General features: G+C 39.3%; 6 protein-coding genes and 1 long non-coding RNA gene across 17 annotated transcripts; 3 read left to right on the forward strand and 4 right to left on the reverse strand.

The window, feature by feature from the left end:
- Positions 1–4,795: 4,795 nt before the first annotated feature.
- Positions 4,796–10,778, reverse strand: cbx5 (chromobox homolog 5 (HP1 alpha homolog, Drosophila)). Its single transcript, XM_044353021.1, has 5 exons — positions 10,594–10,778; positions 9,868–10,031; positions 9,083–9,311; positions 8,256–8,356; positions 4,796–6,611 (listed from the first exon to the last, which is right to left on the reverse strand). The coding sequence occupies exons 2-5, from the start codon at positions 9,993–9,995 to the stop codon at positions 6,470–6,472; spliced, it is 600 nt and encodes a 199-aa protein (XP_044208956.1). The 5' UTR covers positions 9,996–10,031; positions 10,594–10,778; the 3' UTR covers positions 4,796–6,469.
- A 529-nt stretch (positions 10,779–11,307) lies between these two features.
- On the forward strand, positions 11,308–15,434 carry hnrnpa1b (heterogeneous nuclear ribonucleoprotein A1b). Of its 2 annotated transcripts, XR_006403628.1 has the most exons (12): positions 11,308–11,427; positions 11,963–12,079; positions 12,531–12,677; positions 12,779–12,989; positions 13,082–13,174; positions 13,260–13,310; positions 13,391–13,459; positions 13,547–13,672; positions 13,759–13,893; positions 13,982–14,048; positions 15,245–15,299; positions 15,381–15,434. XR_006403628.1 is itself a non-coding variant. In XM_044353017.1 (11 exons), exons 1-10 carry the CDS (start codon positions 11,416–11,418, stop codon positions 14,035–14,037), a joined length of 1,017 nt encoding a protein of 338 aa, XP_044208952.1. In that variant the 5' UTR covers positions 11,308–11,415; the 3' UTR covers positions 14,038–14,048; positions 14,230–14,536. The 2 variants fall into 2 exon arrangements, 1 of the variants encoding a protein (XP_044208952.1); XM_044353017.1 differs by lacking the exons at positions 15,245–15,299; positions 15,381–15,434 and adding an exon at positions 14,230–14,536.
- A 27-nt stretch (positions 15,435–15,461) lies between these two features.
- On the reverse strand, positions 15,462–27,816 carry nfe2 (nuclear factor, erythroid 2). 5 transcript variants are annotated; one of them, XM_044353014.1, is made up of 6 exons: positions 27,741–27,816; positions 23,011–23,205; positions 20,627–20,696; positions 17,956–18,034; positions 17,694–17,831; positions 15,462–16,967 (listed from the first exon to the last, which is right to left on the reverse strand). In XM_044353014.1, the coding sequence occupies exons 4-6, from the start codon at positions 18,001–18,003 to the stop codon at positions 15,687–15,689; spliced, it is 1,467 nt and encodes a 488-aa protein (XP_044208949.1). In that variant the 5' UTR covers positions 18,004–18,034; positions 20,627–20,696; positions 23,011–23,205; positions 27,741–27,816; the 3' UTR covers positions 15,462–15,686. The 5 variants fall into 5 exon arrangements, with proteins under 5 accessions (XP_044208949.1, XP_044208950.1, XP_044208948.1 ...); XM_044353015.1 differs by having other exon boundaries at positions 23,011–23,104; positions 27,741–27,805; XM_044353013.1 differs by lacking the exon at positions 27,741–27,816 and adding an exon at positions 27,271–27,355.
- LOC122983231 lies at positions 18,370–21,484 on the forward strand. The gene is made up of 2 exons (XR_006403629.1): positions 18,370–18,456; positions 20,656–21,484. It is a non-coding gene; the product is annotated as an uncharacterized LOC122983231 (long non-coding RNA).
- copz1 (COPI coat complex subunit zeta 1) lies at positions 27,450–34,161 on the forward strand. Of its 2 annotated transcripts, none has more exons than XM_044353020.1 (9): positions 27,450–27,556; positions 28,021–28,089; positions 29,167–29,248; positions 29,339–29,430; positions 32,493–32,548; positions 32,646–32,723; positions 32,841–32,892; positions 32,974–33,012; positions 33,513–34,161. In XM_044353020.1, exons 1-9 carry the CDS (start codon positions 27,539–27,541, stop codon positions 33,558–33,560), a joined length of 534 nt encoding a protein of 177 aa, XP_044208955.1. In that variant the 5' UTR covers positions 27,450–27,538; the 3' UTR covers positions 33,561–34,161. The 2 variants fall into 2 exon arrangements, with proteins under 2 accessions (XP_044208955.1, XP_044208954.1); XM_044353019.1 differs by lacking the exon at positions 27,450–27,556 and adding an exon at positions 27,739–27,894.
- A 10,905-nt stretch (positions 34,162–45,066) lies between these two features.
- On the reverse strand, positions 45,067–51,712 carry znf740b (zinc finger protein 740b). Its single transcript, XM_044351852.1, has 7 exons — positions 51,461–51,712; positions 49,375–49,526; positions 48,953–49,183; positions 48,475–48,609; positions 48,256–48,385; positions 47,680–47,798; positions 45,067–47,458 (listed from the first exon to the last, which is right to left on the reverse strand). Exons 2-7 carry the CDS (start codon positions 49,417–49,419, stop codon positions 47,282–47,284), a joined length of 837 nt encoding a protein of 278 aa, XP_044207787.1. The 5' UTR covers positions 49,420–49,526; positions 51,461–51,712; the 3' UTR covers positions 45,067–47,281.
- A 103-nt stretch (positions 51,713–51,815) lies between these two features.
- Positions 51,816–57,041, reverse strand: csad (cysteine sulfinic acid decarboxylase). 5 transcript variants are annotated; one of them, XM_044351849.1, is made up of 14 exons: positions 56,081–57,041; positions 55,847–55,989; positions 55,633–55,759; positions 55,430–55,520; positions 54,785–55,007; positions 54,564–54,643; positions 54,118–54,172; positions 53,630–53,746; positions 53,441–53,505; positions 53,199–53,280; positions 52,896–53,095; positions 52,578–52,629; positions 52,395–52,484; positions 51,816–52,188 (listed from the first exon to the last, which is right to left on the reverse strand). In XM_044351849.1, the coding sequence occupies exons 1-14, from the start codon at positions 56,133–56,135 to the stop codon at positions 52,015–52,017; spliced, it is 1,554 nt and encodes a 517-aa protein (XP_044207784.1). In that variant the 5' UTR covers positions 56,136–57,041; the 3' UTR covers positions 51,816–52,014. The 5 variants fall into 5 exon arrangements, with proteins under 5 accessions (XP_044207784.1, XP_044207782.1, XP_044207783.1 ...); XM_044351847.1 differs by having other exon boundaries at positions 52,896–53,119; XM_044351848.1 differs by having other exon boundaries at positions 55,847–55,992.
- Positions 57,042–60,948: the final 3,907 nt, after the last annotated feature.

A 60,948-nucleotide genomic window follows, 5' to 3' on the forward strand; every position in this document is an offset into this window, starting at 1 on the left:
AATACTTCACATTCATATACAGTGTAACATTAGATAGTTTATGGCGTTATATTATGTCCAGGCTGGCTATGCCTGGGAGCAGAGGCAGGAGAATGTTGTGGTCAGTGGTGGGTCAAAGTCGGTCAGAGCTCAGGGCTGGCAGAGAGCCAGCCTCTGTACGTGTCTGCTCTGAATGTTAATGGATTATCGCTCGCCACACATACAGCTACACTGGGAAACTCAAGATGACTTTTAACGTGAAAGGCCGCCAATAAGTCGCCATCATAAATTCAGGGACACATGCTGTCTGTGGCAGCGCGACAGTCAGGCGTGTTTCCTCCGGGAGGCCATGGCTGAGGGACTGTGTGATGGAGAATGGGGGAGCAGGTGGGCTCTGCATTGGCTGACCTTGCCTCTCAAGCCCCACAAGATATGATCAGAGCATGCTGGCAGCTGTGGCCTTGCTCAATAACACCCAAGGTATCATGTAGAGCAGGTACTCCATTGCAGTTTTCCACCTACAGACTACTATGCTAAGCTTACTGTCACTGTTACCCTCACTCACTTTAGAGCATCTTGTAGTCTGTATACAGTGTTTTAAACTCAGACCCTGCTGATTTAGCATTTTCCACCACAAGAGAAGCCCATTCTGTTGCATTTTTTCTTTTTATCTTAATTGCTTTAAGCAAGTCACTTGGGCTTGTCTAATGTGAATTTCCACATGGCAAAGAGAACTGCGGTTGTAGTGCTCAGGCAGTGTGCAGCGACAGCCACAATCGCTATGTGCAATTTAGCAGCAGGGGACAATGAGCTAATCTTGCAGGAGAGCATATACTCCCAATTTAAAATCAATCAGGATGCATTTGGTTTTTTAGGACCTCCATTCGAGCTGTGCTGTAAATAAGAGCTAGGTCTGAAGCGCACAATTGTTGTCTGCCTGTGCGGGGGGTCATTGTAAACCCACTGATGGATCCACAGCACATTTCACTGCAAGTTTCACACACATTTTGACACTAATATGCCCCATTTTTCCTAATCATTTTGCTGCGGCACTGCAAGTAATTAGGTATAATTATGTCAGTGGATGATTTCTAGCCATTTATTGAAGAACTGACTTACAAGCAATCATTAGCAGCCGCATGGTTTTAAATACTTGCAAGAAAAACAAGTGACACATGAAGGAACAGAAAACTTATGGTGTTGGAATTTGTAATCCAATTACCTTATTCTACTGAATGAAACACTGGGCTGTGGTTGCCTATGATTTTCTGTCTCCAACCACGGAGGACTTACTTAATGCTCTCAATCTTTTTTGCTCTCTCTCTTCTCTGCAAATTAATTTATGGTCTAATTACAGGACAAGCCTCCAGATATGAAGGAACACAAATCACTGGTCCTTACCAGATGGCAGAAAAACGGCGCAGGATAATTGAAAATCTAGAAGTGGATCAATATTTAGAAGCCCAAGGTTACACGAAGTATGACACTACTATTAAGATGGAAATATGATGCATTACATCCACAGGCAAATTGGCTTCTGTTATTTGGTGGTGAATGAGTACTGAATGAAATGCTTCTAGTTCTGGCTTCTAAATAACAGAAGATACCAAGCTAGCTTCAAACTAGCACACGTAACTACCACTGCTACTCATACCCATACACATCTAGCTTTTAAAAAAGGTGCTGTTTCAGCCTCACATGCATGCCTACAGCCATATGTGCACACTGTTGGCTAGTGGTGTGTGGATCAGGTCTGGAGGTCTCCTTTCTGACAGAATGTACCATGAAGGCTCAGATCCTCACCGTGTCACAGACTACCTCTGGCACACCCCACCCTTCTCTAGCATTTACCTCTGGCCTGTTAAAAATGATATCAGCTCATGGAGGGCAAGCATTAGCATTTGCATTTTATTGGAAGCACAGAGATTTAGAGCAGAGGATATATCAGCTCTGAGCAGACAGAATTAGTTAACAATGCATTACCTGCCTTTTATGGCAGCTATAACTCTTTCCCCTGGTGGGGAGAGGAGATGAAGGGAGGAGTAGGGGAGGGGGTGGCGAAGGGGAAACACAGCCAGCAGAGGGTTGGCGGTGAGAGCTGTGGCGCAGAGGAGGAGGGGGGCATTTAAAACGAAGAAGCTTTGTCTATGGTGCTTTACTGCACATTAAGTGTGATAGCCACCCAAATTAGAGCATCACATCACAATCACCTTCATACAGATCAGTGCACTGTGCTGCGAGATGATGCACCAGTCATCACTGCAGAGCTTTATATCTGGTTGCAACAAGGAAATGGAGACACAGCTGTTGGGCAGCTGTGCCTACACGATCACAGCACGAGAAAGGCCACATCAAATTACATCGGCCTCTGTGATACTCATGACTTACAACACTTTGAGAATTTTTTCACAGTTTCACTGAGGCCATAACTGAAGACTATGAATCTTTTTCTTTTTTTTTTCTTTCAGGGATGCATCATGCTGTGTGTTTGTGTTATCTGTGTGAGTGCACATTTATTTGTTTGTTGTTTTGGTGGTATCCTTGAACAAACTGTGTAACACTGATGAGGCCCACTGCAGCAGTCCCTCCCCTCGCCACAGCTGCACAGTAGCTCCCCCGACACTCATTTAGTGTAGGCTAATGTGCTGCAAGAAGACCCACCTCTGCCGTGGGCAATACCCGGTGGAACTCATTTGCACTACAAGTTACGGGTACAGAAGGGAGTATGTTTGAAGTGCAGAGGCTGCGGTGAAATAAAAAATAAATTTACACTAAATCTGTAACTATATTTCAACACATGATGCCCATCAAGGCAAAGAAAATACTTTGCAGGACAGAAATGGCTATAAAAGCAGAATTATTGTTTCCAGTTAAAAATACTGCAAATGACATGTGGGCTACATTTATATACATTAAAAATATCAAATAATACTTTAGTGCAATGTCAAACATCTAGAAATGCATCACAAAAAGCTTATACTTCTTAGGTAAACAAGGCACAGATGGCTTGTTATTGACTCTGCCGCACATAAAGTATGCGCTCATTAGTAGTACAATGCTAAAATCAGATTTTCCTCATTTTGATGTTTAGCTTCAACAAAGCTTCACTCTGCATGCCCATTGACCACGCACCAGAACTACTCCTACATCTGTATTTGCCACACACATCACAGGCAGAGCTCCCATGAGTGCCACTGTGGCTTTCCCAACCAAACCCACTGGCCTGGGTTTGTCAGCAGACAGCTCCAGGCTCCATAAAACAGCCTGCTGCTCACTCTCTTTGCCCAGCTTAATGGTCCCAGGGGCTGGAAATTTACTAGTGACCTTTGCATTCCATTTGGAGTGTAAAAGCCTTTTTGCTAGGAAAATTCCATCACTTTAGACGTAGCTGAGCAGCACTTTGTGTGTATGTGTGTGTGAGCAGGAAAGTCACTATAAAAGGCAGCAAGAAAGAAAAAGAGGGTGCTAAGAGAAGAACAAGGATTAGACTCAACCTTCAATGCGGTTTATTGCAGCTCTCCCCCGAAGCAGAGACAGTCTTAATGGACATCTATTTTCTTTATTATAATAAACTCAGATTTTAATAAATAACTAAATTCCTGTTTTTGTTACGGCCCTGTGGCCGGGTTGTGATGAAATGGGGGCTCGTCTTACATTTTGAAATCTAGCTTTACTGGATATTAGTTGGTGTACTAGTCAATTTGAGAAATTAATCTTTTCCTCACACTTCAGCACTACATATCTTTTGTAGGCTATTTGGTTTGTTATTAAAGTTATGTTGTGCTTTCACCAACTGAAAAATTCAAACTTATATAATTTTATGGCTGCATGTTTACATCAAATGGAAGTGAGGTTCCCCGGTGGTCCAAAGTTTTAAGGGCTCAATCATGCATGAACCACAATGTCCCCGGTTTTCATCCTGCCGGAAACCTTTGCTGCACATCACTACCTACCCCCCTCTCTCGTCATTTCTATGGATAAATATCTCCATCAATAAAATGTCCAAAAATCATTTTCAAAACAGAAGTATCTGAAATATTTTGGGTGTATTGTACATTATTTTAAACACATTTCTGCCTGACATACTGTACCTGGTATCTTAAGAAACTTTGGGAGCTCCACTGTAGTTCAAAACAATTGTGTGTTAGTCTGTGTTTCACTGCACAACATGAGTTTGTAAAGATGGACCTTCAGGTGGATCCAGCTGATGTTAAAAAGAGTCAAAATGATTTAGAAAACAATTAAGTCCAACAGAAAGATGTGATGTTGGTCAGTAAACTCGACATGAAACCATGTCCCTCAAAAACATGCTTAATAATCCATAAAGGATCTACAGAAAAGACTCATTAAAGAGTTGTTGTGGTGAGAAACTTTAAGTATTTGAACCTGAATGACTTGCATAAAATTAAGTTATGACTTTTGCATCGTTATTGTCCAACAGCACCATCTGCTGGGTGAGAGAAGCTGGTGCTCTCAAAACATTTCCTTCAACAAAGAAGTTTTTTTGTTTTTTTTTTAAAAAAAAAAGGTCTCATCTCGACAGAGGCCACATTAAGCAGCATCTGTTTTGCGATACATGTGACTTATAGGATTTTATTGTTCCCCCAGGACAGATAGTTATTTTTCTCCACTAATGTTAAGAATTGTCCTGATGTTAAACTATTGTTTAGTTTATTATTCATGTTTTATCCAACAGTTCCCAGCGAATCAGTCATTTTAACAATTCTCAACGTTCAAAAGGTTTAAATTAAAGCAACCTATTCTCTCTACACAATATTCCATTCACACCTAAAATAAAAAGCCAAATAACAGCCAATTTAACATTGAAATTGTTTATTAAAGGGTGCTACTGTACACATATTTGTAACATTTAATTCACAAGAAAAAGTCTACTTTTCAAAAATTCTGCGCCAGCAAAACTGAGGACAGAATTCAAGGGTCTGAAAGGACAAAATATTTTCATGAAAGGAAATTACACCAAAAACAGTATCTAATTGATATCAAGGGCCGTGGTTAACATACTGCATGTATGAAAGGAGAGAAGGTCACAGCCTTCATTCACAATGCTGATCCAAGTCCAAAAAAACAATCATATCTCAGTCTGTAGACACTACACATTTGGTCCTAAAAGTCCACGTGGAGCACAAGAGATCAAGCAACAAAACCGTCATCCATCGTATATATTTAATTTGATCTCTGCATGTCAGGTAGAAACATTGTTCCAGAAAAAAAATGTAATACTGCAGGGAACAATATAATTATTCACCACAATAAAACCCACGATATGCATAATCAGATCAGAAACTGGTTTTAATGCTTCAAATGAACATTACAATGATATCAAGAACAAATACTCCAATTGCTGAGTAGATTTTACCAATTGAAATCTTTAAAAAATAAAATAAAATCTATCAAAGTATCACACTAACTAACAAGATTAATAATACCATTAAAACTGCAGGGTTTCTATCATAGAGATTGGTCACAGTCAAGAAATTCGTTTTATGTTTTTAGCCACAAGGTGGCAGACCTCAGTGACTGTTGATGAATGCTGGTTTCATTTCATGTGGATACAGTGAAGATTGTCAATGTTAATGTGAGACTGGTCCAAAGATAACTCTGCAGTTAAAAGATTATTTAAAAAAGAACAAAAGGAAAAAAGGTACAAAACTGAGCAAAAATGTTTTATTTTAATTTTCTTGAACTAGTGAAGAAATTAAAAACACCGATTTGACACATTAAAACTTGGAAATATGGGGAGAAAAAAAAAAAGACAGTTAAAAAAAAAAAAAATGAACAAGGATATCATAACTACTTTATAATAAAAATAATTGGCCGGTGTCCCCTGCAAGTTTGCAAATTGAGTCGTTACATCCCAGTAGGCAGGACAAACTGACAAATGTACGCGAGATAAAAAGTTTAAAAGGAAGTGATTATGCAGTCAGGAAAGTGCTGCGGTGGTTGCTTCCTGAATATTAGTACTACAGTCTTATCCTCAGTGGTGTTAGTGGGTTCTTAAAGCAAAGAGGTGCACTGCTTATAAAGGCTTTAGAATGGCTGTTGTGCACTACCCTGGAACAAGCTCATGGTTAACAAAGCTTGTACTGACTCTCAAGACTATATTCAGAGTTTAACAAATGGCCACCTGTGCTTGTGGATGCAAAATACCTTACTGACATGATCATATCCCATAAGCACTAAAACATGACATGTTAAGACATTAAAAGAAGTTAAAGAATAAAAAGAGAACAGCAGAAACCCTCCCCAGTAGCATATCACCCATGTTGCACAGCTTCTCCTATCTGATGCCTCCTCAGCAGTCTGGGCCCTTGTGCTCCGATGGGTCATGGATGGAGATCTGTGTCCGCTGTATTTGTGTCGTTGTTGGACATGGTACAGAGGAAGTATGGGAGGATTGGGTGTGAAAAATGTCTGACTCAAGGTTGTCCCTGCAGAGGAGGAGGTACCGTTTCCTCCTGAGGTGATGCACTCACGCACTGACAGCGTCTTTCTCCTTCTTGTCACTGTCTTCATGCCAGGTGAGACGTTCCTCATAGAAGGCTATGACAATCTGTGGGCACTTATGATTGGCCTCCTTTGCGAGTACGAGATCAGCCTCATCAGAGTCTTTCCTGCAAGACGTAAAGAACACAGTTTGTTATTAAAATTAGTTCAGAGCTGTGCATCTATGCACAAGTTCTATTATATTTTCCATTCATGTGGGAAACTACCAATATATTGCATACATGTTGGGGTATGCATAATATAAAAAATGGTCTTCTGACCTTTAAAATATACCATGCATTTGCCTGTGTATTATTGTAAATTCATTGCACATGTTGCAATTATGTTTATGCATGTCCAAGTCTGTCCTGACTTTACCAAACCTAACCATGCAATCTGCAATAATAAAAACAGTGTGGTAACATTTAGTTCTTTTTTTTTCTCATTAAAATTCACAACATATTCATATAAGAATACGTAGTCACATTCAGACTGTCATTCAAAAAGAAAAAAAAAAAAGATTTTCCTAATTCTGGCATTTCAGTGTACATTTTAAGCATAAAATAAGGGAAAAAAGATTTGCTTTGGGTGGAATTTCTTAACAGATGAGATTGTAAAAAAAAAAAAAAAAAAAAAGAAATAGTGCTATTCATTATTTGACTACCTTTTAATACTTAAGATAATGTTTGAACACTAAATGACTTGTTTTCTTTATAGTTACAGCCAGTGCTTCTTACAGGCAAAAGTGGGCAGATGGAGCTTGTAAATCTGTTTAGGATCTGTCTGTGTTTACATTTATTTCCCCATGTAGTTCTTATCGTTTTATCCTTGTTTATAAAAAACAACAACAAAACAAACAAAAAACAAATCACAGTTAGGGTACAACCATTGCCTCATTTTGAACAAGCAAACACCCTGGAATGGAGCTTAACCAGACATGAGTGACGATGTACCACACATATCCATCTAGCTAATATGGAATGACATAAAATTTTATGGTGTGGCTTACTGTTTATATATGAATGGACAGCTAGGCTATTAGTGCTGCTAATGGGTAATTTGCCAGTAGTGATCTGGCACATTGAGAGCTGCCGTCTGAAAGAATCATGGCTTAACAAGTTGCAAGCAGTTATAGTACAGTCTGTAACCATTGCAGGCAACACCTGCAGTACCAAATGGGTTGACATGCAGAAACCAGAGGTTCACCAATACCGTGTTTTTATGAATAAATACCAATAATGTACACCAGATTTAGGGGAACAACCAATACAGAGTACTTATGAGTCATTTGTGCCAATATCAGTAAACAGAAGGATGTTTCGGGAGTTGACAACCAACAACGTTTTCACTAATTACATTTAAAACAGCAGACTATCCTTCCATACAACTCTAGCTTAAAAATTGTGTGACTCATGTCATGTATTACTTATGGTACTTGAAACAATTACAGATACAGACAACTGTCTGCGTTAATCTAATGTAGCAGATAGTGAAAGTGCACTTCTGCCTGAAAAGTCCCGAACATTCAAAAAGAAAGCAGTGTGTCTTCATATAGCCCCAAACCACTAATACGTCACAAGTACTGATTGTTTATAATACATTTTTAAAATGGAAAAATTGCTTACTATTACCATTCAACTTTAGCTGTGTACATTGTGATTTAATATTCAACTCTGTGGTCATCTTAAGACCTTGTCTTTTTAAATATTGATATATTTCACATAATATTAGGCCACACCAAGTTCCACATGCACATATCAAATAAAACCTACCATTTCATAAGAAACATTAGATCACCACACGAGTCAGTTGCTCCAATGATCTTCTCTGGCTCAAGCCCTCTCTCAAACCCACGTGCGACGAGAATGTCATCCTACAAAAACAAAAAAGGAACAAAAATACTTACAATACTCCAAAATATCTTGAGCATGCTACAAGCAATTGTAAGACTGTAGACTAATTATGTTTAGATACACTGACTAAAAAAAAAAAAAAGAAAATCCTCATTTACATAATGCAGATGTGGCTGAAGTGTGACGATTTGCACAGGCTAACCTTCCATTACTAAATAAATCACGTCGACATTTCTCATAATTTACGCTAAAAACCCACTAATTCAATGGAGGTTCACTGTATGCCAAATAAAATTGGTTTACAAACTCAACAAATGTTTTAGCAAATAAATGAAAATCTGAATCTAAAGTGTTTCTTTGGAAATATATGTAAAAGTAAGCACATTTCCATCTCTCCACTTTGAGATGAGACACTCGTAAACACTTAATTAACATATAAATGATGATCAGGAATTAAGCTATTGTTTCTTCCAAGAATGGAAAGCTGTGTGGTAAGTGATTTGCATGTCTGAGGTGTTAACCTCAAACATGCAAATCACTTTCATGAACTGAATTCTATGATTGTGTTTTATATTAGGTGGATCAAAACGCCTACATTTCCTGTCTTGTTAAGAAAAAACAAACAAACAAAAAAGCAACAACTTGACTGCACTTTTGCACTTATTGCAGTTAAACATGTTTCACATTTGAAAAAAAAAAAGGGAAAAAAAGTGAATTTTTTTTAACAGCACTGTCTTATCACTTACCTCTTTTTTCTTTTTGGGCTTACTTCCACCCTCCTCATCATCAGAGCTCCTTTTCTTCGAGCTGCTTGAGTCTTTGGAGCGTCCTAGGGGGCCTGCACTTGATTTGCTGCCGCCACTGCTAGGTGTGGAGCTTCCGCTGCTGCTGCTGCTTTTCTTGTAGGTCTTCATGAATTCTGAAATAAGCTCAGGGCAGTCCAGATTCTTCTCTGGTTCCCATGTGTTGTGTTTACTGAGGAGGGTAACAGGGGAGCAAGTCAGTACAAGTATAGCCATAACTCTAAAATCAACAGCACTGCACCCCATTCCCTAAAACCATCTTCTGGCTAAGATGACTTAAGTCTCATTGTCAGTCTAAGGGATAAGTTCATCTTTGACATATGCTTTTTGTAAATGAGTCCCCGATCAGATCGATGATTGAAATAAAAACCATGATATGAAACATATCATCTGTGATTATCAAAATATTGTAGTTGTTAAAATACTGTAAATGTTCTTATCCTGATCTGCAATGCAACATTACACTACAGAGATGCAATCAACTGTGACTGCTGTATCTGGCTCAAAAGGCAGTGAACGCCTCTTCTTGCTTCACTATTGATATCCATATTACAAACTGTTCATGACCACTTTTCCCGTTTTCTTTCTTTGTAGAAACCTACACCAATACACTCAAAGACGTGATCAGATATTAGTGATATTTAATCTTATCTTTTGCCCGTGTTAAAACTGTAACTTGGTGATGTTCGTGCGAGCAATGCTTAGTAAACTAGCAGGAGTAAACTTACTCTGAGTATCCCTTCCACTTCAGGAAGAACTCGACCCGGCCTTTCACCACCCTTCTGTCCAGCACTTTCTCCACAACATATTCCTCATCAGAGGATGAGGATGCCTCTTCACGGGACTTTTTGCCCATAGCAAAGTTTGTTGCGGTATACTTCAGCACAGTTCGCTGTACATGAAGAAGCGACAGAGACCAATGTTAATGAGAAAGATAGTCCTTTGCAAAGTTGTAACGAATAACCGATACAGTCGGCGCTAAATTACCAAACAGAGAACGAAGTAGGAAGTTATTGTTACTGGTCCGTATACTGTAACATGAGCCAACGCTAGCTAGATAATGTTACTATCTTAAACAAACAACTGGCATCACTTCATTGTCATATCTCCAATCCACAACAGGCACGACAAACTGAAGATTTCCTGACCTATCTGGTGTGCAAAACACCCACCGGCAACTGTCCACTCGCCTAAAATAACGAAAGATTAGACAACGTTGCCAGAAAACTTTATCTAAACGTGCACATCGCAGCGAATATCTAGTGCTGCGTTAGCTAGCTACTAGCTACTAGCCAACGTTAAGCAATGGGCATGAAAGGCAAACTCGCTAAAGCAGGTAGCCCAAAAGCTAACGCTTCAACGAGCTAACACTAGCTAACTTTGATAGCAAACACGCAATGTAGAACAATACTAGCAGCAGCACGAAGCGCTGCGAGGTGGGAACTATTTCTTACCCTTTGGATGTGTACACCACCGGGCTTTGACCGGTAAACCGCAGCGATAACGCGTCTTTTGTGGCTCTGTAGTCTGTGAAGGCACCGCTGAGGCTAATTTAGCATGTAGCCTGGATCACATAGAGATGTTGTGCGCTTGGCTGTGCGTAAAAAAGCGCGCGTTAAAGGCGCACAATGAACGTACCCGCCCCTCGGTCAGCTGATGACCTATATATCCTGCAGGTTGATATGCTCGTACCTTGACTGTAACTCCATTATAAACATGTTAATTATAATACGTATGTGTTATGTGTCTCATCAGAAAACACATTAGATATAAATGTGTTTTTGTTTGGTATTTTCCACTGATGAAGCGCTGTTACAGTGAGAAAAGCTCAGCCCCTCCTGCAGCCAAAAATCATTTAAGATTGGTGATTTCTGGTACTTTCCCTCAACATACTCATGGAATTAACATAGTTTTTACTATATTGATCAATTATCAATTATATGTTTATTGACAACATCGTGCACAAACAACAAAATTTGGAAGAAAAAAAATCCACTATGTAAATAATAGCCATAACCAATTTTTTATCGTCTGTTGTGAGATGGACGCCTCCCGTCAGGTGATTGGACGTTGGTAGTGATTGATTGGATGTAGTCCAATCAAAACTCAATCACTGCTGACGACAGACTGCAGCGGGAATTACTGGCCAATCGCTGTGTAGAAGAGGTGTAACCAATACTATTTATTGTACTGTGGAGAGACTAGTGAAGCTCGTCTGACGCAGATCGTCTTCCTCCGCTCAGTTTACGAGGAGTCGTCGAGGGTTTTGCTGCAAGATGTCTAAAGATGTGAGTAGAAGCATTTTTAAAAAGAAAAAAAGCCGCGTATATCTTTTTCCTGCATATTACGCGGATGAAATGTGTTTTTTTAAAACCGTGGACTAAACCCAGTGCTGTAAGCTGACTACGTTTTCAGCAGAGCTGCAGCAGCTATCAAGCACTGCAAAGCCGCCATTTTATAGCAGTTGGGCCTCGTGGCCTTTTGTTCGTGTTGTCAGCTATATACGGAATTAACTAATTTCGCTTATCGATTTACGCCAGTATTTTGCATACACGTGGCAACGCCACATTAGCAGACACATGCGCTTAGTGTCTACATGTAATTGTTGCTAAAAATACTCATCATTAAAATCTGACCGGTCTGCTAACGTTAATGGCGGCGATGTCTCCCTCCGCCACCCTGTCCTGGTTTTTGATATGTGACGCAGGGCAGATTAATGATTAGTGCATTGGTTATTCACCGTTATTGTTCTCTTAAAGCTCAAATTGCACCCACTGCTTACTAAATTTTATATATTTTGTTCTGTCTTTGTCCATTGTCTAGGTCCCACGCGAGCCAGAGCAGCTTCGCAAGCTGTTCATTGGGGGTTTGAGCTTTGAGACCACAGACGAAAGCCTGCGGGCTCATTTTGAGCAATGGGGGAGCCTTACAGACTGTGTGGTAAGTGGATTTCATTAAGACAAGCATCACCACCTTTGCTGCTGCTCTAACATAATTGTAAGAATTGGAAAGCACTTGAGCTGCAACGATTTATCGATTAGTTGCAAGTATTAATCACCATCTATTTTGATCAATCAGTGGTTTCGAGTCTTATGAAAAGACACCTGAATTCCCTGGTTCAATCCTCTTAGATGTGAATATCTTCTCTTTAGTCTTCTGACAGTAAATTGAATCTCTAAATCAAAACACTTGAGGACCTCATCTTGGGCTTTAGGAAACAGTGATCATCGTTCTTCACCATTTTCTGATATTTTATAGAGCCAACAATTGATTGAGGAAATAATGGTCAGATTAATTGACTGTGAAAATAATGGCTAGTTGCAGCCCTAGGAAGGATGTGTTTGTAGGGGTTTTGGTTAAAGCTGGGAATAATTGAAGCCTCTTCCTTCAGGTCATGAGGGACCCCAACAGCAAAAGATCCAGGGGCTTTGGCTTTGTTACATACTCCTCAGTAGACGAGGTTGATGCTGCCATGGCTGCCCGTCCCCATAAGGTTGATGGAAGAGTGGTAGAACCTAAACGGGCCGTCTCCAGAGAGGTATGTCAAACTAGGAATATTTAATAGTCTTGAAAAACTTACATTTTTACAAAAAAGGAGGAGAAAAAAACGCTTTCTGTAACAAAACTCTCTGAACACAGGACTCAAACCGGCCAGGTGCCCATGTAACGGTGAAAAAGATCTTTGTTGGCGGCATCAAGGAAGATACAGATGAGTCACATCTGCGGGATTACTTCCAACAGTTTGGTAAAATCGAGGTCATTGATATTATGACTGATCGTAATACTGGGAAAAAGAGGGGCTTCGCCTTCGTGACTTTTGATGACCACGATGCAGTTGACAGGATTGTCAGTAAGTAGTGACTATGGTAACTGATCTGTAGCTGTCACATTTAACTGAACATTGTCTTGGATAGCCACTTAATTTACTTTTCCACCCCACAGTCCAGAAATACCACACAATCAACTCTCACAACTGTGAAGTGAGGAAGGCCCTCACAAGGCAGGAAATGCAGACTGCAGGAATGGGAATGAGAGGTAGGTTTCATTTGTGCTGTAAACACAGTTCATATTGGCACAATTAAGTGTTCTAGAGTTAATAATTGTTTTATTCCTTTTCCAGGCAGGAGCAGTGGTGGAAGGCCCTATGACTATGACAGAGGCTTCAATCAGGGTAAGACATCTTGGACCATTGGTTTAAACACTGCGATGGTATATTGTTTTGTACCTGACTCCATGATTTGGTTCTTTCAGGTGGCAGGGGTAGATATGGAGATGGCCCTTACAATTGCAATGGAGGAGATGGTGGTGGTTGTGGTGGCGGTAAGTTGGCAATTCTGTTATGGCTCAAGTGTTTTTCACTATTGCAGTTGGGCAACATGTTCATAGATGATTTATGGTTCGTTTTAGGCTATGGAGGTGGCCCTGGCGGTCCTGGTGGCTATAACAATGGCGGCAACAGGGGTTATAACCAGGGTTACAACCAGGGTGGAGGCGGAGGCTATGGAGGAAACGGTTATGATAGCAACGGTTATGGTGAGTATTTTTGACTCACCTTCACTAATATAACTTGTCCACGCTGAAGATATGGTTACTGAAGAATTTCCTACTTTGTTCCACAGGAAACTGTGGTGGTGGTGGAGGAGGCGGTGGCGGCAGTAACTACAATAACATGGGCCACTACGACCCCCAGGCCTCTAACTTTGGCCCAATGAAGAACAACTTCGGAGGTGGCGGCGGTGGTGGCAGGAACTTCGGTAAGTCTCTAAATAGGGATACCGCCTGAAACAGCACTTTGAAGGACCTAAATGTGTGTGTATAATGACTGTTCCTTGTTGTTTCAAGGTGGCTACGGAGGTGGCTCAAACAATGGTGGATATGGCCGTCCAGGACGATTTTGAAATGTGAAGCGGTATGTATTTGAAGGCATGCTTGAACCACCAATTTTGCATCATAAAACCAGAGTTTGTAGTGGCAGGGAATCGTCGTACAGTGCAGATACCAATATATTTAAGAAAAAAAAAATCACTCTGGATCTCAGGTCATACAAAGTCAGTGCACAGTTAACAATGTTGTTCCGTATTGTTCAACAGGACTGAGTACTTAGGAGAGGAGAGCAAGGAGAGGAGAGCAAGCGAAGTGACAGGGCAGCTGCAGGTTCACCTCCTAAATCTGCTCAGCCAAACAGTTGTGGCAGGTTACAGCTGCTGCAAGAAGAGATGTACAGTAGATAAATCATGGAGGGTCTTCATTTAAACGTTTTGTGTTTTTTCATTGACATGTGTTTCTGGAAAGCAAGCATTCCAATGAGGTTTTATGTAGATTTTTTCTTCAAGTCTGGTTTTTATTTGTATCTGCATCCAATCAAGCTGAAATAAACAATCTTTCAGTTTTTTTTAAGTCTTGTTAGCGTCTTTTAGTGGTTTGGGAAAGGGAGGGTTCACCATTAGAAGCTCTAAAAGATGGGGTAAGGGCCATAATTTACATGGTGTGAGGGGTCTGAAAATCTGTTTACCTAAGGCATGAATGTGTGAGAAGCCATGCTGTAGTCACCACATATTCCATGAGTCATAAATCAAGACCATTTACAATAATACTGGTTGAGGACTGAGAAGTGGTGTGCAAATGCATTCATCATAAAGAGCCCATCACTTGGTACAAACTCTACCCTGAGTTCTGCAAAGATCATCTGGAGGATGCTAGCTTACATGCAAAGTCTTTGAGGCTAGCCATGGAAGCCAGCTGAGGGAGAGAAGTAGCAAACCATCGCCAGGATCATTGAAGCAGGGGAGAGTGAGAACAGAAGCCTGAGGCTAGCAGGCAGCAGCTACCAAAAGGCTTAAATGCTGTCTGTAGGTAAGACCAGACTTCTCAACTACTGATAGTATATCTTGCTTTTGTCATGTAGCTGGTAGTGAGTTGTGTAGCCCAGTAATGACGTAACATTTTTGTGCAAACAAGTTTTATTATGACTTACACCAATTTTGACTGGTAAACTGGGCCTCCTAATTGCATAGTGGTCCTACAACATATTGCATGAAGTGAATAAATGAACACACTTTTCTTTGAAAGACTGCATTTTACTCACTTGGTGTTTCTACTTTCTAGGAAACTACACATGGTCTCCAAAACCTGACTTCATTTGGCTTCATGGCTCGATCAGGTACAAATCATCAAAACCTTGCATATTGTTACATTAAAGTTTTTTTTGTTTTTTTTAAACCTGATTTCTGTCTCGTTACAGGTTTACTGAGAAATGCTGGTGCTGAAGACTTTTATTACTTTTTTCTAAGAAACTGAAAAAAATGAAGACTGCTGTGCAGTGTCTTTTTTACTTTTTTTAATAAAGTATTTTTTATAACGGGCTCCGGTGTGGTTTCAGTCATTGTAGAGGAAAAAAAGTCCATTTATACATGTATGACAAGTCTTGCTTACAAGGGTTAATTCCTTGAAATGAACATGTAATTTCCAGCCTGTAAAGTACTTTCAATTGGCACAATGAGACAGTATACCTTCTGTAACAGAATAAATAGGTAATGAAGGCCATTTTTTAGCATTGCTCCCTCTTTTGCATATTTGTGTGAGGTACCAAATAGACTTTACCATCAGGTGTCTGTTGTAGGGAGTATTCATCTATTGAATATGGTTGTCCATCTTCATCTCGTAAGTGAGAAAACACTTCTGCATAGAGGTCTGTAAGGCGACATTTAATAAAAGCCAAGCTGCGCTGGAACTGGAGCCTTTCCTGTGCCAGGTTCTCTCTCTGGGCCTGCAGCTGGCCCAGTTCTCTTTCAAGATGAATGATGCTCTCAAGCTTCCTCTTCCTGCAGTTTTGAGCTGCCACCTTGTTCTTCCCCCTCCGTCTAATGTCCCTGACCAGTGCTAGTTGAGTTTCAGTCAGAGAATACTGTGTCAGGAGCTCATTGAAGTCATCCACAGGCAGATTGATAATCTTATCCATGGGGAAGGGGATCTTCAAAGCCACAGCCCGCCTCTCATCCCTGCTCAGTGGTGCAGGACTGGAGACACTTCCTTGTGGTTTTGCATATATGTTATGCTGTGAGCTCCCTCTGGTGGACACTCCGGAGTCATTGTACAGGTCATTCAGAGCAGCGACCTGAGCCTGTTGTTTCACCGACCGAGGTGTCAGAGCATTAGGTTGCGTATGAGATAAAGTAGGTTGGGGTGGGAAATAAGAGGGGTGTGCACCTGAGTGGAAATATGAGTGAGATTGACTCTGATAGTCCATTGAGTAATGGATGTGTGCTCTTCTAGTGTGCTCAGTCATTCTGTCTGGCTCACCATCACTATATGTCATACCTATGTCTACATTCTGGTAACCTGGTGCAACACCAACAGCATTATCTGGCGAAGCTATCGGTGGACTAGAACCTAGAGACAGACCAGAGTCCGACTCCAGATCATCAGCTGAACGAGCATGTCCATGTGTATTCCACAGCATGTGCCGACTTACACCCTGAGAAAGACAGGCATTGGCCCTTCTGTGCCCTTGATTGGTACCTGACATGTTCATCTGCTCCCTAAGAGCCATGAGTGAGTGCTGCGTTTGAGAGGAGACAGGGGGCATTCTTTGATTGAGGTGAGATTCAGTGTGTCCGTACATTGCCTCTGCATTGCTGCCTAGACGGTGACAGACAGGCACCTCTTCAGAGTAACATCCTTCGTAGGTGTCAGAGGTGTTGAGCTCACAAGCAGCAGGAGCAGGCTCAGAATGGGACTGAGCCATCCCATACCCCCCCATAGGGACCATGGGCTCCATGGTTTGGTACTGTGCTGGAGCGTAGGAGCCTTCGCCAGGAGCTTCAAACTCCTGTAACAAAAAAAAAACAAAAAAAACAATTGACAAGTTTTCATGTCACAACAATGGAAATAAAAAGAATGAAGGCTATTATTAAATTCATGAAACCTCTGGAGTCTTTTTTAAAAATTCATCTAGTTTGCTATAGAACAGTTTGCCCCCACTTCTGTATGCCACCCATAGCCTATGTAGGGCTCTCATAGATGTGATCAGGTTTCACTTGGAAACAGATGGCTATTGTGCGGTGCAGGGGGGCCGCCAGCAACATACAGCACTTGCCCCCTCTCACAATCTCTTCATCCTGCCATCATTCAAATGGACCATTGTTGCCCACCTGACCTGAGCTTGTATGAGTTTTTCAACAATGAGCACCACATTAAAATCGGTGAATATGTATCTATTCCACTGGCATTCTGCTAAGTAATTATAAATTAATTCATGAGCCACATTTTTAGCTGTTGTGTTTCATACTTTATGTACCTCTGTCACTAATGAAAATTACTCAATAAAATGCATTTGTCTGCTGAGGTTTCTATAAACCTTGGTCAATTTGGAGCTCAAAAACATTTATATGACAGAAATAGCATTTGTTAAAAGAATAAAACCTGCACCTGATAGTTATAATGCAGCATGGCATATCATGATAATATAGTAAGCATATCTGGACATAACATATAGTAACATTTTGCAGTTATGATTTCATTACATGCTCTCTGTGTGTCAATGCTAAAGAGTTACCTGCAGCTCTGTGATGGCCATCAGTTCCTGCCAAGCCATATCCATCTCTGTGTCCTGAGGAGCTCCATGAGGCCTAGCTCCAGGGAAATTAGTTGGCATGGGCACTCCACCACACAGCCTGCCTGGAGTGGCTAATACCTTGTAATAAAAAAAAAAAGAAATCATTATTGATTTAAAAAAAAAACCTAGAACATTCACAAGTCTATTAAATGCTTGATTATGGCTTATGGTGTCTGTTTTCCCACCTGTTAAACAGACCTACCTCACAGGTTCTCCTCAGTGGGAGAACATAGTTGGCTGTTGAACACATTCAGGACAGGCTCTTGCGGCAAAAAATCAACCTTGACGGGACACAGAACAGCAAGTTATTATCACCTACCCCGCCTCTAAACTTCAACGTAGATGAAAGAAGAAACCTAAATAAAAAATACATTCACTCAGGTTACATATCTGCAAACCGTTACAACACAACACGTCTTCAAAAACGCATTTGCAATACATACAGTATGTTACATATTTGTAGACTTGCTTGTGCTAAATAAATGCCTGTTTGGGTGTCGTGTAGGTTCTTCTGGAACACATGAAATGTTCAGCACAGTTGACTCCTCCCATCAGCTGTCCCGGGGTGCAGCTATGACAACCCCTGATAAGACAATCTGCGGGAAAACAGCGGGCTCTACAAGGCAGACTGGGGCCTGATGGCCGCTTTGGAAAATTTGGTGTATGTCTAATATGTCTGCAGTAATAATTTGGCTTTTTTTGGGTAAGCTCTGACAATTGGCCGTCTTTCAAAGTTTTAGTGTCTTTAACTTGTATTTCAGAATTTTTCCGTTAAAGATAAGAAACGCCTTATCACATGAAATAAAAACACAATTTAAAGTGTTCAATACAGAAGTGAAACAGTGGCTTAAAAACGGAATGCGTTTTGAATTCATCAACTTGTCATATACATGTGCACCTACATACTATTAGAGCTGCAATGATTAATCTATTAGTCACTGGACAGAAAATTCATCAACTATTTTGATAATTAATTAATCGTTTAAGTAATTTTTCAAGGAAAAATGCCAAGCACTTGGTGGTTCCAGGTTTCCAAATGTTAGAATTTGCTGCTTTTCTTGGTCTTACACTATAGTAAGCATAACATTTTTGGTGTTGGACTGTTGGCCGGACAAAATAAGACATTTCAAGATGTTACACTGGACTTAAGGAAACTGTGATCAGACTTTTTCACTGTTTTCTGTTGTAATATAGACTAAATGATTAATCGATTAATCAAGAAATTAGTTATTTTCATCATTTAATAATTTGCAGTATTAAATGATGAAAATAATTGTTATTTGCAGCCCTACATACTGTATACATACAGTATATACTTAGACTCATACACACACACACGCTCTTGCAGCTATATGCCAGTGCATACGTGTACAATACATAGACACATCATCACATGCATATACACATACACACAGTCTGTTTTATCTGTTCTGTTGTGTGTATCCTGAATCTGCTGTAGTAATTTGCTTGTTTAGTTGTTTTGTTTGAATTTAAAAATCTACCCAGGGACAGAAGCTGCATATCAGCTTCAGATGACACAATCCAGCACATACAATACAGCTGTTGCGTTACTTCTTCTTATGTAACGGGGTTTATCTGAATTGTCCCTGTTAAATGAAATAATAATGTGAAGAGTCTAATACTTAATGTATCTGTTGCATGAACAAGAATTCTGATTTCACTCTAATAATTCAACATTTACAGTGGAAAGATCACTTTAATGATTTGCGTAAGTTATTCTCAGGAGCATGTTAACCGAATGAATATTTTTAAGCGAGAGAGTTTCCATCAATAAATGCAAAAAGAGATCATTAAGTGGCAGCATCAGGCTGCACTAACAATACAACTGAAACTACTTTGTAGTAATAACACTGACAGTCAGTGTCTCTAGATGCTTGAAGATACATTTTAAGTTAGAATTATTTAAAATGAAAAAGTTGACATGACCAAAGATCAAAGTCAAGCTATTTATTTGGCAGTGGAGTAACTGCAACAATGGGCTGTGTCACACTGAGGTATCACAGATTACAGTTTTGGGTCTATGGGATTAGCCACTGAAGAGACTTTCATGGTCTGCATCAATTAAACTGTCTCAGATCTGAATAAAACATACATGCAAAATTTGGTAAATTCCAGTATATAACATATATTTTTAAGTGTCATCCATGGCCAGAATGCAACAGATATGTTTCACTTTCTTTTTAAAAACATATATATGTATATATATATATATATATATATATATATATATATATATATATATATATATATATATATATAAACATACTTCTAATTTCCTCATCCTGAGCGACAAAACAGATTTGTGTGCATTACATGAAAGACTACTTGCTATTGTTTTCTACATGTGAATTATTCTGTAATGTTTAAATGTGCTGGAACCTGGTGTTATAACTTTCATATCCTGCTATAACCGGTGTTTTGTTAGTGGTGAGTTTCTGAAGACTGTTTCCTTTGCTGTAAGGAATCATAACTCACTGTCAGCACTCAGTACTGTATTTATTGGTTCAGTGAGTAAAAAAAAGAAGTTGACAATACAGTGAGTCTAATTAAGTCAGGAAGATCAAAATTCAAATAAATAAGATCTAAAATGTAGCAATCTATTTGTTAAAATGTAAAGACAATCTGTGTCATAAATGTAAGTATATTCTTTACAATTTAAATGAATGGAAGTCTAAGTGACAATATAATTACATTGTTTAGTAGTTTAACTTAACATAAAGTGTGATGTCATATTATCTGAAATGTTACATTTACTTAAATGTAATGCAATATACATTTAATGTAAATAGGAAATTTGTATCCTCTCAACATAGTGTTGCAATAGAAAGTGTGTCAAATGTGAGTGAACATACCTGAGCAACATTCTCTGCGTCTTCAACAGGTGATGAAGGAAAAAAAGAACTTCAGACGTGAAACACAATCCTGGTGTTAAGAAGAAGAAAAACATTAGCAAAAGGAGAATCTATTCGACATATGTTGTGACGCTGCTTACTTTCAACAGATCATAAGCAGTAAAACACACGAGGCCTCTCCCTCTATCTCTTATTCAACTGTCTGTCTCTCTCTGTTCAGCTACACATACAGCCACCGGCATAAATGGGATGGCTCTGTGCAGACAAACGCAATCTTCCTGTAAAGCACCCACACCACAGTTTTTCTTGTATCCTTAATAGCACACTTACACCCTAACCTCCAAATTTCCCTTTTGCCCACATGACAAACCAACAGTCTGGCATGCACCACACAGTCATTCTGTCAGTCCACACTGAAGTAGGTAGATGTTTACAAATCCCCCCCAAAAAAGAGAAAAACCTGCAAGCAATTTTGACTCTAATTTTGTGATGACAATACAAATATATTGATCTGATTAAACAGCTAAGAGTGAGTGAAAACTAGCCGCATGGTTGTCTCTGTCCTGGTCAAACCGTACAAGAACAGTGTCCTTTCAAATCCTCCCAAACAAAAGGTATGATGAGTGTTATATGGAGCACCTGGTGTCAGAAGTGGCGTTGCAGTGAGGGCCCTGTTCAAGCAGAGGTGGGTTGGAAGCTGGATAGAGACTTAGTTTAGTAGAGATGGAATGTACACCCTGCGACAGGTAAGAAAGACTACATTGTTCCTCTGTCTGGCAGAGCACCCGCCAAGGGAGAGAGAGGAGCAGGGGGAGAATGGAGGGGAGCGTGTCTTACATAGCAAGTGACCATTAAAATCCTTCACAAAAAAATCCCCTCATTGCCCTGATCTGAAGCACTGGGAACAGTGAACTCACAAAGGCTACGTGTTGCCCTATTGTGTAACATCCTTCACACAATTACTAATGGTAGAGATGTTGCATATTAATTGTTTTATAAAGCAATACCTTTTTTATTTTCATGTGCAGTGATAAAAGTGACTCACAGTGACAATGATGATTTTGGAACTAACTGATTTCATTTTTTGCAGCATCTGTTGTTGACGGCATCTGTTATTTGAGCTTCTGTGGCTACACATATGTTAGGGCCGACATATATTTAAAATAAACTGCAAAGTCTTTGTAAAGTAAGTTGATGCAAATATATGTTTGTAGAATTACTTGCATAAAAGAGATCCCCCAGCCCATTTTCTGAGAAGAAAAAAAAGTCAGCAGTCATTCTCACATAAAACAGCTGCTGTGTGCAACAAATGCACACTTCTCCGAATACATGGCATTTCTTTTTCGCAGAAAGTGAAAAAGGGCGAAAGCAAATGTCATTATTGCCCTCTTCCTTGAATCGCAGTGGGTCAACATTTCTGACACTAATAAACAGAAAAAAGTTAACACAAATTTCCATGAACTGCACAAAAATATTCTCAAATTGCTACAGATTTTTAAAATTTAGTTAGTACTCTTTACTACTAACACATGTGATAAGTTGAATAACTTAAAAGGTGTTCATGTTCAGTTTATTTTGCCAGTAATAACGGCAGCTGGCTTCTTCGATGATGAAACTTCTTAAACAATAATACAGAAAAAATGTCTAAAGGGGGTTAAAGACTTTTAAAAGCAATGTACACATTCTGCTCATAAGTGTATAAAAACACAACATGATTATACTCATTCTAAGGCTTAAGGTTTTGTGAAAGAAATACACATTTTAGGGCTGGTAAAAAACAAAAAAGGGAGTAAGGAATTTCAGTGAGGCACTGTATATTCAGAAAGCATGAGAACATGGAAGGTTTTGTGCGGCCTATTACAATATCACATCCCACTGAGACATAAATCACAATGTTTTCTCTGTCATTGTTCTAAGATGGAAAAAGTAGGTGGCTGACAGAGTCAAGAAAGGTGAATGTCTACCAGGAATCAAAGAAGGGACTTCCCAACCCAAGTTCCTAGCACCCAGCCCCTGACTCAACCACCACCACAGCATGCCAAAGAGCACCCTGTTATTACTCCAACCACAGTGGTTTTGAATCTGGACACAGTTCCCAGGTCAACGCCCACGTTCCCTGTTTGTGTTTGTTTGCTTCAATTAGTCTTTGACATCTCTGCTTTCCAGCTTGCATGAACCTCTCAGGGCTGACAGCCTTTACTCAATGTGCACCACGGTGCTATGAACATCTCAACTTCAAAAATAGACCGGAAATGTTGGCTGGGAACTGCCATGTTGACTCACTTAGGCTTAAATTCTCTTAATGACCACATCATTTTATATTATGGTGTGTTAAATCTAAGCTGAAACTCATGGTTAAACTTTTTTTTTTCTTGTTTCCTCACCTTATATGTGTATCCCAGTGTTTCCATGGCATTTCATTTGTCCATTAAAGATGGAGGAATGTGGCATCTTTGGTTTTTGTTGTAATCCAGAAAGCTGTATCAGACATGAGTGGAGAAAACCACCTCACTACTAAACAAAATGAGTGTGTGTCTTGGGTTGTGGTATCAAAAAGGGAATATTTTTGAAGTCAGTTTCTGGGAAAGGAAAAAAAATAGTGAGGTCAGATGGAATAGTATTATTTTTTTTCCTTCCAGCATCATATTGATTATTACTGAGTTGCAATTTTGATCTGAAATATTAAAAACCAAAGGAAAGTTTACATATTGCTCCCATGTTAACTTATGAACTTAATAAAATACTACAAATAAAAGGCAGTATGTTCAGTAGTTCATAGTAGTGATAGGTCGACTAGAATACAACTGGACTGGGTTTGTGAACTTGATCCACCATGCTATAGGTGCTCTGCATGGCTGGTATCCTATTTCACATATTGGCCTAATCCTGCTGTGGACAAAGACGCACATTCAAATTAATGCAGTTATCATCTTCTTACAATGAGCAGGACACAAAATTATCTTTTTTGCATATACAGTTCTTCTCAGAATTATTGAAGAAAGATAGAAATGGGAGATGACCTTGCTGTATCTTAGAATGTTTTTCATTCTAAGATTACAAATCATCACTACCAGAAAAATAGCAAATGAGGAACCTGAATATGCAGCATCACTACTGAATGTCTCAATAAGGCCTTATCTCAAGATGTTTAGATAAAGATAATGTTTTGCAACAGCAGTACTGTATTTCTTGATTATTTTTGCGATAATCTTAGTTTCCTCTTTGTTTCTCTTCTTACAAAGCCACCCACTATATAACTGGTGTAGGAAAACAGAATTACTAAGTAACTAGAATTACTACAGAAATATGTAATATTTTTTAAAAAAGGGTCTTTAAGTGCTGTTGTAAGTGTTTGTGTGCATGTACATAGTAGATGTACACATGCGATTGCACGCCCTTATAACAATGAATGCCAAGGCTGGTTGGTTATACAGAGGCAGAGAGGGAAGGCAGGGAAAGGAGGATGTTGGTCGCCGGAAGCTCTGCTTCATACTGATAAAAGGAGCGCTTGGTTCTTAGGAAGAGAACTGCTAACTGCTGTGGTTGCTGGCATACACAGAGGAGAGGGGAGCACCCTGCACTATCACATTACTTTATCCTCTCAATCTATTACTGTGTTATTGTTTAATTAATTTCTACTTTTTAATCTTCTTGAGCAATATGACTAATAGGGTGTAGTAAACATTTAGAAAACAAGGGATCTATAAGAGACCTTATCAGTCTCTTAAACAGTTCCCCTAATGTTTTGAAGATTTTCTAAGGGGGACTATATCTTAAATATAAAAGAGGTCAATTTATCTTTCACTCATGGCTTATTCCTTATGGCTCCTCAACTATGATGTGCAGGTGCATACATTTTTACATAACTTATTTAAAAGAAATCATTGGTGTGGTTCATTTTTGATGCCAGTAGCATGCCAGTTGTGATACACTTTTTGGGTTCATTCATCATTGATTCATCATTCAGTTTTCATTCATCACCATTGCCAACTCTGCCTGTCATCATCATCACTGTGATGGCTACATGTAGGGTATGAAAATAACTATATAATATGTTTTACTTCTGAGATGAGGTGAGATGACAGTGACAGTGAACCTTTAAGTGTCAGCTAGTTCAAGGCAGCACACTGTTTCCTCTACAGTCGGGGTAATTTTGAAATCTTAGCGGCTGAATTGTGTAAACATTGTGCTGTATTGCAACATTTCATTGTCGCCCACAGTGCTGTTGTGAATGCACATCAAAAAAGACTGTATCTTTTTACCATACACTGGTCAGTAGAACTGTACGTATTCCAATTTTATTTGAATCTCAAGCCCCAAAATATCTTACAGTAAGACCAAATGGTGATGTCATTTATGGACTGAGATAGAGGGAAATCCCCATCAGCCTGGGTTTCCAAATGCTTCCCAGAAGTGGGAACTAAGATAATTGGAGTTGGTTAAATGTAGGAGGATCCTGAAAAAGGATGTTGATGAGTACGAGAAAGCTAAAATGGCTTGTAAATGAGTTACCATGCAGTCCTACAGAAAACATTTGTCATCTCAAGCTACTGAACCCATAATGTATGGAGGGTTTTAAGGGCTGAAACTAACCCCCCCCCCCCCCCAAAAAAAAAGAAAACAGAAAACAAAACAAAACAAACACACAAATATATATATATATATATATATATAAAATTATATGATTATATATTAAAATACTTGGGTAAATGAATAAAAAATAATAATGTAATTCAATGCTCAATAAATATGTAATTATATAATAAAAAGTTCAAATAAATGACTAAAAAAATAATAATGTAATTCAATGCTTAAGTGTCACCATAAATAAATCACAAATTAAATGAGACATTCAATATATAAATGTTAAATTTATTTGTGTATTTATTTATTCATTTATATATATATTTATATATTTACACATTTGTATATTTATTTATTCATTCGTATATTAATGAATTTATTTACTTATTCATTTATTCACACATTTATTCATCTATTCATAATTTTATTTGTTTATTTATACATACTTTTCTTTATCCATAATGTAGCTTGCTGTAGCGAAATAAATAAATATGTCAGTTTCATCCATCAAAAGTCAGGGGGCGGGTTAAAGCCTCTGATTGGCAAATGAACAGTATTACAGACCGAGCACAAGTGGCAATGGGGCTGAAAAATGAAGCTAATGCGGAAGTGCCAAAAACTGCAGTACTTCAAATGGCCACTTGAGGCTGGCTCCAAAAGTGAGTCAATCCCCATAGACCCCCATGTTAAAATGCCCAACTTTACAGCAGAAATGAACATGTTTACAGCCTAGTACAAAAAGCGGTTTTGATCTCTATAGCTAATTTCCCTGTTTATGACAACTGTACGGGGGTCAATTTTTTTTTGTAACTCACCCGTTTCAATTAAAGTAAGTCATAAAGTTATGCATAATCAAGGAGTGACAGGTCGCTAGCCGTTAGGTGGATTAGCTGGGAATTAGACAGAGTCAGGCACTGCCAAGATGGCGACAGCTGGAGCTGCCCACTTTGAGTTTCAAAACTCAAAGTGGCTAAGTCCATATTTTTTACAGTCTATGACCCAAGTGACCTATGTGAATACAGCTTCATTAATTTCTGTGTCAGTCAGGGCCAATATCATTCCAATTTGTTCAGTGAGGCCCTCAATCAGATCTAAAAAAGCACAGGAATTGGTGTTTGCCTCCATCTGTTCAGCTACAGCCAACATATCTACCATTGTAGTATGCAAGCTTTAATACAGTGTTGTCAACTTGGATTAGGCAATGACAGTAGAGTCAAGCTTAACCACCAATTGCAGGGCAGAGTCCACCCCCTGACCCCTACAAATGTGTAAATATTTGTAAATATTTAAATATATATGAAGATCAAAATTAACCACCGCATACTGAAATTACTTTACTGTGACTTTATTAGAAGTGAACGTGTTTCGCCTGTAGCTTCTTCAGGTTCACTCACAGGCGAAACACGTTGTTCACTGCAAATAAAGTCACAATAAAGTAATTTCAATGTGTGCTGGTTAATTTTGATCTTCACCTAAGATGTTCCTGCGACCAACCAACACTTGATTGAAAATACTGGCTGTGGGGAGTTCTGTTCACTGATATGAATATATATGAATGAATGAATGAATTAATAATGAATAAATAAATAAAGTTGACATTAAAATATTTAATGTCTCATTTAATTTGTGATTTATTTATTTATTTATGGTGACAACTAAGCATTAAGTTATACAATTATATCTTTTTTCATTTATTTAAGCATTTTATTATATAATTATATATTTATTCATTTTAAAGCATTTATTTATACAATTATATATTTATTACGCATTAAATTATATAAATACTTATTTGAGCATTAAATTATATAACTATTTATGTATTTATATATTTAGTTTCGGTCCTTAAAACCCTCCAAAACAATGTACCATTTGGTTTAACTACCATAGGCTACCCTACCCTTGGCAGAGTCCCCATAGGTATCATCACCAGGGAATTACATATGGGAATTGCATAAATGATTAACTTAATGTGAACTTTGCGTTAATAAAAGGGACAGGCCACGGATAAAAATTATTAAAAAATATTACAGGTTCATAGAGAACATGTTTTACTTTACCTGAGGGACACTGTCAAGCTGCAACTTCCCCTACTGAAGGGTCAAGCGTGTTACAGTTACTGCCACGTTTGAATGTACTTTATAATAAGCCATACATGTTCATTTTCAGCATTTATGATATGCTCTTTCTTTCGTGTCTCCGCACCCGGTAGTGAACTGCTCTTTGCCCCGTACGCACAACGCCAGCCAATGGGAAAGAGCCTCACTCACTGTACGTATTACGTAGGCCACTATTAGCCAGCTACCTGGTTTGCTAACAAGAAAGAAGATGGATTCTCCAATACTGGTAATGTATTTGGCAAAAATAATAATTGGACAAAGCATACGCGTCATTCAAGCCGTCAGTTATAACAACATCACAGAATAATGTAATGGTAATTGTTTCTCGGAACGGTCTTCAATGTGGCAGTTTAGCAAGTTAGCGTAAACAGGATGGCTAAGTAGCTAACGTTAGCTGCTTGTAACATTACATGTTTGTTGGTGATGTGGAAGTGTCATGCCCTCCTTTTAATCATATTGTTGACTCTGGTCGGATGGCTTTTTGACTCTTTCATCTCATGTGTAGCGTCTCCACTGCCGACCCCGGGAGAGTTTGGTGTCACAACTTCAATTTTTTCAGTTGTTGTAAGATTGTTTGGCGACTTCACCGATTAGCGCTGACGAGTTCTAATCAACTAACGTTAGTCGGTGCTCAAATGTAACAATACTTGCTTGAAGTAAGACAATGCTTTATGTCTGCTACCTTCACAGGAACCATCCTTGTATACTGTCAAAGCAGTTCTCATTCTGGACAACGACGGAGACAGGCTTTATGCCAAGGTATGAATTAAGTTAGGCAATTATACATTTAAAAATACCTATGTGAGTAAACTTTTCCTAACCATTTCCTAGCTGAACTTCTTGGCTCTGGACCAACTGCATTAAAGGATAAGTCTGGTGAGATTATCATTGTGGACAAATCCTATGAAAGGACCAAAACCATCAATTAATTGATCCAATAGCAAGTATTGGTTGTAGCCAAAGCCTGGTATAACTTTATTCCTCTGTGCCACAGACCTCTATTGTTGAACAAAACTTTTTAAAAACACATCAATGAGCCATGCCGTCACACTGTGCGACGTGTTCCTTCAGTACCATGTAGGGCTGCAACTAATGTAATTTTCATTATTAATTAATCTGTTGATTCTTTTCTTGATTAACTGATTATTTGTTTTGTCTCTGAAATTTCAGAAAATGGTGAAAAATATTGATCACTGTTTCCCAAAGCCCAAAGAGACGTCCTCATATGTCTTGTTTTGTCCCGGGCAACAGTCAATAATCCAAAGATATTTAGTTTACAATGATAGTGGACTACACAAATCAACAAATATTAATTTGTATTATATTCATTGGAGACACTGGAACCAGAGAATTTGACTTTTTTTCTCAAAAAAATAATAAAAACAACCGATTATCAAAATATTTGGCGATTTATTTTTTGTCAGACTAATTGATTAATCAACTAATTGACTAATTGTTGCAGCTTTACACTAATGGTGGTCACTAGTGCACCAAATCCATGGCTGAAAATGATCCCCAAAAATGTACCATTTACTCCTGTTTGAGTAATGTTTGCTAAATGCTATTTTAGGAAAATATTGAAAGTATATATTTGTAACCTGACTTTAAAGATCTATGTTTTCACTTGGAATTTATGCGTGTGTGACTGAGTGCCACAGGCAGAGCAGAGAAGTTGGAAAGTTGGAGAAGTTGAAGACTGACTAACGCACTGGTGGTTTTGGTCTTTTTTAGAATATCACTAGTTGTATCCTGTAGTGGGAGTTCAACCTAGTTTAAGTGTGCTGTGGGTTATAGATTTACATCAATATAACGTTTTTATTTTAAATCCATCCACAGTATTATGATGATACATACCCGACAGTGAAGGAGCAGAAAGCATTTGAGAAGAACATATTCAACAAAACACACAGGACGGACAGTAAGAGATGACATTATTACCTCATTAAATGCAACTTTTTCCTCCTCAGTACATTTCTAACACGCATGGTTGTTTTGTTTGTGCTCTAAGGTGAGATAGCGCTACTCGAGGGCCTCACTGTTGTCTACAAGAGCAACATAGACCTCTTCTTTTATGTGATTGGAAGTTCACATGAAAATGAGGTAAGCTTAATTAATTAATTCTTTTTAGGCATGAATTGTAGCTCAACTATAATGCGATGAGCAAAGTCACACAAATATAAATCTACTAAAAGTGCTCCTACTCACATCTTGTCTCTTATGATGGTTTGAATCATAAGAAACCAAAGAGCAACCTCTGAGTATTGTTATCATACTAAGTGTAAAACAATATTCTAAAGCCCTAAAACATCAATACCGTACAGTATTTCAACATATTATTATTGTTTTTTCTGATTCAGGATGACATTTATGTAGAAAATTGATTTATGTTCAGATCAAAAAGAAACAATGGATCTATTTTTCAAGTTTTTATTTTCTCATAAATTTCTAAATGCCAGATTCAACTTTGAGTTATAGTGCCCAGTTTAACTAGATACGAGATGTTTTGGCTAGGAGTATCCATTACATAGTAGGGTCCAAAAGTCTGAGACCACTTTCCCATTCGGGGAAAGTGGTCTCAGACTTTTTTCCCATTCAGAGAATGTGGTCTCAGACTTTTGGAAGCTACTGTATGTACTCTCTTGAGTTGTGCAACAGCGTTGTTTCACATTTCAGATTATTTTGGTTTAGTCTTCTTAATATTGTGACATACAGAACATGTGGCTCTAGAATGTAAATTATTATGTTTATCAATGTGAATTAATCTGTATTTTTGAGTATTACGAATTATGTGATATTATCCATAATATTATTCTTAATTATTATTAATTATTCAATATTATTTATAATCATCTTTTTTTAACAGGAGTTGGATGGTAATTATGTAACGAATAAAGTAATTTTATGAATTTGACACAGGTCATGTAAATAGCCTATTCCGTTCAGATATTTTGAAGTAGGCCTTATTCTGAATGTAGCATTGTCTCATTAAGACGTGGGATATGCTGATATTATTCAGGTTTTAGGAGCATTCTTTGGACATGTATGCAGCGCATTCTGAATATGTGTCTCAATCGGGTTTTTACCACAGTTTGTGACACACGGCCTCTTGTCCGTTTATGGTCAGCTCTATGCGTTGTAAACAAACCAGCTAGCCAACAGTTTGTATGGCTGGGGTAGAGATGCATGCCCAAAAGAAAAGCCCACATTTCTGGTCAGAAGGAGAAACACACCTTTTAAACATTTTGAAAGACTTGGATATCAACAGATTGCTGGATATACGCAAATATTGCAATGCCAACCTTTTCAAGAAGGTGGTTGAATGAATGAAAGAGGGAGGCTGTGTTCTCATGGTTGGAGAAGTCCACCACCAGCAGAAAACTTTAAAAAAAAAAACTATTTAGACACAAAGAAGAAAAATGGCACAAGCAGCTCCACCCGTTCCACTTTTCTATATTTTGATGTGATAAATAGAGTATGCAGGGCTGCATGTAAATGGGAATATTTGTGGAACATTAATTTTCATTAGCCATGTGAACTGCTTAGTAGGAATGTTGTCTTTTTCGGAATAAAGGCAAAAACCAGAATATTTTGTGCATGTAATCTTAGTCAGTGTGGCATGTGCAAAAGTTTGGGCACCCTAAGAGTTCTGAAGTCTCGGGTTCTTTTTGCAAGATCTCATACCTTAATTAGCTTGTTAAGCTTGAGGCATTGCAACACTAGGAAATGTTCGTTGTTGCCGGTTTTAAAGCTTTACAAATACTCTGACTCTTCAAACCTTGTGCGAACACTCAGCAACCATGGGTTCCTCTAAGCAGCTGTGTAAGACTCTAAAAATGGAAGTCATTGATACCCACAATGCAGAGGAAGGCTGCAAAGCGTTGTCAGCTTGCAGATTCCACAGTGCGAAATATAATTAAGAGATGGCAGTTTAGGGGAACTTTCGAGGTCACGATGAGATCTGGAAGACCAAGAAAACTCTCGGATGCTGGTCAGAAAGGCAAATCAAAACCCCCATTTGACTGCAAAAAACCTGCAGGATGATTTAGCTGACTCAGGAGTGGTGGTGCACCGTTCCACCGTGCAGTGATGCTAACACAAACAAGACCTTCGTGGAAGAGTCAGTAGATGAAAACCTTACCTGTGTCCTCATCATAAAATCCAACGTCAAAGTATGCAACGGACCATCTACAAAAGCCTGATGAAACAAGTGCTGTGAACTGATGAAGTTAAAGTTGAACTCTTTGGACATAATCAGCAAACATATGTTTGGAGACAAAAAAGGAGCAGCATTTAATGAAAAGAACAGCTTGCCAACTGTTAAGCATGGGGGTGGATCTATCCTGCTTTGGGGTTATGTTGCAGTCAGTGGCACAGGAAACATTGCATGGGTGGAAGGAAGAATGGATTCCGCTAAAGTCCAGCAAATTCTGGAGGCAAACATCCCACTGTCTGTAAAAAAGCTGAAGCTGAAAAGAGGATGGCTTTTACAACAGAATAATGATCCTAAATCCATGAAATCCACCAGTGACTACCTCAAGAGATGCAAGCTGGAGGTTATCCATCACAGTCCCCTTACTGAAACATAATTAAAAATCTGTAGGTAGATCTTAGAAGAGCCGTGCATGCGAGACGGACCAAGAATATTGCAGAACTAAAAGTCTTTGAAGAATGAAGAATGGAAGAAAATCCCAAATACAAGAACTGAAAGACTTTTAGCTGGGTCCAAAAAGCGTTTGCAAGCTGTGATATCTGCCAGAGGGGTGTTACGAAGTACTGACTATGTGGGGTGCCTGATCTTTTACCCAAACTTTTGCACAATGTTTTTATTCTTTTAGTTTTGTTCAATGTATGACATAAAAAGTAACTATACATTAATGTTTGCTGAAAATATTGTGTTTTATGTTCCATATCACAGAGAGGCTGTGTGTTTACATCTTTTCTATTAAAAAAAATCACCAAAATATTTTATTTGTCAAGGGTGTCAAGATTGTGTGCCTTAAGGTCTATAGAAAAATTGAGAACAACATAAGAAGTGATTCCACTTACTCCATTATTTCTTGAGTGATTTTTTTTTTGTTGTTGTTGTTTTTTCTCCCCATATAAAAACACTTTGGACTTATTAGACATGAACAAATTCTAATATAATCTTTTATTCTCTACAGCTTATGCTTATGGCAGTTCTAAATTGCCTCTTTGATTCTCTCAGTCAGATGTTGAGGTATGTTTCTACAGTGTTTATTTTGCAAAACCTTTATTTCTACAAATCTTTTTCTGATGACTACAAAGTTAAGCTTTTTTTTCCCCTCACACTGCAGAAAAAATGTTGAGAGGAGAGCTTTGTTGGAGAATATGGAGGGGCTCTTCCTTGCTGTGGATGAAATTGTAGATGGAGGGTGAGTACAAATTGCGCAGCTTGAATCTTTTGATGCTAAGTCCTGTCTTGTTTAAATGACTGCAGTATTAGTGTAGCATTACTGATCATTGCTCTGCCTCTTTGCTGCCTCCTGCAGGGTGATCCTAGAGAGTGACCCACAACAAGTTGTGCATCGTGTGGCTCTCAGAGTAAGCTCCTCTCCTCTCAGAAATATTTTGATATAGTTTGATGTCATCTCAACTGCTAACGTAACATAATTGTACTTGTAGGGCGATGATGTGCCTTTGACCGAGCAGACCGTCACCCAGGTGAGAAAAATATCCCTGCCTTTCTCTTCTCTCTGCTATAAAGTTTAAAAGCTCCATTAGTTTATTGACTGTTAAAATACATTACTTCAGAATCTATTAATATGATATGAATAATATAATAAAGGGCATTATTATAGCCTCATTCTCCTCCATTCCTACTTTATCACTCACTTCTTGGTTGTCATATATTGCATTGTCTTCTGTGTATGACAGTGTACATGGTTACTGATTATTCAGTGGTAGGTAGCCAACAGTGGTTCCTGTCTTTTAGTTCTTACATGAGTCTGCCTGTGTGTGAGCTCCTCTTGATTAATGTTGTCATTTAAGAGGCCTGAGACTGGCTACCGCCATCCCTCCTCTGGCTGTGATTAATGACTAACCCCCGATCCCCATACTTTATGGTTATGATTCGGCTTTCATTCAGCGAATTAAGATGATTAATTAGATCTTGCATATTTATCTGTTATCACTTGTTGGTTAAAACTAGTTTCCCTCCACAGGTTCTTCAGTCTGCCAAAGAACAAATCAAGTGGTCGCTTCTACGATAGAGTCACCCTTCTACCAGTCTACCAGTGAGCCGCTGTACAGCCCAGTCTTCATGGCACTGATCCACATACTCCTCTTCCTATGATTTCCACTCCTTCAATCAAAGCTGTGAGGAGTACCACTGGCTGAGTCAGTCACACTCCCAGGACTACTGCTTGACAAAATTTCATTTTTCTATTTTTTTTTTCTTTATCCTTGTTGCACAGGCTTGCATTGTATGACATAATCAACAGGAGGAAAAGATATGGTGTACATTCCATACCAGGGCTGGCCTGTTTTGTTTGTTTGTTTCTTAATTACAGAATCCGGGTGTTTATTAAACCAGCATATCTCTATAAACATTGACAAACTTAGCATGTGACAACATTCCATTGTCTCTAGGAGCAAGAATTTTATCTGTTTGACAGCATCCTGCCGTCTCCTCCAGATTACTGTACAAAGTATTGAAGCACTATAACTCATTTAATTTACATGAATATTATGGTTATAAAATGTACAATTAGTACTGTAATCATACCACTGATTGCAGAGTTATGTTTTGCATTTATTTTGTCCGGGGACCTTTCATCATCAGATACTTTTAATAAATGTTTGTTGACACTGGTATGTGAACTGCTGTGGTACTATCTAACACTATATGTCGTAAGTGTTGTACTCCCAACAAACATTGGTTTGTTCATGATTGTTTTATGAATGTCACACGTAGTGTTATTGTTATTAACTATAGACTAGCTTTCATGGTGTTGACATGACTTGCCATAAGTTATTATGTGCAAATTTAGCAGGCTTTTAAGAGCTAGTGATTCCTCATTTCAGAGCTTACGTGCTGGGTGTTCTTTGTCCCTGATGACCTCAGCAAGAGCCAGAGACACAAGAGCAAGGGCTCCATCTCCTGGTGTCTGCATCACAGTGCAAGACTGGGGTACACAAATATTCAAGACATGAGGGTAGAGAGGGGAGGAGACTCATTCATGCAGCTACACAGAACTGTGACATACAGATAAGTTTTATGGAGTCGTACTTGATTCATTTCTACTCTGTAGAGAGCCAGTGTGCATCATGAATTGTGTGCTTTCATGTATGCACCCCCACCTTTACACGGTAACCTCATAAACTCATTTTAATGCAAATGAAGGATACACTTCAGAGGAAAATGGATGTGAGAATAGGCACTACATCATGCTGGTACCAGGTGCCTATTACAGGAGATGAAATGATGTATCTGCACTCTTCCATCTAGGCATCCCCATATGTTCTCATGCAGATCACTTGAAGATATTTTTTTCTTGCAGAGATTTGTGCTGGTTGCACAGCAATCAGATCCAACCATGCCTAATTTGAACCAGAGTAGGTAGCAGGTTGTGTTACAGCTCAGGTCTCCTTCCTTGTCCTTAAAATGAGACACCTCATCCCTGGAACTACTGTACTTGGCATGTTGTGACATGTCTGTTGGCCAAAGTCAAAAGCCATTTAGCTACAATTTATATCCTTTGCATTACTTGGCATCTATGATGAGTTTGCCAATTCTTTAAAGTTTCTTTCTCTTATCTATACCTAGTCATTTGGCTTAGACATCAAAGTAAGAAGCAGATGAAGCGAGGCAATACTCTTCATGTAGAGTTGTCTATGGCCTGGAGCAGTTAGTAGAGAGGATCACACACATTAGTGGTTATGTCGGAATGCAGAAAGTAAATTTGAGCATTTCACGCATCATTTGCCCTACGGAAAGTCAGTGAAATGTCTTTGATTGGAGCTGCTTATCTCAATCACAAACATTGGAATATAAAAATCAGCATAAAGAAAGCTTGCTGTTTAATTCTCACTGGTTTTACTGTTGTCTGGAACATTGCCCTGGATGTATTTTCTATTGATGATACAATAGAAAGTATAATTACATTTTTGTATGTCCTGTATAAATGTATAAATGCCTGAAAATTTAGAAAATAGAACTAGAACTATAAATTAGCGAGGCTTATATATCATTATTAGCTTATTGCAGATACATTGATATTAATGTAAACTGTATGCTGGCTGATGAGGAACAACAAAATTGCAGTACAGAACTGCCAGACTATGTTTGAAGTAATTTAGAAACAGGATCTCCATTACATAGTTTGTCCATCAGAGAGCAAAGTTTGTTTTTATTCTGTAAAATGTTTGTTGGTCACAATTCTTTAAAAAAAAAAAAAAAATCTAAGGGATCCATTCAACATTGTTTGTGTTTAAAAAATTAGTATCAGCTGATTTATCTTGATCATAGTTTTGAAACCTTCAGTATCGGCCCCAAAAATCCAGTATCAGTCAGGTGATAATAAGAACAATGTTCCTTGCATGTTGTGTATCAATCACAGTTAACCGGTGGCAGATAACAGTTGATACATACTAAGCCAACAGGATGTGTGTGTGTGATTGCGCCTGGATGCACACATGAGGGTTGATGTTGTCACAGAAAGGAGTATAGTCAATGAAACTGTTATTGGCTCTGACCTGTGGACATATTGTCTTGGCTTTGCTCCAGTTTGATTCAGCCCTTGAATCTGTGGCCCTTTATAGCTGCAGAGATAGCATGAATGGAGGCTATGTTGGTGCTACTTGCTAAGTGTTTTACTGGAGAAAGAGCAGTAAGAAGGGAAAGGTAATCATTATAAATGGACTCCATTATCACACCAGTTTACTGTTATCGCACCAGTTTGCTGGTATAATGAGGACAGTCTCTGTGTCTGTGTGTGGTTTCAGTGAGAGGGGGATGTAACATGAAGGTTAAAGAGGACGAGGTTAGCAGAAGGAGGCAGCAGTAAATGTGATTAGATGAGATCCTGGCGAGGGCACACCAGGGAAGAGATGGGGTTAAAACAGATCCCACCCCAGGTGCCTGTCCAGACCCTCACTTTTAATCTAGATGCCCTACAGCACCATTGGGAGCTCAGTGACTCGTTTTCATCCGCTAATTACAGTTGCACCATCATAAAAACCAGTGAGGTAATTTATATTAATTATACAAGAATGAGTATAACAGTTTGAAACGCCATGTTTTGACATGCTGTACATAACATGCAGTAAAATTGTCAGAGACGTGTGGGCTAGAGCCTTGTAATTGATCGATGCATGCACTTGTGTGTGTGTGTGTGTGTGTGTGTGTGTGTGTGTGTGTGTGTGAGTGGACTGTGTGAATTAGAGTCAATAAATTATCATCATCTGTAAGCTTACAGAGTCTTTATGTCATAGTCAATGGGCCTGAGCAGCCATCCAATGGCTTGCCCTGCTAAAGAGAAAACACTGGGGAAAACAATGACAGTATGTTGGATCCAATACGGTAAACATATTAAAGGAAGTGCTGTTATATTGTCTGAGCAGGACAAAGGGCAAGACCCACATGATATTTAATGACCCACTGTATTAAAATTAACAAGGCTATTTTGCCCCTACTGCATTCACATTTCCATCCAGTAGATAATGCTAACATCAACACAAAGACATCAACATACGTTTTTGCATTGGAAGGAAATCAGCTCTTTGATTGTTTATTAATGAGCTGCAGTCACTGAGTTTTAAAAATAAACTAAACTGATATCAAATCTACAGAATCATTGTAAACATAGCTTTTTAAAATAGGTCATTAAAGGCTGCTCCAAGCGCATGTGGTTGTGTGTTTGTGTACATGTGTGCAGCCACAGAGGAGGAGGTATGCGCCCAGGCCTGCTCGCTCTGCCTCTGCAGCATCTCGGCAGCCTGACGTGGTTTATGGCCCCAGTTGCCCTCTCTGGGTCTGTTTATGGATTCCCATAGAATAGAGAATCATGGCCACTCCAGGAAAAGCCGGCCAAAAACAACACCTTCACCATTGCACTCTTGCCTGCCTTTGCCATAATTCATCACGCTGTTTATCTTTTTGAAGGAAAAAAAAAGTATTCATAGTAATGACATGAGATGACTGTAAATTCTGATGCTAATGTTTAATTTTTTTGTTGATGTAAGATAAAAATGTCACCACAAATGTGGCTGGTTTATTGGACGTCGTTACAGGTTGGTGAAAAAATTGCGGGCTTTGTTAAGGGTAAAGCTGTTTTCTTTGGGTTGGAATAGCATTGCCTTTGCAAGACCAGTTATTTTATGATACTTAAAGGATTTATCACATGAAAATGTTCAACTTTGATAGGATAATCAAAGTGCTCCACCAAGGGCATTGTTAATCGAGGAAATATTCTACCTGATGTGTTTTCCCTCTGCTATTTTCCCCTCAGTTCCTTTGTGCCAGTGCAGTCCATTACTCTTAACTGAAAGCATGCTTCAGAACAGTGATAGTGGATGCACGCTGGATGTGAAAATACTCTGTTCAAAAGCTGGCTCTGCTTAGATGGAGCAGAGCCATGTTATGTTTTCTTTGTGGTTAAGTGGCAAAACAAAATCCTCAAGACTAGCTGTTCAGGTTTTGTTGTGCCGCAGGGGCAAGTCTATCTTCCTGTGAAGCTGCACAACTGGGGCACATCTGGTTAGTGGATGGGCTCGACTGAACCCAAGGCTTCCCCTCCTACAGACCCTCAAGGACAGACTCTAATCCTGAGGGCAGCGTGTAGCCGGGCGCCTGCTGCTGCTGCTGCTGCTGCTGCTGAGGGTGCTGTGTCATGGCAGTCAGAGGTTACTGTGTTACCGCTGTTATCAGTCAACACTAAGTTTTGGTCTAGCAATGATGCAAAAGAGCACTAAAGAAAGGCCATCAGTCATTTTCACTGTAGACAGTCAACATAAGACACAGCCTTGCTGGCCGTAAAGCTTTATGAGTGTTTCTCCTTGTGTTATTCAACTCCCACTGCATCCATCAGGGAAACATACAGCCTGTTTCAGCTTTTTTTCTGGCCATGTTTAGTCTTGTTTTGCATGAAAAAATTCCTGCACATGTCTTCCACTATTTTTTACTGAATGCGAGTATGTATTTTCATAGCGCTGCCAAAGAATGTAAGGAAAAGCATTCTCTGTGGCATACCCCTGAACCCTCAGTTTGTTCCCTCCTCCCTCTGTCATCCACTCTTTCTCACTTTCTCCCCTCCCTCCCCGTGGATTCCCCAACCACACCACAACACCCTTAACAGACTCGGCCCTGACAGATTTACTGCCATCGTCTTTCCATTGGCCGCCAGCGTGACAGCTGAGATTTAATGCTGCCTTCTCATTGGCCAAGGTTTGACAGGTTAATTTATGGGCGCACTGTGATTTGATGCCTCCTGCCTTTGAAGTGAGTTACAGCTCTGTCGCTTATAGGACACAGAAACGGTGTCAGGTTGCAATCGTAAAATCTTATCCCTGAAGGGAGGTGGCACTGGAGTGCAATAGTCCTAACGTCATGAGAGGAGAAGAGACCTTCTTGTGAGCACAGAGAAATGTGTGATAGGAGAAAATGCTTGGTGTCTTTCCAAAAAATACTTTAAATAGTTCACAAAATATTCTGATAATGTCAGAGAAAGAAGTCCCACTGTGCTTATGAATGCATCCAGTCACACATACCATCTTCCTGCTTCTGATTTGAGGTTTTTTTTCTACCTGAGTGCATTTGTCTAAGCCATTGTCTTTCTCCTCTCATTCCACATCTCTCATGATCAGCAGGTTTTTGTTTGACTTGGGGGTCAGACAATCCTAAATGAGTAAATCACCATATAGCATAGCTGATCAACAGCAGCAAACTGTCAATGTCACTTTGGCGTCTGAATACTGTATCTGCTCTCCGCAGCCCCAGTGTTCGTGCAACGCTATCATCTATCTGCAGCCTATCTCTTCATCAGCCTGACAGTCTATCCTGACAAGATCAAGAAGAGCGAGAATGTGGCCCCGTAACAGCCTTGACCCATGGAAATATTTAAGGGTAAATAGCATGGCTGCCCCTGCCCTGTCTATCAACCTCTAGTGAATTCATGCACCGTTTCCCTTGGATATCAAATCCCTCTCTTTACTCTTTCACGTCACACGTGAGGTCATCTGCTCCAGTGGAAAACTGTCAGAAAATAAAGAAACAGAGAGGAAAGCCCTGGACTTGCCTTGTCAAGTGGGATTGCATAATTTCATAAGAGACCTTCTCGTGAACTTGATAAGTTGGGGTTACACAGCATGCCCTCTGACAATGTGCCCCGTAAGAAAAATATTACAGGTTTTACATCTTAAAGAGACATGATCCCTCTGAACTCAGAGGAATGATGGATAGTTTGGCGGTGTGTTAGAAGAGGCTGAGACAAACATACCTGTATAGAGTTAACTGTTTCAATGAGGCCTTTTCTATGGACACGGTGCTCTGTTTGTGTGCTTGTGTTTTTGCTATTCTGCTCTTTGTAGTATGAATATTCTTCAGTATATACTGCAATTATGGTTCTTTTTGTTTGTTAGTGCTTTTAGCACTATTCCTGCAGTTTTGAGGTCATGGAAACATCTGTCTAATTGACTCATACTAGAGAGTAAATTGATGGTTACATTTTTACTTCTCCCTATTTTTGTTAAGTGTGTTTCTATCCTATAGAACTGATTCATAGAGATGAGGATTTCCTAGATACAGTAAATAACTTCCCACAGTGCAGTGAACATCCAGCACCTCTGAAGCCCAAAATGTTGACTCATCATATTATGATTCTAAACACTGATTTAAAAATGGCTGAGTCTGTTCAAACGGTTCTACAAAGACACAGGTGTGAGAATCTACTCATCAGCTGATTATTGACGTACGTCTGATTATCTCCTATCTTTACATGGTCAGGTGAAACTACAAATAAAGCCACAGATTTGCTCAGCTCAGCTGTAGATTTGTTTGCAATAACAACCATGTGGTGTCAGTGAGAAGGCCTGTATAATCCTGCAGTCGATGATAATGAATCATCCTAAGATACTGCATACACGTAAAACTTTAACAGCATTGTTTCCTCGCCTACCATAAATGATGAGAAAGTCCTCATGAAATTGCTATATTGCCCCTTTCAGGACACTATAAGATGTCAGAGTGACCTGCAAGATTAGAGGAAGGCAAAACTGTGAAGCTGGCGCTCACACTCAGGGACCCATGTTGTGGCTGGTTGGCTGTTCCCTACAAAAGCGTCTTAGTCCAAACGTGTCCCAACAAGCTGTAGATTAATAGGGTGGCGTAAGGCCAAGGCATGTTAATGTATCTGTCGAGGCTAAACGCACTTCAGTTGGAAAGTGATTTTTACAGACTCGACAGGGCGCCGGGGCGTCCATCCTGTCAAGGGGAATGTGGATGACTGTTTGGTTGAATAAATCTCCGCAGCAAGGTCCTGCACAGCTGAACTTGATCCTCGGTAATACATCTGCATACTGGGAACACTTAGCAAAGGTGTGGAACGCGGTGCAGGATGCCTTCATACAAACATAGCAACAACAACATTGTTCTCGTTGCAGCAGATGATTCAGTGACTTGAACTGAGGTTGTACAATCTGTCCTTGATTTACAAGTTACACTTTACCATCAATATCAGCAACCTCACTGCACTCAGTCTTGCTGGTCTCGTGCTGATTGGAAACTCAAACCTAATGTGGGTAATAGACCTTTTTCACAGCAGATATTCTACCTCGTCATAGTAGTAAAACACAGGTGTTACTAACTTTAACAATGACTCAGTTCTATTCAAGTGAAGCCATGACAGCGTGACAGTGAGCCAACATGCACAATACCAAGACCCTGAAACTGAAGCAGCTAAATGGAATTCAACCATCATTGACTTTTGTAGTTACATATTCAAAAAGTTTCAGTCAAGCTTATAACTTTTTTCCAAGTTGTTTCATTATACCAACAATTCAGTTTTTCTCTTTGTCTCTCAAATCTTTTACACTTCACTCTGTACATGTGATTAAGCCAAATTGCAAAAAGTTTATTTTTAAAATTCAGGTTGCAATGTCTGAGTTCACTGGAGGTTCATATTCATGTATGAATATTCATGATTTCAACGTATTAAAAGTAGGCCAAATTCAAACTTTTCCCTTGTTACCAGTCAGACAGGTGATGGCTTTCACTTCTTTACTCCTCTGTGTTATATACCGAGTACTGGGAATGATATGCAGAGGCTAATTAATCTTGCTGAGTTACACTAATTAGAGAAGCAGTGGCAGATGTCTGAATGTGGGACAATTTGACGCATGACGTGACAAAACTTTCCCCATCAGAGACATTTTAGAAGGCAGGTGGCTGGCACACATCCCCTTTGTAACTTCCATATGTTTACTACATTTTGATAGCAGCAACAGTGATAATATGACACCCTATGGACAATATGTATACACCAAATTTGTGCCTATTTGGAGGCCATTTTGTCCAGCTGTTTTCAGATTGGTGTAAAATGGCTGCCATTTGGGAAGACACCCTTCACTGCTATCATTGCTATTCTTTAATTTTGTACCACTAAAATTCTCAGACTGGCGCATGATGCATTTTGATCATAACTTAGGCCAGGATTCAGCTACATACATAATTAATTTCTGAATAATAGCCCCCAGTATTAGAGAATATTACAATATTTGGTAATCATTAATAAGTAATGCATTCATACTTTCTGTGCTCATGGTTTGACAAGAACTTTAGATTTATGGCAAATGCGTTTGTGTAATTTTAAATCATTATTGAGCAAGTGTGATAAGTCAAATTGATGTTTTTACATCTATGCTGACACAATTGACTTAACATTAAAAGAGAGAGAGAGTGCAGGGTCACAGTTGATTTACTTAATTTCAGATTTCTTCTGTACTCGTTCTGTACGTTTCAGTTTTTCATTTGGAGCTCGGTGAACACTTTATCCCTGCTTCTGAGTGTATGTCTGAGGACGTGTTCACTGAGGTGTCCAGGAAAATGGGAGTAACCTGGACAGAGGAATTGAAATTTTAATGATGAGCAGCACCACCACGCTGACGGCCATGGAACACCTCAGACAGCTTAAATATCACCGCTAATTAACACAGTGAGGTGGGCTGTCACAGGCGTGATGGATGTTTGAGGGGGGGTGCAGATTGCTGCTTTCAACCAACCACCTATTCCTTTATTAATCAAAGCCTGAGATGAAAAGGCTCTCCCACACCTCTGGGAAAGGAAGATAGCAGGAGCTATTGTTGGGAGGGTTTCAATCATCTGCTCTGAGCCTGTGATGTATTTGATCAGGGGGCATCCAAACATTTGTAGGAGACAGAACGTTTCTGCTGTTGAGCACTTGTTTTTGTAAACCTCTGAATCACCCATGTGTTGACAGAGCCACAGTATGTGCAGTCAGTCGAGATTTACTGGTTGTTGGGGAAATTTCTGTTTGGAGGGCCTATTTTTTTATACCTCTGACAGGAGAGGTGAGCATGTAGAGAGTTGACTATCAGTCTTAAAAGAGGACTCTCCTCCCTGATAAAGTGAGCCAGTCTGCGTTCAAGGCAGCACTCCTACACTTTACCTCTGGACTGACTCCATGATCAGTCTGTCTCGCGGAGATGATTTCGAACCTAGATGATTTCAGCACTTTGTGTATGAAGATGGAGTGTTATCTCCCCCTCTCTGATCTCCTCCCCATCTACCTCACTTAAGGAGGTCCATTGTTAAGTGCCGGGGGCCTGTGGGTGCTGTAAATCAGGCTGCAGAGGGAGGGGATGTCTCCCATGGGGGAGAGCACACACTCCCAGCAGCCTTCAGGCTGATCTCATCCTGCCTATCCTAATGCTTTAATTAAAGAACTGGTCAATAGCAAAGAGGAAGGTGCTAAAGGGTATGATCTGCACTTCCTAACGTACGACTGATGTGGCAATACCCCTGCAGGGAGAATGACGGGGCAATGTACTTGAAGAAATTCTTTCCTCCTGTCTGAAGAATGCGGGTATCAGCTATCACCGCACAGACGGTTATGTCTGTTTGATTGCCCACTCTGACAATTATGTGTCTTGAAAGCATGAGTCCAAAAAAAGAGAGAGAGGTTAGACTTGTACGTGTGCTTCGTGATCAATAAGTCATAGCCAAAAATACCAAGGCACACTGCTTTGCAAAAATGAAAAAGCCTTTAATAAATGGGTTTAGCACCTATGCGTTTCAACTCAGTCTTCTTCAGGTGCTCCTTAGATCCAAAGAGCACCTGTTTTTTGATATCTGCATTTATGAAGTCACACTCCTCAGCCAATCTACTGGCATTTGCTCTCTCTACAAAAGTCTTAAAAACAATATTTTTAAGAAATCATCTTTGTTGACAGCTGACTGCTGTGTATTTTACATTCCTCCTCTGCAGTTTTGGAATCAATCTGGATTTAAAAACTCATAAAATGTGACTGTTTTAACCCAGACTCTTTATTTTTACATTTCTTTACAAGTTCCAAAAAGTGTAATGCAACATCAGATCAGAGTCACATATTTCCAACCAGCTCCAGGTCATGATATCAGTAATTGCTTCGTGGAAGAGGTATACTGATCATCTGTTGTCTCAGCTTTAGCAAGTACTTTAAAAAGCCCCAGAAAAGTACAGATCAATTGACTTGCACACAGTATAAGCACCATACTAGTCTCAAGGAAGGTTGTGAACAGACAGTAGCTTAGGATACACCTCCCTCTTGTGGCGCACACAAGGCTTTGTATAAACCCACTACTGTATTGTAATGACAGTCACTGTTGATTTGATGTAATAAATGATTGTTTTCATTCTTATATCAAGAAAAAAACATGATGTGAGGTTTCTCACTGCTTCATATCATTATAAATTTTATACAATGTTTTTTTGAATAGTGGCCAGAGAAAAAGCTGTTTTAAGACACTAGACTGGTAACTGGAGATGGACATGAGTCATTCTTGATAACTAATCAATTCATTTAAACATATAGATTGATCAATGACTTGCTCATAACTGTGTGTGTATAATGTGATGTCTTTAGCTGTCTAATTGTTGCTTCATGGTCTTCTGGCCAAAACTTTGTACTTAAGCCAATTGCAAAATTACTTTAATCTTATTAGTTCACTGTTGCCTCCCAACACTCATTTACGTGTGCAGCAAACTGTATTTGCCGTTTATTTGATAAGAAAAAAATAACTGATTAATTAACCCTGATAGAAAGTGAGAGCTAACTGACTTTTATTTCATCCATGTTAATTCATTGTATTTTTTTTTTTGACTCAGAGAATTGTGTGTTTATTTTGAATTACCACTCAAAGGGGTTAAAAAGGGGTGTGTCTTCAACTTCATCACTATGCTGGATAGAAAATTGGCCCTCATGTGGTCATGGATGCCATCTGCTGACACAATTAGTGCATTACATATTTCTGAAATGTTTTGCAGTTCTAGTCTAAGATTCTTTAAGTAATGTTCAACTGAAGACAGATAATATAAGTTTTCATGTTATGTTGACTGAGGCTCAGTAAGACTGAAATGGGTCAAAATAATCAATGAGTATTTCATGCTGCAAAATCCTCTGAACATAATTCAAGTCAGACTGAACTTCAGTCTTACTTTCAAATCTGCATCCTTAGAAAATCACTCGAGGCATCACTGCTGCAAAACACGTGAACAACATGCACTTGTTTAAAAAGTGTAACAGTTTTATTGAGACTTGGGGCCCTAAAACTCCCTTCACTACAGAGTCAAAATTTACTTCACCCCTGAAATGACTTAAGAAGGTGGAGCTCACATTTTATAAAATATCACAAAATGTATACAAGATCCTCCAACAAACACATGCAAAAGAAAAATAAAAAAAAATATGTCAACTAATCCTGGCTGCTATACTAAAAGGGCAAGAGAATAGCAAATTGAAGGATGTCTCACCTTGGACTTTTTCAGTTGTCAGAAATCATCAGACTACAGTTCATAAATTTGTAAATACTTTGATCTTTTGGAGTGTGGGCCCCATACATACTATTTTCTACCCCTAATACAATTTAAATATATATTACCTTCATAAGCAGTAGATAAGTCAGTGATCTAAAAGTCTGACAGTAACAGAACTACCAAGTCTACTATAAAACATTATTCTAAACAGATAACAACTGTTAAAACTCATGTGGTCTTCTACAATTGAGCTAATGTCTTCAGTCCAGTGTTTACAGACTGATTCAACCATACACAGGCCTGGATATAGTATAATGTAGGTTTATCATCATAAAAAACACCACATGGACCTTATATTCCCCCGTCCACCACATACAATTAGTCATCTTCACTGAAGATGCTAAAGGTTAAACTGGAGATGAAATGACATGGCACTGTATTCAGATCACATTCAGTCAGGTCAAGAAAGACAAGAGGTGAGCTCTCGAAATCTATGATTGAGCCAAATCTTATTGTAAAATGTTTGAATTGATCTGGGCCATTTTCACAAGCACTGACAAAAAACTTTCCCCAGTAACTCCACTAAAAATACGACTGACAGCCATCTAAAACCATCTGTTTTTAAAGATTTTACAGGCTGTCAAACTTGTGACTGGGAACAGGCTGAGGACTCACAACTCCTAGCCTCACTTGATAAAATACTTTTGAAAGGACAGGAAACTGAGCAGGAGACTCACCAAAATACTTTTAAAAGGACGGAAGACTGAGCAGGAGACTCTACTGACACTGAAGTGGGAAAAAATAAGACTAACGTTGGTTTCTATGAACAGAGAGATAGTAAACAAACTGAATTTAAATTGGGGGGGGGGGGGGGGGGGGGGTTATTACAGAAGCACTTTAGGAATCATCTCATTTCTGCAACAGACAGGTAGTTCATAGATCCAGTTACTGTCATAAAAAGCAGACTAACTTTGTTCAAGTTACTATGATTATAAAAAAAAATCAGAGCTCTCACCTGCTACTGTATTCTTCATCACTGTAACTTATTAACAGTCAAGATAAAACCCTTAAAACAAGGTAGAACAGTTAATGTGTATGCAAACAGTCTCTACACACCTATTTGAAAACCTAAGCTTTTTTTTTTTTTTTTACATTTCAGGAGCATCTAGTTATTTTTTAGTGTTTTTCATTTTAACAGCAGGATAAATAGCAGATGAGAATTTTTTTAAGACATCCATTTAGATCCACATAAGACTTGTGTGTTGGGAAAAGGCAGTCTTGTACATGAAGTAAAAATGGATTACTAGTTTGCTTTCTATTCTGTAATAAGCCCCTTCCATGTTTGGATCAGTGTCAAATATATTAAACACAACTGTATTGGAAAGGTCACTACCTCAAGGCAGCAGGGACCACAAGTCTGCTGTGATCTTTCTCTTATCAGCAGTAGCTGGTATATGATTAGTAGTGTAAGAAACACAAAATGAGTAGGACTTGAACATTAAAAAGCTAAATGTTTCCGTGTTTGTGTCCTTTAGTGAATTGTCCATATGTAGTAGTAGGCAGCGCTGGGGTTGATTGCAGGTCAGCAGGATACCCATGTGGCGCTACACGATACATCAGCAGTTGATGCAGTCAAAAATACTTACAATCCCTTGGCAGCAATACCAAAAAACCTTTTAAATAAAAGATGTATGCATTCATCATTCAGTTATTGCCATAATAATGTTACCTGTTGACCAAGGATATGAATTAGTCCTTGCCCCTCCACCTGTACCATGAATGTAACAGTACATTGAAAAAGTACAAAAATCCACTATCAAGCTCTATGAATGAGCTGGTGAGAGCAAACTAAAGTTTGGTTGTGTTTAAGCTGGGCTGTTGTCAGGTTAGAGTACTGTTGAGCTCTGATGAGCGACATTACTGAGCCGGAGACTGTCTGTAGGGTCTTTGAGGGAGGCTGAGGGTCAGACAGTCAGGCGGTTGTTGGAAGGCTGTAGGGGGCTCCAGGAGGCTGGGTGGGCTGATGCGTCCTGTGAGTACCCTGATGCCCGAGTGTCACAGCATGACTGGTTTTCCTCTTTGCTTATCCCAACTGTACACAACCGTCGGTGCCTCAGCAGCCGGTCTGTCCGTGAGAAGTTCTGGAGCCAGGAACAGACAGACGTATGTTTCAGACAACGTAGCAGAACAGGAGGAATGATTACAGCAAGAGAAATCTATTCAAGTGTTCATTTGGGCACCTGACTGTTGTTTTAAGACAGACTTGTAAAATTGTGAACCCGTCCTTTAATGTTTTACGAAGCTGACTAATATGAAGTACATGTAAAGTATATTAGCTAAACTGAAAGAATGGCTGACTAACCTGATGGCAGCGATCACACTGGTACGGCTTCTCTCCACTGTGAACCCTCTTGTGTCTGTCCAGGTGGTAACGCTGAATGAACCGCATATCGCACGCATCACAGGCAAATGGCTTTTCCCCTGTGAACAATCACAGGTGAAATCATTTATCAGCATTTATCAGAACTCACTGCACATTTCACTGGATGCATTTATCATTTGCTTGCTCAAAAATAAGAGCGAGTCTTGGCCAAAAGAGCAGCACCACTATGTTACAGACATTAACTTTTACTAAAACAAAGACAGAAAAAACATGCAACATAAAAATTATAACATTACAACCAATTAAATAACAACATGCAATTTGTATGTGCCCAATTCAGTAATTAAAACCATTTAAGGAGGCTAGAATCTATGTTTTTTCTGCAGTTTATTCCAAGCAGATGGAGTTTCTGTAGAGTGGAAGTTCGCTGAGGTTTCATGAGCTGAATAGTGGCCTCAATACTCCTTAACACCTCCCTGTGTCCCATATTTAACTACTAAAGGAAAGAAGAAGTCCACACTGCAGTGAAGAGAAACGCAGGTTGTGGGTTCTCACCTGTATGTGTTAGTATATGTCTCTTGAGGTGGTAGCTACTCCGGAAAGCTCCATAGCAGTGGTCGCAGATGAAGTTCTTCTGGACTTTCAAGGAACTGTCGACATCCATATCGATTGGGGGAAGTAAAGGCTAACAACAATAACACAGTTAGTTAAACTAAAGTGAACGGCACAAGAAAATCCTTACATTTAAACGTGTAGTTTTGAAACAATTCTTACCTCCACTTTCTCTTTTACTTTGTGAGATGACCCTGACTTTTTGTGCTTTTTCTTGGGTTGCATATTCTGGTTTGCCTGCATGTCCTTTCCATCCATCATTCTTGATGAGTGATAATCACCATCCTTTCGAATCAGCTTTTGGAGGAAGAAATGGTAGAAGGTAAGCTTTGCTGCACTAAACAAGATTATATGCTAGCTTGCAATCAAGCAGCAAACACATATTTACATCTTTAAAAAAATCATATATAACTCCAATGCAAAAATACATGAAAGTTAGAGAATTTTAGCTATTAGTATCCAGCCTCAGAGTTGTTTTCTGATGTACTGTTCATTTTAATTTTCATTACACTTGTCTATTTACAACTTTATTTTATTCATGACAACAAAGTTTATAAATCGCAGAATTAACCAGCTTTTTTTCTATATACAAAACAAACAGAGAAGCTCCTAAAGTGAGTGTGGCTGGAATCTCCCTCACCAGTGGTGGACAGCTCCCAGCTGACAGATGGCCCATGTGGCTGTGGGATTGTCCGTGGTGAACCTGGTGTCCATGGTGGTTGTGGCTGTGCTGTGAATGGGTTTGATGGCTCTCAGGACTGGCCCTGTGCCCCTGACCCAACGTTGACATCATCTTCTTCTGGCCTGGAATGTTGTTGGCTTGCATCAGGGCCATGCTGGACAGCACCGCCTCGCAGCCCAGCAACCCAGCCTAGCAACGCAAACAACATGTCAGAGCAGAAAGAGGGGGGCCATGGGACTCCCTCATAGAGACAAGGAGTCAGGGGAAGGAGGGGGGAGTCGAGTAATGGGAGTAACAGAGAAATGCACTGGCATCAGGACTGGGAACACACAGTAAAAAGCCATGATGGTGATTCTGGAGATGAAGAGACTTCCACTGACCCATTTCATATGGTCTCGAACAGGGTTGTTGGAATGGTGTGTCATCGCCGTAGTTTGAATGCGTGCGTGTTTAGGGGAACAGAGGGGGGCTTCACTCAGGATGAGGGGTAACAGAAGAGACCACACCCACCCAAATCATCGGGGGCACAAGCCTGAAAGTAGAGGCATGACAACATGATGCTGAGATTTTTACATGCTTGAATCAGGAGCTGGAATACCAGACCAATCTACTTCAATTCATAAACCACACATTCTGGATATAATATATCCAGAAATGTAGGTTAAGCACTAATATGTGCAGTGTATCAGGCAAGAAAGCCCCAATGGTTTGGTGCACACCACATGTTTCCATGGTTGACAGAAAAACCAACAACAAAGTAGAGGAAACAAAAAGAGGGGAATCTGATGGAAAAAATGAAGACAATGTTCAAAAACAAATAAAAGACATCTGTTTAAGGTATGACACGTTAATCACACAAATGCTTTGTATATGAGGTAGTGCTGAGAAGTATAAAAGGAGCAAGTATCTAAAAGTTGTGAGCTTCAGTTTGAGAACAGCAAGTGTATATAATCTAAATTATATTGTTTTAGGCATCTTAAAAAGCATCAGTTTTCTGAACTGATTGAAAGCAAGTTAATATAACACAACATTGCATTAGCTAAAGAAGTAAACCTATAAACTGAGTCTACATCTTAATAAGTCATATTGGTTTTTGCCCAAGTCATGTTTCGTAGGACAAATCAACTGACGTGAGAGAAAGTCATGAATCACTGAGGTGTTTCAAATACTTCAACAGGCAGTCTGTCACAATACTGAATTGAATTTCATGGAATAAAACTGCGAATGCAATAAACGCTGGTTCTCCAATCATTTAGTCAATTGACCTGTGAAGTAATTCCATAGCACTGCATGATAATGACCAAACATCACAAACATATCACCTTAGAATTAATAGGTATAATGTATAAATAAATAATAAATTGCACAGTTTAACGCATACTTGTAACAATACAAACATTATGTATGTTTCTGTTGTCTTCCTAGTTTGCAGCATTCTCTCCTCAAGTATATATGTAGTGCTGTTAGCTCCAGTCAGTGGGCTTTTATGTTATATCCTCTTAAAGTGCAAACTTTACAATACATTTGTAAAACATGACTAACTCTTGGTTTGAACAGATTTCAAAAAAACCTACAAAGCCAATTGAATGTGTCTGTAATCAGACAAAACCCTGGTGCACAATTCCTGCTCATCATTATCACAATGCAGTTGGGTCTTAAAGTTCAAAAGGAATGACCCAAAACTAAGTGCTCCACGGTTACATCCTTGGCACTGAAAGGCACATGATTTAGTATAAATTTCCTAGCACCAGTGCATATTAATGTAATACCGCCATGCACATTACCCAAAACTAAATTGATTGTATCGCAGGAAACATTGTGGTGCAGTGTTATGACTAAACTATTATGTAAGACAATACAGGAGCATCTATAGCAGATATATACCGATACTGACCATGCTTAAAACCTTTGATAATAAACAGAAACACTGTAATTCATCACTTTGGTGAAACATGTTAGCTTCCATTCATTTAATGTATTTTAATCTTGACAATAATCTGTGTTGGAGAGGTTGTGAGTCTTACTTATACTAAAAAACGCTTGATACCCTGTTGGAAAAGTGACCATCTCTGAACAAGTGAGCTTTATTAATCAAACGGGACCGTATCGATTGGAAAGGCAGTTTGGGTTTATTTAGATCAGATTTGTGAAGTATATATTTAAACGTGTGAAGCATGATAAGAGTATAAGCTGAATTAAACAGAAAAGGCTAACTAGCTAGCTCACCAGTAGCATTAGTTAGGTTTTGGGACAACTCTTGTATGACTGAACCCCTCCACCACCCCCCCCAAAACAACCCGCCGCCCCAGACAACACAACAACAGCCAGGCAGGGCGTGCGGGCTCAGCGCCGACCACGAAACACCACCTCCCTCCCGGGCTGCAGCCGCCACAAACAGGAGAGTAAGAAGATTAGAAAATATCTCAATAGTCGCGAGTAAACTATGCTGGAGCACCGACTTCTTACCTTTCGTTTTTTTAGAGTTTCGCAGATTAGTATTTCTTGTCGCACTTCCAATTTTTTTCTCAGTTTACAAACACTGACAGGAAACACCACCGGAAGTGCTCCCCGGGGAGAGTCGTGATTGGTCAGACGTTCAGTCACGTGATAGAAGCGGAATGACCCACATTGGCGGCCATAATTGTAAGGGACTGGTGGTGGACTCTGTTGTTTGGGACAAAGAGTAAAGTTTTAAAGAGTACATTCCCACGTGGCTAATAATTCTCCAGTCCTGGGGAAATGTTTTTTAACTGGTTTTAAAGTATTAAGTATTTGGCGAGGTTAACATTCACTCAACACAAAAAACCCATTGTCATTTTACATTTATTAAGAATACAAACCTTCTATTTATTCATTCATTCATCAATGATGGTCATAAAATTTCTCAGCTGAGAAACTCCTTACATTATGTCAGCTTGTTAAATTACGCTAAGTACAACTCTCAGTTTGGTACCATGTAGGTTTGTGTCAGGCGATTATAAACAGACAAAGGCTACACATCTGATAAGTTGTGATTTCAGTCACAAATCATTTCCCAGTCTCTCAATTTCATCAAGAAAGAAGTCCGTATCTTTCTGGGTAACAAGGGGAGAGAACACAACCACACGGAAAAAATTGACCTTGTTTCCCAGAGGCTGATAGCCCACCATCATAGTGCCTTGTTTCATCATGCGTTCCTTGATGACTGGAGCTACCTTTTAACCAAAAAAAAAGGAATAGCAAAAAAACACATGCACACAGTTAACTGTTAGATTCAGAACAGCTGAAAACTTGAAGATGGTGCCTATATGTTTTTTTTAAACAAAGCATGCACACTACAAATAATTGAAGGGTTGAAATCGAATGTTTAATTTGTGTGCAATATGTGTAGCCAGTCCACTGATGTAATAAATAAACTTACTTTTGCCAGTCTCTCCCAGTAATCTGCATTTCCTTCCTTCCCTCTCAAACTGGGTGGTATAAACCAAAAGCATACATTCACAAACTCCGGCTGTCCATGGAGACAAATACAGACAAGTAATCAACATTTTGCAGACAAAAAAAGCAACTAATCTTTCTCAGTGCCCTTGAAAAATTAACCTACATCACCCAAAAGATGGAACCCTTCTCTTTTCTTCATCTGCTCCACCAGATATCTGCAGGAGATTTGCTAAATTGTCACATTATGTTGGATCAGAACTCAGCTCCATGCTTTTGTTAAAAAAGTTAAGCATGTTCCTCCTGTATTGGAAAATATTCACTAGTAAGCAAAGACTAGGTGACTGAGGGGCATAGATATCAAAAGTAGTCTTAACGTGCTGTGCAAGATAAACCCACATATTCCCTCTTTCCTTGATGTTTTGCTCACTTGACCTAAACTATCTCAAGTTTATCTTGTGCTGGAGCTGCATGCGTTATTTACCTAACATGGATAAAAGCTTTGTCTACACGCTCTGCCAGGCCGATGGAGCCAACAGCCTTCCACATCAACCACAGCTTCAGACAGTCAACTTTACGGCTGCACTGTACTGACTTATCCCCGACGTCCAGATTCACGTCGTAGAATTTGTCTTGCTGGAAGAGGTATGTGGCATTGGCGCTGTGGCACTGCTTCAACAAGTTCTGAGGACAAGTAGAGATGAATGGCTGTCAAAGAAGTTTGTACTTAATCATTTTTTAAAAAAAAAAAACTTTATCAGGTAATTTTCAAATTGTGAAACCAAACCGTGGTATCCTTTAGCAGCAAGACAGAACACTGCAAGCCAGCCACCAGCATCTTGTGTGGATTCCAGGCTACTGAATTTGCTCTTTTCACACACACAGACACACACAAACACACACACACAATAAAAAATGTATTGTTTGTATGCGCTGTATGACCATATCTGCCTAACTTTACTCATGTACAGGCAAGATGTTGCCTTCTTTATAATGCAAAACGCATGCTCCTGGCATGCATATTAATACCTGTCAACACCTTTCATCAGATGTCTGTGTTGCTTGGAAAAGAGCACACTCCCTCCCCAGGCAGCCTGAAACAAACAACAAAACAGACATGACTCTACAGGTTGTAAAATTTTTACAAACGCAACACAAGTCTCGCAAAATCTGAGGCTTGTCAACAGATATGAATTTATCTTCCACCAGGTGACTCACGTCCACGTGCATCCAGAGCTTGTGGTTCTCACAGACATCAGCTATGCGGTGCAGCGGGTCAAAGGCACCCTGCACTGTGGTCCCTGATGTGCAGCTTACAAGGAAAGGCACTGCACCCTGGTAGAAACAAACTGACAATGAATACAGCTTCCTGGTACTTTCTGGTTTGCAGGAACGCACCAGTTTTTATGGTTTGTTATATCTTGTGGATGGATAATAATTGTTAAAAACTGAGTACTTATTAAACGTCAGTGCAGTCAGGACACTCATGTCAACCTTTTTAACCATTTATTGCAACAATATGCATATTAGTTTGGTGTGATAGCAGGCACCAGTGTAGCAGTGAGGATACAGAGCTCAGCAATGTTGTATACAGACTGAATGAAATGTTCACCTACTTAGAGAAATAGGTCATAGACATACAGTATGTATTTGGAGGGTCTACTGGAACATGTGACTATAAAATCTTCCAAGCCTGCCTGAACTACCTGAGATTTTGCCAGCTTTATCTTTTCATCCAGGTCCTCTGGACTCATGCGGCCTCTGCAGCACATTAGAGAACAGACACATAAGCAAGGTGATGCTATAGAACCCTGAGAGCCATAATGATTATTTTCATTATCGACTGATCTATGAATTTATTCATTTAATCTATAAAATGTCAGAAAATAGTGAAAAATACCCAGCTCATACTGCTAGAGCCAAAGTTAATGTCACTGAATTGCTCATTTTGACTGACCAAAACCAAAATATATTCAATTTACAAGAATATAAAATAGAGAAAACCTGTAAATCCTCATTTTTATAGAAGTTATAACCAGAGAATTTGGGGCATTTTTGCTTGATAAATGATTCAAACAATCAATTGATTTTGAAAATTGATGGACTAATTTATTAATTAGTCACTCAGTTCTTGAAATGAACAATACATTACCCATCATCCACTTTCACCAAGATGACATTGTCTATCCCAATGCCCAAAAAGGCAGCCCCTTTCTTCACAGAGTAATGGCTCTGTAAAAACATAAGAAATGTTCCTTTAAGTCATATTTATGTAAAAACAACACACAAACTACAATGTGATCCTCAATGAACACCTCTGATAGTTTCAGTCCACTCTAAATCATCAATATGCGTTACACAGCCATTCCTGACCTCTGGAGAAGTAAAGATGGCTAATCGCGGGAGAGCCCACAGCCCCTGGCTTTTGACCTCTGGGAAGAGTCGGTAGCGTGCAAGATTCATGGCATACATGTTGGAGGTAGACCCACCAGGGCAGAAAATACCATCACCTTCTGTCCAGCCAACCAGCAAACGCAGCCCTCTCAGAACCTCATTCTCCATCAGCACAAACACTGGGGCCACCTCATAGGTGAAGCTACATTTCACACACACAGAATGTCATTAATGAAGATAGTGCTAATAAATGAATACAGCTAAAAGATAGTATAAATAAAGATGGTTGACACAACATTGTGAACACCTATAAAATAAAAGCACTACTATTATAATACACTACTATAATTCAGCTTTTGTGTTGAAAACTCTCTGTGGTGATTTTTGAGGTTGTATGTTGCATTATATGCCTTATTTGGACCACACAGTACCATAAATGACCATAAATTACAGCCTTGAAAAATAAAACACCTACATAACAAAGTCTCAACATAAACTGAATGTTTTAAGTTTCTCAAAGGTCGTATTTGTTGCATTCCATCTATATTATATTAATAATAATATCTAATATTATATTTCAGAGATGTTCTGCTTAACTGTCTTATATTTTATGTTGATTCTTACAGGTTAGTGTTGAGAGCCTCAGTGAGGAACCGACCAGCCATGGAATGGTAGTCCACCCCGGCAAACTGTTGATTAAAAAAACGCGGGTGACCTGAAACAAACCAAAAAAAAAAAAAAAAGCCTCATTGACCCTCAATCACATTATTAGTGAATGAGGGTCAATCAATTTCAGTCTGTTTCCTTGCTGTCTCTGGCAGTCTTACTTGTCTTGACGCTGTACTTGGCGACATCTCTTACTCTCTCTAGGAGCCTACATTGTGGCTCCCCCATCTCTCTCAACTCCAGATCCAGCAGCTGAGCCAGCTCCTCTGGCTCTTTCCACTCACAAACCTGCAGGAATAAAACATGGGTTATGAGTTTTGTTCCGAACACTCGCTGTGATGTGACAGTATTGTGATTTTAGATGTCATGTGAGACCTTCTGTTTGATGTCCGTGCCCTTGCAGAGCACTTCTTCCACAATAATTTTGAAGGCTTCATTCAAGAAGAGTTGGCCCTCAGAGTGGTTAGTAAGAGGCTCATTCAGGTCATGCAGACTAGCTGGTTTCTTGGCCTGCCCATCTGCTGTTATTGTAATGATTAAACACAGAAAGACACTTCTATCAAAAGTTACTTTTAATAAAAACAGACATATAAAGCATACTGTACTTACATGAGAATGATAACATGTTTGCCATATCCATGCTTTTAAAAAGCTGGTGACTCATTACTCCGTCATTAAGCTGTGCTGACGAGGAAGACGGCAGAAAATGGCTACAAAGCAAAGATGCAGAGTGGAATACAAAGTGGAAGGAGTGGGTGGGAGTCAACCTTTGTCCCAGAAAAAGTTAAATAATGTCGTCTGGGATGAAGAAACTGAATCAGAAAAACAACAGAGAAATACAGTAACTTCTGACTTATGAGTTTCTGTGACAAAAAAGAAATGCTTTTATCAATTCACACGAGAATTTCTCATTAATAAATCAAGGTATTGTGCATTTCATTAAATGTTTCTCATTGGATCTCAACCACGTTACCTTATTTTCAAGAGTATCTTAACTTGTAATAGGAATTTTCAGGGAAGAGACACCAACTGTGGTATAATGAGCTTATTTAATGTGGCTGTGGTTGGCAATGCCTTCTTGTCTACCCTCCTTTTCATGTGTCTCCTTTATCTCAACAGACTTGATGACAGACTTGTGGTGTCTGCACATTCAGAGAAAATCACATTTTTCTCCCACAAAGTTACAGATGATCTCTCTCATTTTTTAATGCCCTTCTGTATTTACATTAAAATGAAATTAGCACGGCTCAGTTATTTTCCTTATTTATCCCTGAGTGAAAGGTTCATGGAAATCAATGCTATAGCCAGCTAACAATAAAAAAGAGAAATCCCTCTTTCAAAGAACCTTCATAAAACAAACTTTTTTTGATCATAAAATCATATATCAAAATGCGTTGTGATAAGAAAGCGGTGTACGTAGAATTAGAGGCCTGTTGGTACTAAAGCTTCTCAGGATAAACATGTATGACTCTTGATTGATCCCATAACATAGTCTTCAAGTGTTGTTTTTTCCTGAAATGGAATGGCAGGATCTATGATGAGAAACACATTTATTTCCAGTAAAAACAAGCCCTTTGAGAGGGTTTTCAGTCTCAGCAGGTATCAGGCAGTGAAGGCCTCAGTCAGTCTCCAACAGAAAGTCGATGCTTTCAGGTGGCAGCTCCCAGACTTCCTGACTAAGCAGGGAGTACAGATGAGTGGCGGTGGCTTTTTCCCTCTGGCGGTTACGCCAGAAGCGCAGCATTGCAAATACTCGTTCCGTATGGAGCGAATGGTCCTCTTCAATCTGCTCCAGCCTTACAGAGGGGATGTCCAGTGAGCATCTGCCAATCTCCTTCCACGATCTGCCAATAGCACGAGCCACGGTCATCAGCTGCTTCTCCGTCACCAAGTGAGATCCTGTGCAAAACAAGCAGAGGCAAATAAAGTAGGTGATGGTTTTATGATGTTTTGAGGGGAAAAGCTTCAAGTGTAGTTTGACTCACCACTGTTGCAGATCTTTTTGGATGAAATGGTCTCCTGTAAATCAGAAGTGGATTTTCTCTTTCTCGATGTTTCTTTTTCCCCTTGTAAATAGAGGGAACAATTATATTTAACACAGAAGTCTAACAATGTTTGAAAATGAGATTACTGAAAATACTTTGCTCTACCTGAGGACAGCTTGTTGACTTGCAAATCCTTAACAAACTGAAGCATTGGGAAGGTTTCCTGCAGGGCCTCATCTTTCAGTAGTTCCAGTAGACCCTGTGCTGCCTTGGGCCCTCTCTGGATGATATTATCCAGAAGATCCCTCACTTTCTCACTGGGAATACGGCAAGCTTTCACCTGCTGGTACCCAGAGAGAGACAGCAGACAGCGAGAGTCTGCATGCTGCAGTACAAAGTCGGCATCTGCACTTAGAATTTCTATCAGCTTGGCCTTCTGGCTTCTGAGTAGCTGGATTTCTCCCGCTGGTTCCTCATCCATGACTGACTGTCACTTACATCAGCTCCTAAGAAAAAAGTGATGGTAAATTATTAAATCTCTCTAACACAAGCACATATCAAATGTGAAAAAAGAAACTAATCTTGAACACAGTTTGATAGTTCAAAATTACAGAGTTCTCATTGTCTCTTGTTGTTTTCCATTTAGATTCTCACAGTGAGGTCGGGCTGTACTTCTTTAAACCTTTACCATGTATGAATACTGGATATTACTGATAGATCTTGATTGCATTTAGCACTTTTTTGGGGGGGCAATAATGTGCCAAATTATCCTATTGCTTTTTAGTAGACACAGTGAGTATGGGATAAATCTGCATTAAAACTTCAAAAGATTTTGCATCTAAAGGAAAAAGTTTGTATAACACATAAATATGTCATAAATGACCAAGCAAACTCTTTTGAGGTTTTTGCAGTTATGTTTGTATATTTCAATGGCTGCAGAGATGACATATGACGATAATCTGACATTTATTTGAGGTAACACCCTCTGAGAAAAAGTTACTTCCATGGGCAATGTAGCAATGACAGTCCCCTCAGTGATCTAGTAATGATCAATAAACTAAAACATTTTAAATGCTCTTGAATAACAAGCAGAGCTACTTCAATTTTGCAGCAATTGGTATATAATTTGTGGGTTGTTTAATCTGTAACTTGTATCGGCATCCACTCTGACGGTAAGCTTGCATTAAAATCAGAATTTAAACTGGGCCAACTTCATCCCCTGAGGAAGACTGTGAGATGCAGATGAAAGCTCAAGAAAAAATCTAGTACACACTAGTGAACCCTTAGTTAGTTGTATTTATTTGACTATTTAAATCAGAACTACAATGTAGTTACAGTATACTAACAGTATATAAGATGAAAACTGCATATAAAATATGTTTATTGCCAAAATACTTTCACTGAGGCTACAGTGTATTTCTCTTGACATACAGTAAATCCTGTGCTGAGTACGTTAGGACTTCCTGGTTTTCTGCTCTCTACCTGTTCAGCTGCTGTTGTTCAGCTCCACATGAATACACACTCTCTCTCTCTCTCTCTCTCTCTGCGGGTCGCGCACACACACACCCGCACGCGCGCACACAAACACACACACACACACACACACACACACACACACACACACACACACACACACACACACACACCGAGTACTGTCTTCAAGCAACAAACAAAATGTATTCACATAAAGGTCTTACCACACTCTAACAGCTGCGTTCATATAAAAAACACGACTACACAGCTTTTTGCAGACAACAATGAAACAGTTTCCTCTGTTGAGATGCTGCACTTCTCCCGCTGCTTGTTCTTCATTGTGTGTCTTCGACAGACTACAGCCTTATACATTGACAATATTTGCACTTTAATTCTGTGTGCTTCCATCTAGTGGATGGATGATATAGCTGCACTAATATTCCCTGGCCGAGAGGGTTTGGTGACATCTGGTGGATCTAAGTACACATTGCATAATGAAGAATTCTCGTCTTGTATGTAAAAAATTATATATATAAATGATAATATATATTGTGTGTATAAATTGGCATAGATATCATAGATATCTATCTATCTATCTATCTATCTATCTATCTATCTATCTATCTATCTAGATGATAATAATAATCTGTGTGTACAGTACATTATCTTCCATGATGAGCTGTTTCACTGAGCTCAAATTCCTTAACCAGGAGGCACTCCTGGTGAGTGAGAAACACTCACTGTTGTTATGATTCATGAAAATTGTTAAACTGTAAACTAAATGGCTTCTCTGCCTGGGTGCGCCTCAGCAAAACAAGAAATTCAAAAATTCATGTCAACATCGAGAAATGTGTGGTCGTTCATGCTGTGGAAGTGGAATGCTGTAAAAATGGGAATAAATATTTGATTGCTTTGTGTGAGCGCAAAAGATTCACTGCATGAATACCAAATAAAAGATACAGACTCATGCATGCTATACCAAGTCAACATGAATGATGTAGGATCTACAGTAACAGCACATCTTAGTTTAGTGTAACATCTCAGAGAAAAGGCCTCTGACTGTTACTGGACAACAATTATCAGGAACCACCGGTCACATGTCTGCTTAGCCTGTTTACACAGCTTCAGCTCTGGGAAATGACAAATCAATATCTTATTCCTGGACAGATATTTGCTTTGTGTGAGAGGAAAATCCTCCTGCGCCCATGTCATCCACACACAGTATACACTCTGAGTCACTGTGTGTATTAGCTGTCTGAATAAATCCAGTTTTCTCTCTGCCTACAGTGGGTGGAAAGAGTAGAGAGAACCAGGCAAAGCTATGTCGGCCTGGGCATCATTTATTCTTATTATTTATTCTTACCACCCAGGTGAGACTGCTGTATATGAGAGGAGTGCACAATTCATCCACCTTTATGGAGTTCTAATGACTTTATTATGCTATAAATTTGCCATATGCACTTATTCAGACTACTTAATCAGAGATCTCAAGAAGATACATTATGAAGACTTATACAAGGCTGAAATGCAGTGATCTACTGATCTCTGAAATTATACACATGTTAAAATTCTGGGAGCTTTCAACTCCAAATGCTGTATAATGTGCTTATGAAGTGTGCACTTAGTCATTTTGCATTATATCACTGCAACACAAGTGGAGCATATTCTGTATGGAATATGAAAATGAACTTACTTTGCCGCTGATCGAGCACGATCCCACTCATACCCTTGTGTTTTTCAGGCCCCATCGCTCACGCTGTCAAGTGGCAAACTCCATTTGTATGTGCATGCTAGTGGTGGATGGTATAATAGCTCGGACGCTCCACCGTGCTGATGGAGAAAAATACTGTTTCCTTATGAGTGGTTCTGGCTTCATTCTACAGACTTCTGCACCTGGAAAATTAGGATTTTGTAGATGAAGTGTGTGTGTGTGTGTGTGTGTTTATTTATGCATGTATACAATTCAAGAGTGAGCCAGCGCAGCAGCTTATCCTCTCCATGCCTTAACAGAGAAATTAG

The sequence above is a fragment of the Thunnus albacares genome, chromosome 5, assembly GCF_914725855.1.
Source record: "Thunnus albacares chromosome 5, fThuAlb1.1, whole genome shotgun sequence".
NCBI lineage: Eukaryota > Metazoa > Chordata > Actinopteri > Scombriformes > Scombridae > Thunnus > Thunnus albacares.

Coding starts and splice junctions, on each gene's coding strand:
- hnrnpa1b (XM_044353017.1), top strand. Junction 12,990..13,081: donor TGCAGTTGACAGGATTGTCA/GTAAGTAGTGAC, acceptor TCCACCCCACAG/TCCAGAAATACCACACAATC. Junction 13,673..13,758: donor TTATGATAGCAACGGTTATG/GTGAGTATTTTT, acceptor TTTGTTCCACAG/GAAACTGTGGTGGTGGTGGA.
- nfe2 (XM_044353014.1), bottom strand. CDS start 18,003: ATGTGTTCAACAGCCAACTATGTTCTCCCACTGAGGAGAACCTGTGAG. Junction 17,832..17,955: donor CACTGAGGAGAACCTGTGAG/GTAGGTCTGTTT, acceptor TTTTATTACAAG/GTATTAGCCACTCCAGGCAG. Junction 16,968..17,693: donor TGGCCATCACAGAGCTGCAG/GTAACTCTTTAG, acceptor TTTTTGTTACAG/GAGTTTGAAGCTCCTGGCGA.
- copz1 (XM_044353019.1), top strand. CDS start 27,754: ATGTGGAAGTGTCATGCCCTCCTTTTAATCATATTGTTGACTCTGGTC. Junction 29,431..32,492: donor GAAGTTCACATGAAAATGAG/GTAAGCTTAATT, acceptor TATTCTCTACAG/CTTATGCTTATGGCAGTTCT. Junction 33,013..33,512: donor CCGAGCAGACCGTCACCCAG/GTGAGAAAAATA, acceptor TTCCCTCCACAG/GTTCTTCAGTCTGCCAAAGA.
- csad (XM_044351846.1), bottom strand. CDS start 56,135: ATGAGTCACCAGCTTTTTAAAAGCATGGATATGGCAAACATGTTATCA. Junction 55,993..56,080: donor AAACATGTTATCATTCTCAT/GTAAGTACAGTA, acceptor TTACAATAACAG/CAGATGGGCAGGCCAAGAAA. Junction 54,173..54,563: donor TTGGTGAAAGTGGATGATGG/GTAATGTATTGT, acceptor AATGTGCTGCAG/AGGCCGCATGAGTCCAGAGG.
- cbx5 (XM_044353021.1), bottom strand. CDS start 9,995: ATGGGCAAAAAGTCCCGTGAAGAGGCATCCTCATCCTCTGATGAGGAA. Junction 8,357..9,082: donor AGCCCAAAAAGAAAAAAGAG/GTAAGTGATAAG, acceptor TTGTTTTTGTAG/GATGACATTCTCGTCGCACG. Junction 6,612..8,255: donor CTAATGTTTCTTATGAAATG/GTAGGTTTTATT, acceptor TACGTCTTGCAG/GAAAGACTCTGATGAGGCTG.
- znf740b (XM_044351852.1), bottom strand. CDS start 49,419: ATGACACACCATTCCAACAACCCTGTTCGAGACCATATGAAATGG. Junction 48,386..48,474: donor AAGTAAAAGAGAAAGTGGAG/GTAAGAATTGTT, acceptor TATTGTTGTTAG/CCTTTACTTCCCCCAATCGA. Junction 47,459..47,679: donor AGTGTGATCGCTGCCATCAG/GTTAGTCAGCCA, acceptor TCCTGGCTCCAG/AACTTCTCACGGACAGACCG.